This window comes from Vigna umbellata, chromosome 1 (genome assembly GCF_029865625.1).
Source record: "Vigna umbellata cultivar VRB3 chromosome 1, Vumbellata_1.0, whole genome shotgun sequence".
NCBI classification, from domain to species: domain Eukaryota; kingdom Viridiplantae; phylum Streptophyta; class Magnoliopsida; order Fabales; family Fabaceae; genus Vigna; species Vigna umbellata.
This window is the reverse complement of record NC_142165.1, coordinates 65,550,440-65,616,620: the sequence shown is the minus strand read 5'-3', so window position 1 is coordinate 65,616,620 and position 66,181 is coordinate 65,550,440. Positions and strand designations below refer to the sequence as shown.

Here is a 66,181-nt window from a genome sequence, read left to right as displayed (position 1 = left end):
ACCAAATCCCTGCATATGCAAGATTGTTGAAGAATTTCCTCAAGAAGAAAAAAATATGTAGATGAGGATACAATTAAAGTACAGGGAAATTGTAGTGTAATTTTGCAGAAGACACTTCCTCCCAAAGTCAAAGATCCGGGAAGCTTTACTATTCCTTGCACGATTGGAAATTGTGATGTAGGGAAAGCTCTAATTGATTTAGGGGCTAGTATCAATTTGATGCCCTTATCCATGCTAAAGAAGATTGGTGGTCTTAAGGTCAAACCGAAAAAGATGGTGTTGCAAATCGTAGACAGATCTACCAAGAATCCTCACGGTATAGTGGAGGATGTTGTGGTGCAAGTTGACAAACTTAAATTCCCAGTGGATTTTGTGGTGGTGCAGATGGGGGAAGATTTGAAGATCCCTATCATTCTTGGATGCCCATTCATGAAGACAACTAAGGTTGTCATCAATGTAGGTGATGGAGTTTTAATACTTAAAGACCAAGATGAAGAGGTGATTTTCAATGTTTTTGATGATGAGCAGTCGATTCAAGTGAAGAAGACTAGTCCAAAAGATATAGATAAAAATTTGTCAAAGGCTAGTGTATCTGAGCAAGCTGCTGACTCAGTCAAGGGAGGTAAGAAGTGTTTCTTGTCACAAGTGGAGGAAGAAGAGAAAATGATTACAGATAAGATAGTCCACCAAGACTTGAAGTGTGAAGAGGAAAATTCAAACTTGGAAAAACCAGTCAAGTACAAGAATAGGTTATGGGTTGTGAAGGAGATTAAAGTGAATGGAGTGATGGAGATTGAAGCTCCATATTCTAGAAGAGTCAAGAAGGTGGACAGGAAATTGTTGAAGACAAGTTGGTATGATGAAAGAGGAAGGAACACTAACATTAAAGCTTCAAACTGAACATTATCGCGTCAGGCTCGTGACGTTAAACAAGCGCTTATTGGGAGGGAACCCAATGTTTTTGAAAAATTTTAATTTTTTTTGTTTGATATGCTTTAGTTTTAGGGAGGTTTTTGTGGATTTATGGTTTGATGTGCATCATGAGTTTAATTATTTTAAGTGTGAGATGTTATGCTTGAGTTGGAAAGTATTGAAGAAGCAAAAATCTGAAAAAAAATTAAAGGCTGAAACTGAGAGATCATGTCTATAAACACTTAGGGAAAGCAAGAAAAGAGGGGAGGAAAAGTCACACGTCGCGCTGAGGCCCCTCAGAAGGGCGCTGAGCGCCAGCGACGCTGTTTGGGTTTTTGAGCTTTTAAAGCTCAGCATCATTAGGCCCATTTCACTCTTTTAACCTTAAGGTGCGCGATTTCTCTCTCACTTTTCACTCCCACACTTTCCAACCACCAAAGAGCTTTGACTAGGGTTCCCTAAGATTTCCCCTTTCATCCTTTCTTCAAAAATCACCATCTCTAATACTCTATGCTTCATTCCATTCACTAAGTTTGGGGTTTTCTTGGTGTGCTGTAGCTCTTGTGCATAGAAGCTCTAAGTTTCCACTAGTCCTTTGTACAAATTTGAAAAGATTTGAACCCACTCAAGTAAGCATCTTGCATTTTCAATTTTTAACTCTTGATAGTTTCTTATTCTTGAGGTTTGTGCATGATATGTGTTAGATCTATTGAATAAACTGTTGCTGGAAGGATTGTTGATGATTATTGCACTGTGGGAAGTTTGTGTGTGGTGCATTTGGCAAGCTAGGGCCGTAATGGATTTTCTGGTCTAGCGCTTAGGGCCACTGAGGGGCGCTCAGCGTCGGCGTGGCTGTTTCATGGTGGTTGTGTGGTGTTTTCTGGTGATTTTGGGTGTGTGCAGGTTTCGCCGAGGGCTCCCTGATTGGCCCTTAGCGTTGGAAAAAAAGAGTGTGATGTTGATTGGTGCTGTAAAATTGAGTTACTTATGTTTGAGGGGTTAAGTTGAGAATGTGAATTGAGAATATAGATGACTCATTATTGGAATGTATTATATTTGTTGTGGTGCAAATATGGCTTCATCATCTGGAAAGCGCATTAAGCACACTCCTGATAGAGGACAGAAGACAAAGGAACAAATGTATTTCAACAAGTTCCTCTCCTACATGCATGAGAGCCACTTTTAGACGGTGCAAAATAGAAGACTTTTGATGGAAAGAAAGGTGAGACTGATACCCACCATGACACCTAAATTTGGGAGAGAGCTGGAAATGAGGCAATGGGAGAATCTAGCCTCCTACCCTTCACCTGCCAACATTGTAGTGGTGAAGGAGTTTTACACTAATGCTAGGTCATTTGGTGGTGCTACTCATGAGATGTATACCAGCTATGTGAGTGGGAAGAGAATTCCTTTTGATGTTGACACTATAAATTCGTTTTTAGGTGCTGAGTGGGCAGAAGAGCAGTGTCAGTTTGCTCTAGCCATGGATGAGGACGTTGATTATGCTGATGTAAAGAGGACCTTGTGCATGGCAGGTGGCCAGTTTCAGAGGAACAAGAATGACTCACCAATCCATATCAGGAGGGCTTGCTTGACTCCTTTAGCAAAATATTGGATGACATTCACTCATGCCAACATTCAACCATGTTCTCATGTGTCAGACATCACAACACACAGAGCTATCTTCCTCTATTGTGTGCTCTGAGGTCTTAATATTAATGTGGGGCTGGTGATAGCAAATGAAATCAAGCAATGTGCTCAAGCTGTCAATAATAAGTCACCTCTGGGGCATCCTTCTCTCATTACTCAGTTATGTGAGCTAGCTGGGGTAAATACCTCCACTTGAGCGACCTTGGAAGGAGATAGATTCCTCCTATTATACCCAATACTGCATGTTGGATGAGGCAGGAATTCCTATGCCTGCACCACATCCTCCAAGGTTCATAGGAGAGTGCCACAATAGCCACAACAGGATCAGCAGGAGCAAGCCTAGGATGCTGCACCCTTCCAGATGAGAGACATGTATATTTCTATAATGGAGTCTAGGATGGAGGCTCTGTATACAAGGGAACAGGCTTTGCTGATGAACCTTACTTCAGCCTTTCCTGAGAGACAGTTTATGTCTCAGGTAGAATTCCAGGCTTACGTTGCATGGCCTACAGATCCAACTCAGGCTAGTGGAGGAGCTGGTATATCTGGAGGCACAACTATGGAGGAGGATGATGATGAAGAAGAAGTGGAGGAAGAGGAAGATGAAGAAGAAGAAGATGATGAAGATGATAATGATGATGATGAGTCTGATGACAACAAGGGTTGATCTGCTGGAGAGCATCTACTGATGGATGCTGGAGAACATCTACTGATGGATGCTGGAGTTGATGAGGAGCATCTACTGATGGATGCAGGACTTGATGAGGAGCATCTACTGATGGATGCTGGATATAAAGAGTAGCATCTACTGATGGATGCTATTCTAACAGGATTTTTCTTTAGCTTTACAATTATGCATTTGTGAACATTGAATTTGGTTAATATGTACTTAGCATAATGAGATATGTTTGGATGGTTTAACTAATATGTGTGTGATGAGTAATTGCTATTTTGTGCTGCGTTATTGTGTGATTGATGTTGAGATTATGCATGGTCAAGTCTTATATACAAGTGGTTGCTCATGATTGTTAGAAACTGATGCATGATTTCAATTGTGATTAATGTGCTGGGCAGGATGTTATTAAATTATGGAACTTGATTTAGCCTATGAGAGATTGGGCCCGAGAGTTTTTGCCTAAGTTTCTATGATTGAACGACTTGCTTGCTTGTTACACATGATCAAGGCCATGTTTTCTCCTCCCTTAGAGCCAATGTCAATAGGTGAACCTAACAAAGAACAATGTTTCTTTTTACCCTTTGAACCTTGAGCCAAAATTTGAAAGTTTAAAAAACCCTTTTTGAAATCCGTACCTTGAGTTAAGTAGAGCATTTTTTGTGGTAATGGAGAATGGTTCAAGTTTGGGGTGGTGAGAAACCGAAAAGAACTTTGTGAAATTCATTAAAATGCATTGGGCAAAAGAAAGAGCAAAAGCAAAAAGCAAACGGAAAGAAAAGGAAAGAAAAGAAAAGGTTAAGCTCAATGCAAGTAAAGTTGCGAATAAGTTCAAAAATTGGTTTCTCACATAAAAGAAGAAAGAGAGTTGAGTTTTTACGAGAATAAATGAAATGTGCACTCTCTTAACTCAAGGATTTTGTTGTCTAGAAAAACCAATTTTCTTCTTAGCACGACCTCAATACAAGCCTTGAGAAAGTCCTTGTGATGATAACTTGCTTGTGAGTGTGTTTGATATGTGATTAAATGAAAGGCAAAGTTGATTCATGCGACATTGTGATGGTACAGTGTAAGAGTGTCACCTCATTATACACTTTTGAGTGCTTTAGTGAAACACTGTCTTTGGAGAGGAATAGTTCCATGCATCATAGGATAACATTCTTGCTTGGCTGTTAATCATTCATAAGGTTGCATGTGTGTTGTCATTAACGGAGCATCATAGTTGAAATTGATTGACCAATGCATCAATATATCTTGACTGAGATTTATATGATAAGTAGATATGAGTGATTACTTGTCTTGGAAGAAAGTGTTTTGTGATATGCTGAACCATTGAAGTATTATTTAGGCTGAGTCATATGTTGTTTTGCTTGAGGACAAGCAAAGTTTCAAGTTTGGGGTTGTGATAACGGTTGATTTCACCGTTATTTAAGAGTAAATTTTGATATCAAAAGAACCCTTTTTGACTTAGAAACTTGTTTGTTCTCTTGATTTTGGTTTATTTTGGGAAATAAGAGAGTTGAGGTTACACTTGAAGATTTTATCACTAAATTCCCTTGATTTTGTAGGAAACTGGAATGAATTGAAAGAAGAGTTAAATGTCAACAAGTTGGAACTCAGAAAGGACATAAAGAACACCAGAAGAGAAGGTTGCTAACGGTCATAAGACGCTTGGGCGCCCTCTTATGGGGCACTCAGCGCAGTAGCCTCGTAGTCACGCCTGGGCGCCCTCTTATGTGATGAGTGCATATTTATGCCCACATTTATGCTTTAAGATTTAAATTTTTGATGGGATAATTATGTTTAAATGGTTGATTTTAAATGAAATTGTGATGATTGGAATTGTTGGGTTTGGGAAATAAAGAGACATAAAAAGTGAGTTTTAGCGCATAAATTATTCTTGGATGTTCTAATGTTTATTTGTGCAGCTGAGAATATAAGTTTTATTGGTCCAAATGGCAATTCAAGGCCCAAAATCAGATTTTATTTGGAAAATAATATACAAATGGGCCAAACAGACATACTTTACTCTTGCACCTCCTAAAATCCCTACATACACTCCTATTTCTCAAACAGGCCAACAACCAAGCCCAAACACTAAGCCTTTTCTACTACACCTCCCTAAGTTTCCTATACACACCCCTCCTAAACTAGACTCACCCAGATCATGCCACATGGCAATCTAATACCCACACATCTGACCATCAAGAAGTTGCCATGTTATTAATCCTCTGCACACCAAATTAACCAATCAGTTGTTGCCACGTCACCACCCTTGACACATCATCTTCACCAAACAGAAACCCTAATTTCATCATCCTAACCTAACGCTAGCCGCCACTGCCGTGCCACCGCCGCAAGCCCCAACGTCGCTCCGCCACCAACCTTCAACGCACAACAACCACCGTAACGCGCAGCCTCCACGCCTCGCTTCAGGGCACCATCATCATCCAAATCGGAGCGCAAGTCGTCACCTTCATCGCGCCATTAACAGCGACGCAACCATCAACACGCGTCAACCTTCACCGTGAACCTCTATGGCCGCCTCAACCTGCACAACTCAACACACCACGATTCACGCTTCTCACCATCTCCACAGCACCGCCTCGGTCTCGCCATCACCACCACGGTTTCGCATCTCGACCATCTTCATCTTCTCAATTCTCGGAACCAAATCGCGCCACCGCAAGAAACCCCACCATCAACGCGAGTCCTCCTTCGTCAATCGCGAGACTCAGCCGCGCTATTTCCTCCATGCCACCACCACCAAATCGTCCTCCTTTCTCGCCGGACAGCCACCATCAACCATTACCACCGTTCATCTTCTCTACTCGCAAAACACAATCGCACCATCTCGCTCTTCCAGTAATGTGAGCCCTTTTCCTGACCGCGACTCCCTCTTCTTCATCGCCCCAACCATCGAGAGAAGCCTCTACGCATCAGACCGTCAACACGCATCTCCCATGGCAGCTATCATTGTGCATCCTCGCCGTCATCTCCAACCCCAAACCTGCAAACAGAAAACCAATCAGGAACCAGAAATGCAAAAACGCGAGCAGCGGCGCAGAGGAGCAAAGCGGCGCAGGAATTTCCCTTCCCTAATGTTCTGAAACCCTAATTGGGAGGGTAGAGTTCTGACACGTGGCAGCACCTCATTAGTGCGTCCTCCTCTTGTCAAAGCTAGTCAACTGAGGGGCTTTCTTGCAATTTCAGAAATTCAGAAGGGGCTAAAGTGCAGATAGAGACAATTTCAGGGTATTTGTGCAATTTTGAAAAGTCAGAAAAAGCTAAAAGATAAAATTCAGTTGTTGAATTAATAACATTCATAACTGTTTTTAAGTTTCTTATTTATTTTTTAAACACTCTTCAACCATTATTTTTATTCATAAGCATTGCATAACATTCATAAGAGTCAGATATTCGAAAGCAATTCCGTGTTCGTTGGGAGAGGACTCAGGGTTACGTTAACCCTATCTACTTTCTTAAATACTACTTGGCAATACTGAAGTTGCCTTGAAAAGTAGTATTAATTTGATAGCCTCAACGACAGCGTATCACTAAAGGTCACAAGACGCTTAGGCGCCCTATTATGGGGCTTCAGCGTAGTAGCCTCGTAGTCACACCTGAGCGCCCGCTTTGGGGCGTTGAGCGCCAACTGATATGTAACGTCTCACGCCTGGGCGCCCTAAGTGGGGCGCTGAGTGGTGTCAACATTGACCCATGATCAAATTCAGCCCTATTTAAGGATTTACTCGACCTAAAGAGAGTATCTTTTGACATAATTAACACAAATTCAGATTTTCTTCAACTCTCTAGAAGCAGAAGTGGATGCGGAAGCTCTCCTCTTCAGTTTTTAGGGTTTTTCTATCTTTTCCATTCCATTGTTCATCTAGTTTCTCCATGACGATGGGGAACTAAACTTTATTTGTTATTGGAGGATGATGTAACCTTGTGAACTCTCATCTATTTGAATTGATTTTAATTACATATGCTTCTTTCATTAATTGTTAGGGTAATTCTTCTTCGCTTAGTGCTTGTTATGTTTAACTCATTCATGGCATGATGTATGATTTACATGAGTACCAGGAGGTATCTTACAATTCATGTTCTAGAGAATTGCTCTTAAAACTAGTATTGCTCAGGGATAGGGATATGAGTTTTGGTTGTCTTAAGCTCGTAATCGTAATGCAGAATTAATTATTAAGGATGCAAGGGATTGTGGTCTAGTAATTAAGGATAGGCTTTCTTTGCTGAGGGATCGGGTTTTAAGTAATTTAGAGAGTGATGTTAACAATTGAATGAAGAAGACAAATTTATATATGCATGATATAGTAAACTAGGTGAAATCTAAACCTGAACATCATATTCATCTCATATTTTCAATATCATCCATTCAATTTTGTGTTTTCTTTAATTGATCAAAAGTGCATTCATATTTACTTTCTTGTTTTGCATTCAAAATCCTCAATTTTTTTACAAAAAGTCTTAATTAGTTGAGTAGTCACATGACTATTTAGGGCCATGAGTCTTTTGGGAAACGATACTTGGTCTTAGCATTTATTATTACTTGATAGGATTAGGTACAAAAGTACTATTTTTAGAGCTATTTTGTTTCGAGTTGTTGGTGTTTAAATGCAAATGAAACAAAAGTAAATATGAATGCAAATTGATCAATTGAGGCTTGAGGCAAGAATGAATGGATGAGATTGATAATATGAGATTGATAATATTAGATCATCATAACCTACCACCATAAGGGTGACCAACTAAAGTTTCAGCCAAATAATGGTTGTGATATCCACACATGACCTTCAAGACTCATCCGTCCCCATTACAAGATGGTTTACCCTTTAATCTAAACAAACACTCACATTTTCGAGTCCCGTATAAACTAGGGTTCAAATCGGGTTTGTATTTCTTATATTTCTCATACCTTTCACATCCAAGCAAGACAAACGTCTTACTTTCCTGTTTACCACTAGTTTTCTCAGATCTTATAGTAACCACCACAAATCCTCGATCATGAGCGATTCTTCTCACCCATTCAATTAAGTGATCACGGGAGGGAAATATTTCATCCGTGGTAAAGTTATTTGGCATATCTCCTTCTCCAACTTCTTTTATGAAAGAGGAAAAATATGATATAAAGCTAGAATATACTTGAGAATCCATACCATAAAGATATTGTTCCATTTTAAACAATATTCACCTATAACATAATATTCACTTTTAATAACATAATCGATAACCAATTAAAAATATAAAAATTTAATAAAAATAATCTAAATAACTATTAAACAGTAAAAATACACATAACTAATCATCTATAAAATTTATAATAAATTAAAATTAATAAATAAATTATTCTAATATAATAAACAAATAAAATAGTAAAAAATAAATAAATTAGTTCGAGGCATTCAACGAATTTCGAAATCCATTGAAGGTCTCTTTTTGAGTATTTCGCACCTGAAAAAAGCTCCTCAACATTATGACCACCGGGACCAACTTCAATCACAAACTCATTCCAAAACCACACAAAGAGAGAAGGATGAGAGGAAAAATGAGAAAATGACCGATGTGAGGGTGCATATAATCGTAGTGGTGTGATTAATGAAGCAGTTGAAAAGTGTAAAGTAGATGAAACACATTAAATTAGCTTTAACCACCATCATTTAATCTTTATCGGAGGGGTATTTTTGGAACGGGGGAGGTGCAAGGAGAATATGTGGTGGTGCTGGAAGAAGCTTCCTCATTTTATCTATGGCTTCTCAATGGATTTTTACTTATCATAAGAAAAACGTTTCTTTAACAACTCATTTTTTTCCTACGTTTTGACAACGCCAAGTGTCGGCATTTGATTGGTCCATTTCAAATAATATTTTCATAAAATGAAATCTTATGCAAAAGGTGTTTTGTGGAATGAGAAAAGGTGTTCATCTTCTTCCTCTCAGCAACTTGAAATCTCTCTTTATCTCAAGTCTTTCTCTCACTTTTGTCTTTTGGTTGCCCGTCGTTCTCACCGACCACCATGACCTCTCCCAACGTTGCTCCACCAGTATTGTAGCATTATATCTCTCTACCTCTCTCGCGCTCTTGATGAGAGGGTCGCACCTCCCACAAAAGTTGTGCATAAAAGAATGCAGTATAGACTAGGAAGTGACTCCTAGGTCGTCTCTCAAGGACCAAATTGGGTTCAGTCTCAGATCAACACGTAGTGGGGGGGGGGGGGGGTTTGTGAAAGATTTGTGACTGTAGTAGAACTTAAATTAAAATGAGAATTAAACACAATCGAATATAAGTGAAAGCATTAAAATGCATGAAAACATTAAACCGAACACTGTAACAGATAAATATCCAAACACAATTCAATCTGTAAACATGCAACGGTTACACTAAAACATTAAATACACAATGTTGTCATTTATCCTACGCATTCACAACCAGAGAGAAGAAAATTAACTCAACATGATATAAAATATTTTAACCAAACAAAGTAATAGAAAATAAATTTTTCTCTACCATAGACCGTGACCCAATTCCATTTTTCCAGTAAACAATTAAGACCGAGATGCACTGGAATCCATCTCCCGTGAATATGCTTCCGTATGCCTTCAAAATGAAACTCCTCATGGACCCCTGGCACGTCCCATCATCTCTTCGTTCCAACCGTGACTTCCTTCTCGGGCTTCTATTTTCTTCATAATCAATCACCTAACTTGCCTCCTTAGCTCCACGTCCGTGCCGTGACACACCTTTCTCCATCTAATTACCATGCTTCACTTCCAAGAAAGAAAGACTCATTTCACGTTGCTCAAGAAAAATAAAAGAAACGTACACACCCCCAGGCCGTGTGCAGCTTGCAGGACTTGACAGCTCCTACTCCATCCTAATCCACTTCTTCATTCTTAAATAACTAAAGTAAATGAGTGGTGCACATTCTGCTGCCAACTCTCTTGGCACGTCCCATCATCCGAAACTCTCACTTAATCATCCACCTCTCATGTGCATAAAGGTGTGGCAGCAATTGAAATAAAGAAATGAAGATGTGACCGTGTGTGCCACCTTTTTCAAAGCTAAATTGAAAGTATAAATCCCTGGATGTGACCGTGTGCTGCCTTTCTTCAACGTTAAACGACAACCAAACCAATTAGATGTGCAGCTGTGTGCTATCTCTCCAAATTAAATGAGCGTACGTGCAGCATTCCAACATGCGTCTCTCCTTCCAGCCGTAACACCCTTCCATTCTCCACGTCCGCTTCTTCGTTCAATCACCGTACGCTTCTTTCTTCACCTAGTCACTTCTTCATATACACACCACTGCCCCAGTAATCACCGTGCTCACCACACACCTTCTCCAGCTCCTTGCCAATCTTCCGTGGAGCACCTCATTCCAGCACCTTGAATCACCATTCCCGTACGTTCCCTGCTTCCAGCTCCACGCACACATTGTTGTTCCCGAGGCACCGTGTGCTTCTTGCTGCAAAACGAAAACACGCCACCTCACAATGAAAGCAGCGTTCTAATTCTTAACGCTGGACGTTGCAGTAGCGGCATGTGCTTCCCTTTCCAATTGAAATGTTTGAACCAAAGAAAATAAAAGTGCCATGTGTAATCAGCAAAGTAGAAAAGTGAAACCTTTTCTTTCATTCATCATCATAATCCCCAGAAAACAGCGTAAACATCATTCCCCTATTCTAAGAACACAAGCCGAGAGTGTGTACAGTGAAAATGGCAAGTGACGGCTTAACCTAAAGGCCGTGTGTCTCCCCTTTAATGAGGGTGGGGTCCACACAAAAACCCTAGAGTCTAAGTCACTAATCTCTACTTTTGGGCCTAATCTACTTTACCAAAAATTGACCCAAAATGTATGAGTTGATACAGAAATTCTAAACTACTGAATTACAATTTAATTAATTCTAAAATGTCTGTGTGGAGAGTCTTGAATTTATTCGGCATTCTTCCTGATGTCCCAAAATGTATTTCCAAAATTTTCCTGCACTTCAAAAATGCACTTAATCAGCTCAGAAAACCCAAATTAGCACAATTACAAATTTTCGACCAAATTGAGCAGAATTCGGAAAACGGGGAAATAACAAACAATTAAACACAATTCCCTGGTTTATTTAAGTGCAATAAACTAAATATAATTCCAGAACTAACGACTCATCAAAATAGACCACACTTAGTCTTTTGCACTCCTGGGCAAAACCAAAACGAAAACCAGGGAACTCTCAAACATCAGGGAGCTAACACAGACTCGACAGACAGACAACAAAGACTCCAAAACAGAAACACAGTTGCACAATTCTCACAAAATCTGGACGGTAAAAGGTATAGGCAGAATCCCACACAGAGTCAATGAAAGCAAACACTCAAAAAATCATCCAAACAGTTCAGTACAAGGAAAACATTCAATCAGTTCAAGAGATGAATCAAAAGCAACAAAGCCTCACAGATGCACACAATCAGTGTTTCTCTCAAGTGTTTAAGGTAAATCAATGTCACTCAATGCACTCAAGAAAGCAATCACAAATAGACTTGGCAAGCCTCTAATATCAACACTCAAGCACATACGCATGTTCAAATCAAAAGGTCTTTTCATGGTTGTAATGGGGCCAAGGACAAGGGAGGATATATCTGGATAAGAAGCTACAAACCATAAGGAACAGAGGAGCAATGGGGAACAAGTGTAAACACATTCAAACACACCCACAACCTCTAATTCCATCCTCTTCTTGACTCCATTATTCACATTTTTTTTTCACTATTTTTCTGCTTTCTTTTTTTTTTTTCATCCTGTCTCTTTTCTTTTCTCTCTTTTTAAAACAAAACTGTAAAAGACAAGATACACATATATTTACCAAAACAAAACAAGAAGAGGAACCAACTAGCCAACTCATCAGAAACCCCAAGGAGACCACACTTGTTCCCAAAACACTTCCAAAGCTCCAAAATTCCCTAGGGTTAAGGTAATCATTGTTTTTCACTGAGGGCTCGTGTATGAGCTTCAAAACAAGGAAATGAGGGAAAGTATAGGCTCAAAATGGGTTATCAAAGAATTAAAACAAGGTAAGCTTATTTGGCTAGAGAGGCTCAAGAACAAACTTGCCTTTATCACTTCCAAACATGCATATCAATCAAGAACTATCAACAAGAGTCAAGCCAAGGCATATGCGCAAGCAATCAAGAGACATATCACACACAAGAAAGAACATAAAGTGGCTCAAATCTCACACAGTGTAATTCTGTCACAATCAATTCAACTCTCAAACATCATGATCATCTTCCAAGCAAAGAAAAGCAAGGAATCCAACATCTCAGAGTATCAATGAAGTGAAGGAAAACTGACAACCTAACCACAATCCAGAATTTACGAAAAGCGTGCAAAACTGTACACAAGACACAACAAACTACATAAAAACCGAAACATGAACAAAGAAACAACCTCCCCTAATAGACCACACTTAAACGACACAATGTCCTCAGTGTGTCACAATCAGTAGATCAAACAATCAGAACAATCATCAGATATCGACAAAGTGCAATAAAAGTGAGGAGGGAAGGAGAAAAGAAACTCCCCGAGTCAGATGGGAGGATAGGTGGGGTGAACCAAAGACGTCTCCTCCACCACTACATCCACTAAAGAAGGGTTGCTGAGGAAAGGCTTCAGTCTATGCCCGTTCACCTTGAAGCTTTTAGCTGTAGATGGACCTTGGATCTCTACTGCACCATAAGGATAAACATTAGTCACAACAAAAGGTCCAGTCCATTTTGATCTCAACTTACCACCCATGAGGCCGAGTCTAGAGTTATACAACAAAACCTGTTGGCCAACCTCGAAGTCCTTTCTAACAATAGAACTATCATGGAACTTCTTTGTCCTTTCCTTGTAGAACTTCGAGTTCTCATATGCCTCCAATCGGATCTCATCCAATTCATTCAGTTGCAACTTTCTTTCCTCTCCAGCTTGGTCCATGGAGAAGTTGCAAATCTTCACAGCCCAATATGCCCGATGCTCAATCTCGACCGGTAGGTGACATGCTTTTCCGAAGACAACCCGGTAGGGAGACATCCCTATCGGTGCTTTGTAAGCTGTCCTGTGAGCCCAAAGAGCATCGTCTAACCTATTGCTCCAATCTTTCCTGTTGGGCTGGACAATCTTCTCCAAAATCCTCTTAATCTCCCTGTTGGAGATCTCAGCCTGCCCATTTGTTTGGGGGTGGTAAGGTGTAGAAACTCTGTGCGTCACCCCATATTTCTTGAGCAAAGCTTGCATGGATCTGTTGCAAAAATGGGTTCCTTGATCACTAACAATTGCTCTAGGCACTCCAAACCTGCAAAAGAGGTGAGATCTAACAAAATCTACAACAACCCGAGCATCATTAGTCCTGGTGGCTCTAGCTTCCACCCATTTTGAAACATAATCCACAGCAAGGAGAATATAACAGAAACCAAAAGAAACAGGAAAAGGACCCATGAAATCTATACCCCATACATCAAACACCTCACAGAACAACATAGGTTGTTGAGGCATCTCTTGTCTTTGTGAAATTGATCCTCCTGTTCTCTGACAAGGCTCACAAGTGCTGCAAATCTTCTCCGCATCTTTGAAGATGGAAGGCCAATAGAAACCACAGTCCAGCACCCTGCGAGCTGTTCTCTGTATCCCCAAATGACCACCAGGTGAGGAGGCATGACAAAACTGCAGGACCGAGTCAATCTCATGGTCCGGAATGCATCTCCTAGTAACCTGGTCACTGCACAACTTCCACAGATATGGGTCATCCCAAACATAATACTTAGCATCACTCTTAATTTTAGCAATCTGAGCACGTGATGCTAAGGGAGGAAAAACAGAAGCAACCAAGTAATTTACAATGTGTGCAAACCAAGGAGTGGGGTGAGAGTAAGAAATCATCAACAAACTCTCGTCAGGAAAGGCATCCTGTATGGGCAACACATCAGCTTCATTCCCAGCTTTTTCAATCCGGCTTAGGTGGTCTGCAACCAAATTTCGTGCTCCACTCCGGTCTTCAATTTGCAAGTCAAACTCTTGGAGCAGTAGCATCCACCTGATCAATCTAGGCTTTGACTCAACATTTTTCAACAAAAACTTTAGAGCTGCATGGTCAGTATACACAATAACAGGTGATCCAAGCAAATATGACCTAAACTTGTCAAGGGCAAAAACAATTGCCAACAACTCTTTTTCAGTGGTGGTATAATTTGCCTGGGCGACATCCAAAGTGCGTGAAGCATAGTAGATCACTCTCGGCAGCTTGTCAATTTTCTGTGTCAAGACAGCCCCTAATGCATAATTATACGCATCACACATGAGCTCAAATGGGGCTGTCCAATCCGGTGCCTGAATGATAGGGGCGGTGGTCAAAGCTTCCTTCAGGCAGTCAAACGCCTGCTTGCATCTGTCATCAAAAGAAAAGTCAATATCTTTCTGCAGCAGTCTGGACAAGGGAAGCGCCTTCTTGCTGAAATCTTTGATGAAGCGCCTGTAGAAACCTGCATGTCCAAGAAAAGATCGCACCTCTCGCACGCAAGAGGGGTAAGGCAACTGCGAAATCACAGATATCTTAGCAGGGTCTACCTCTATTCCCTTTTTAGAAATGATATGCCCTAGAACCAAACCTTGTCCAACCATGAAGTGACATTTCTCAAAATTGAGAACAAGGTTTGTTTCTATGCATCTTTTCAAAACTTTTTCCAGACTGTCTAAACATGCATCAAAGGAGGATCCATACACAGTAAAATCATCCATAAACACCTCTATGCAATTCTCAAGAAAGTCGCTAAAAATGCTAAGCATGCACCGCTGGAAGGTACCAGGGGCGTTGCATAGACCAAAGGGCATCCTCCTATAGGCAAAAGTGCCAAAGGGGCAGGTGAATGTGGTTTTTTCTTGATCCTCAGGCGCAATATTTATTTGAAAGTAACCAGAAAAACCATCAAGAAAACAATAATGAGATTTACCTGCCAGGCGCTCCAACATCTGATCAATGAATGGCAGGGGGAAATGATCTTTCCTGGTTGCTTGGTTGAGCCTCCTATAGTCAATGCAGACTCTCCAACTGTTCTGCACTCTAGCTGGGATAAGCTCATCCCTCTCATTCTTCACCACAGTGAGGCCAGTTTTCTTGGGCACAACATGGATGGGGCTAACCCACTGACTGTCTGAAATAGGGTAGATGATCCCAGCTTGCAAAAGCTTGGTCACCTCCTTCTTGATGACGTCCATGATCACGGGGTTTTGCCTTCTTTGTGGCTGTCTCACTGGCCTTGCCCCATCTTCCAAAAGAATTCTATGCATGCATGTGGATGGGCTAATACCAGGTATGTCAGCCAAACTCCAACCAATGGCCTTCTTGTGCTTCCTCAGCACACCAAGCAACTTCTCCTCTTGAACAGAATCAAGGGAGGTGGAAATGATCACCGGTTTCTTCTCATCATCCTCCAAGTACACGTACTTGAGGTTATCTGGGAGCTGTTTCAACTCAAGAGTAGGTGCCTGCAAGTCAGATTCATTTGTACTTCCTACAAAGTGGTTAGTGCATTCTGACTCCAAAGAATTCACAGGTAAAGACGGAACACCTATCTCATCAAGCTCCAAATCCATATCCATGACAATTACATTATCAACATCATCCATATCAAAAACATTATCAACATCATGGATATCAAAATTCTCTTCAAAATCAACATCATTCTCAAATTCAGATTCAATGCATGTATGTAGAGAAGATAGAAAAGAATGCTCTTTCTTATGCAAAGAATCAAAATCATCAACAACATATTTATCAATAATGTCATCCAATGCATCGATCCTAAACAGAGAATGGTCCTCAGCTGGAAATTTCATTGCATCGAGGATATTAAAATGAACAACAATATCAACAAATTCCATAGACAAAGTTCCAGCATACACATCAATTTTAGTTCGGGCAGTTTTCAAGAATGGCCTGCCTAAGATAATGGGAGCGGATCCATGAGAGAATCCCTCCTCCATTTCCAAAACATAAAAGTCAGCAGGAAAAATCAATTCACCAACCCTAACCAAGACATCCTCTATGAAACCTGTTGGGTGGGTAACACTCCTATTAGCCAACTGAATGACCACACCCGTGGTTTGCAAAGGACCAAGAGACAAAGATGCATATATAGACAAAGGCATGACATTAACAGAAGCACCCAAATCAAGCATGGCATTTTCAAATTTATTGTTTCCAATCACACAAGGAATGCAAAATATACCTGGGTCCTTGCACTTTTCAGGGATGTGCGGGACCGACTTACCAATAAGCGCAGATACATTCCTTCCCATGCTAATCCTCTCATTTCCCTTCATCCTCCTCTTGTGTGTGCACAGCTCCTTCAAGAATTTGGCATACTTCGGTATCTGCTTGATGGCATCGAGTAGAGGTATGTTCACCTCTACCTTCCTGAAGGTCTCCAGAATTTCCCTATCCACCTCTTCCATCTTTTTGCTAGGAAGTGCCCGTGAAGGGAATGGTAGAGGGATAGGTCGGTCAACCAATGGAGAAGGTGCGGCAGCGGTGGTGGTGGAAGAGGGAGAAGATCCACTTGAAGAAGAACCACCAGCTGGAGAAGAAGATTCACCCACCTCAAATGCCTTGCTCGGACCGTCATGGTCGTTCTTTCTAGGACAAGTAGCAGGCACGGGTGTAGGTGTAGAAGCGGGCTCTGAAGGCACAACAATCTGCTTCCCTGATCTGAGGGTTATGGCACTCACATTCCTTGGATTCTGCACAGTCTGGGATGGCAACTTATCAGAATTCTGAGACTGCGCCTGATTTATCTGAGTAGCCATCTGACCCATCTGGTTAGTGAGACTCTGTATGGAAGCTCTAGTCTCCTGCTGAAATTGCATGTTATCTTTCTGAAACTGCAGGTTTTGCATAGTCATCTGTCTCACTAACTCTTCTAATGAAGGTTCAGACGAAGTGGAAGGGTGGGTAGCTGGTTGGGCAGGTGCCTCTTGCTGCTGCTGTTGTTGTTGCCTCTGGTGTTGTTGCATAGGTGGAGGCACATATCTGTTAGGTGCTCCAGCATTCTGGAAAGATGGTGCCTGCTGTTGATGCTGTGGCGCATTGTTCCATCTCAGATTGGGGTGATTCCTCCACCCTGGGTTGTACCTGTTGCTGGATAAGTCATGATTTTGCTGTTGTTGCTGCCTGTTGTTGTAGATGTTCGTAGCATAAGCCTGAGGCGCATCAGAGGCAGCAGAGTGCTGCAAAGAAGGACAAGCATCTGTATAATGGTCACTAGAAGGACAAATAGCACAGAGTCGTGCAACAGATGCAGATGGAGCTGCAGATCTCTGGTTGGTAGTCAACTGTGTCACCATCTTCGTAAGAGAGTCAATCTTTCCTTCCAACTTGCTTTCAACAGCTGATAAAGACTGGGCAACAACATCATGTACGCCCCTCACCACAATGGCATCATTCCTGGTGCTAAACTGCTGGGAGTTGGAGGCCATCTTCTCAATCAATTGCCTGGCCTCAGCAGGTGTGGTGTCTCCAAGAGCTCCACCACTGGCAGCATCAATCATACCACGGTCCATGTTGTTCAAACCCTCATAGAAATACTGGACAAGGAGATGCTCAGGTATCTGATGGTGGGGACAACTAGCACAAAGTGTCTTGAATCTCTCCCAATACTCATATAAGTTCTCTCCACCAAGCTGCCTAATCCCAGTTATGTCTTTTCTGATAGCTGTGGTCCGGGTTGCTGGAAAAAATTTATCTAAGAACAGCCTCTTCAGATCATCCCAGCTAGTGACAGATCTAGGCGCCAAACCATACAACCAATCCTTAGCAACATTTTCCAATGAATGAGGGAATGCCTTCAAGAAGATGTGCTCTTCAGGAACATCATGTGGTTTCATACTAGAACAGACAATGTGGAATTCCTTCAAATGCTTATGAGGACTCTCACCTGCAAGACCATGAAACTTGGGCAACAAATGGATCAGTCCAGTCTTGAGAACAAATGGAACGTCCTCATCAGGATATTGGATGCACAAGCTTTCGATATCGAAATCAGGTGCAACCATCTCCCTAAAAGTCCTCCCACGAGGTGGAGGTTGTGCCATATTGTTCTCAGTGTGAAAAACAACAGAATCAGAATCAGAATCACGTGCAGATGCAACAGATGCAGTAGATGCAGTATGCACAAAGTACTCAGCAGTGGGATGCACAGTATCCAATGGAACAGACTCAAAAACAGACTCTAAAGATAAATTTCTAGAATGCCTAGCTAACCTATGAAAAGTTCTATCAATCTCAGGATCAAAGGGTGGTATAGGCCCAGGATTTCCCCTAGTCATGCACTAAGTCACAACACCCTAAAATCATGAAACGATATCACAAAAATTTTGAACATAAAAACAACCTAAACAAACAAATCACACACACTCAAACATACAAGACAAAACACAACACACAAACAACACATTATCAACACAAAAGACCTAAAACTGAACCGTTGGTCCCCGGCAACGGCGCCATTTTGATGAGAGGGTCGCACCTCCCACAAAAGTTGTGCATAAAAGAATGCAGTATAGACTAGGAAGTGACTCCTAGGTCGTCTCTCAAGGACCAAATTGGGTTCAGTCTCAGATCAACACGTAGTGGGGGGGGGGGGGGTTTGTGAAAGATTTGTGACTGTAGTAGAACTTAAATTAAAATGAGAATTAAACACAACCGAATATAAGTGAAAGCATTAAAATGCATGAAAACATTAAACCGAACACTGTAACAGATAAATATCCAAACACAATTCAATCTGTAAACATGCAACGGTTACACTAAAACATTAAATACACAATGTTGTCATTTATCCTACGCATTCACAACCAGAGAGAAGAAAATTAACTCAACATGATATAAAATATTTTAACCAAACAAAGTAATAGAAAATAAATTTTTCTCTACCATAGACCGTGACCCAATTCCATTTTTCCAGTAAACAATTAAGACCGAGATGCACTGGAATCCATCTCCCGTGAATATGCTTCCGTATGCCTTCAAAATGAATCTCCTCATGGACCCCTAGCACGTCCCATCATCTCTTCGTTCCAACCGTGACTTCCTTCTCGGGCTTCTATTTTCTTCATAATCAATCACCTAACTTGCCTCCTTAGCTCCACGTCCGTGCCGTGACACACCTTTCTCCATCTAATTACCATGCTTCACTTCCAATAAAGAAAGACTCATTTCACGTTGCTCAAGAAAAATAAAAGAAACGTACACACCCCCAGGCCGTGTGCAGCTTGCAGGACTTGACAGCTCCTACTCCATCCTAATCCACTTCTTCATTCTTAAATAACTAAAGTAAATGAGTGGTGCACATTCTGCTGCCAACTCTCTTGGCACGTCCCATCATCCGAAACTCTCACTTAATCATCCACCTCTCATGTGCATAAAGGTGTGGCAGCAATTGAAATAAAGAAATGAAGATGTGACCGTGTGTGCCACCTTTTTCAAAGCTAAATTGAAAGTATAAATCCCTGGATGTGACCGTGTGCTTCCTTTCTTCAACGTTAAACGACAACCAAACCAATTAGATGTGCAGCTGTGTGCTATCTCTCCAAATTAAATGAGCGTACGTGCAACATTCCAACGTGCGTCTCTCCTTCCAGCCGTAACACCCTTCCATTCTCCACGTCCGCTTCTTCGTTCAATCACCGTACGCTTCTTTCTTCACCTAGTCACTTCTTCATATACACACCACTGCCCCAGTAATCACCGTGCTCACCACACACCTTCTCCAGCTCCTTGCCAATCTTCCGTGGAGCACCTCATTCCAGCACCTTGAATCACCATTCTCGTACGTTCCCTGCTTCCAGCTCCACGCACACATTGTTGTTCCCGAGGCACCGTGTGCTTCTTGCTGCAAAACGAAAACACGCCACCTCACAATGAAAGCAGCGTTCTAATTCTTAACGCTGGACGTTGCAGTAGCGGCATGTGCTTCCCTTTCCAATTGAAATGTTTGAACCAAAGAAAATAAAAGTGCCATGTGTAATCAGCAAAGTAGAAAAGTGAAACCTTTTCTTTCATTCATCATCATAATCCCCAGAAAACAGCGTAAACATCATTCCCCTATTCTAAGAACACAAGCCGAGAGTGTGTACAGTGAAAATGGCAAGTGGCGGCTTAACCTAAAGGCCGTGTGTCTCCCCTTTAATGAGGGTGGGGTCCACACAAAAACCCTAGAGTCTAAGTCACTAATCTCTACTTTTGGGCCTAATCTACTTTACCAAAAATTGACCCAAAATGTATGAGTTGATACAGAAATTCTAAACTACTGAATTACAATTTAATTAATTCTAAAATGTCTGTGTGGAGAGTCTTGAATTTATTCGGCATTCTTCCTGATGTCCCAAAATGTATTTCTAAAATTTTCCTCCACTTCAAAAATGCACTTAATCAGCTCAGAAAACCCAAATTAGCACAATTACAAATTTTTGACCAAATTGAGCAGAATTCGGAAAACGGGGAAATAACAAACAATTAAACACAATTCCCTGGTTTATTTAAGTGCAATAAACTAAATATAATTCCAGAAATAACGAGTCATCAGCTCTCCATCAATGAGAAAAGATATCTTCTTTCTCCAAGGTTTGGGCTTTGTTCAGGGAGAAAAGGAGTTTTTCACAAGATAGATAAATAAAATCAATCATCCATCCAAAAGAATGGAATAAATCTCGTAAAAACACACCCAAATTAATCCAAAGAGACATAAAAAGGGACCTTGGGGAGTCAAGTGCTTACAACAAACAAGTCACGTAATACTTTTTGTACAAACCAGTAATTAGCCCCTAATAATTGATTACAGGGACCCTGTAATCGATTACCAAGGCATAACTTGGGAAAAAATGGTCATAGACTTCACCTACCTTGGTTCAAAAACATATATGGGCTTTGACCTTTGCTTACTATTTTAATCATAACTTTTTCCACAGACCTCCAAATGATTTGATTCTTTTTTTATTATAAAATAGACTCAAAAAGATTTCAAATGACTACTAATTTTTAATTTTTGGACATATGAGTAGGTATAGTTTATTCCTTAAATTTAAGGCTTTATATATTCCTACCATTTATGACCTTTTTCTGGTTGTTTTGCTTTTAATTTTCTCCACCGAACTCCAAATGAGTTTATTCCTTTTTTATTAGAAAATACACTCAACAATATTTCCAACGACTACTAATTTGTAAGTTTTCCATCTAAAATAAGAAACATGAAAAAATAACTTGAAAGTAAACTCATTTAGGAAGCTTAGACAAACGTTGTTTTTGGGAAATTAACTGCATCTAGTACAATGGTCTAAACATTATGTGTTGGTAATCATTTGAAAGCTCTTTAGAGTCTAGATTCCAACAAAAAAAGAATTAACTCATTCAGAGTTCGGTGGAGAAAATTAGGAGCAAAACAACCAGCAAAAGTTAGAGTTGGCAGAAATATATAAAGCCTTAAATTTAAGGAATAAACTGTACCTACTCATATGTCCAAAAATTACAAATTAGTAGTCATTGGAAAGATTTTGGAGTCTAGTTTCTAATAAAAAAAGAATCGCATCATTTGTAAGTTGGTGGAAAAAGTTATCACTAAAATAGCCAGCAAAGGTGAAAGTGACAACATGTTATCTCACTCAAATTGAATTTGGCTGCTTATGTGCCCACGGTTGGCTCTTGCAGCACAAGTTTTTGTACTTTGTTCATGTAATCATTTACAAGGCACTTGTAATCGATTACAAGGCACAAAATGGCCTGCACTTATTTGAGGACTTGAACAACCTTGGGCTTGACACCAATATTTGGTCTTTCCTTCAACATGGACTGCCCAAACCTTAGTTTCATCCCTCTACTCACATTAAACACTAAAAAGAACTCTCATCCTCTGAATAAATATGAAAAAATAACATAAAATGTCTTTTGCTACTTGTGTGCCCACTGTTGGCTCCTACAGCACAGGTTTTTGTACAAAACAAGAATTTTGTTCGTGTAATCGTTTACAGGGTCCTTGTAATCGATTACAATGGCCAAAATGGCCTACACTTGATTACCGAGGCATAACTTGGGCAAAAATGGTCAAAGACTTCACCTAACTTGGTTCAAAAACCTTTGCTGACTATTTTAATCATAAATTTTTCCACATACCTCCAATTGATGTGATTCTTTTTTTATTAGAAAGTAGACTCAAAGAGCTTTTGAATGACTACTAATTTGTAATTTTTGGACATCTGAGTAGGTACAGTTTATTCCTTAAATTTAAGGCTTTGTAAATTCCTACCACTTATGACCTTTGCTGGTTGTTTTACTTTTAACTTTCTCCACCGAACTTCAAATGAGTTGATTTTTTTTATTAGAAAATAGACTCAAAAATATTTCCAACGACTACTAATTTGTAATTTTTCCATCTAAAATAAGAAACATGAAACAATAACTTGAAAGTAAACTCATTTAGGAAGCTTAGAAAAATGCTGTTTTTGGGAAATTAACTGCATCTAGTACAATGATCTAAACATTATATATTTGTAATCAGTTGAAAGCTCTTTGAGTCTAGATTCCAACAACAAAAGCATCAACTCATTTGGAGTTCGGTGGAGAAAATTATGAGCAAAAGAACCAGCAAAGGTTAGAGTTGGCAGGAATATATAAAGCCTTAAATTTATGGAATAGATTGTACCTACTTAGATGTCCAAAAATTAAAAATTAGTAGTTATTAGAAAGATTTTGGAGTCTAATTTCTAATAAAAAAAGAATCGCATCATATGAAAGTCGGTGGAGAAAGATATCATTAAAATAGCCAACAAAGGTGAAAGTTGAGAACATGTATCTCACTCAAATTGCATTTGGCTACTTGTGTGCCCACAATTGGCTCCTGAACCGTGTTGATGAATCGACAAGTGTACCGAATCGCACAAGTAATATAAAATGGTAAGACCAAGTATCATATCCCAAATGACTCTTGGTACTAGACAGTCGTGTGAGAACTCCATTAATTAAGACTTAAAGAAAACGAGATCTTTGGTTTCAGATGCAAAGAAGGAAAATTAAATATGAATGCAGTTTGATCAATAGCAGAATAACACAGTGATGAACGAATGTTGTTTAATATGAGATGAGTATGTTGTTGGGGTTAGATTTGACCAAGCTCCCTTTCATGTATGTAAGAATTCTTCTTTATGCATTAATGTTAACGTCACTCACTAAATCACTTAAACCCGATCCCTCGGCGGAATAAGCATGTCCTCAATCACTAGTTCATGCAATTCCTAGCATTCATAGTAATTAAATGTGAAGATCAAGAGCTTTAAGATGACCAAGACTCATACCCTCATCCATGAGAAATATTACTCTTGGGAGTAATTCAACAAGAACTTGAATTGTAAGGAACCTCTCGACACTCATGCAATTCTTACATCATGCTATGAATGAGTTAAACAAAGCATGTAATAATCATAGATGAATTACTCTAACAATTAATGAAAAAGCCTATATTATTACGAATCAATTCAAATACATGAGAGTTCACAAGGTTACACCATCCCCCAACAACAAATAGAGTTTAGGTTACCATAGACATGGTGAAACTAGATGAACAATGGAGAAGAATGAGATAGAAAAACCCTAAAAGTAGAAGATGGAAGCTCTCGCATCCAAATCCGCCTCTAGAGGCTGAAAGAATGTGCTGCTGTGCTCGTCCAGCCAAAGATACAAAACCTAGGACGTCTGGGTCCTTTAAATAGTGCGAAAACAGAATAGAAACAAAGCCTAGGCCCGTGTCACTAGCGCTCAAGCGCCCCACGTAGGGCGCCTAGGCGGTGAGCGGTGGTTCCCTACGCTTAAGCCTCCAAAAGGGGCACCTAAGCTTCGTGCTTCTGACGCTCAAGAGCCCAAAAAGGGGCGCCTGAGCGGTGAGCGGCTCTCTTCTGCGCTTAAGCCTCCAAAAGGGGCGCCCAAGCTTCGAGCCTTCCTCCCTTCTGGTGCCTTTTCAGGCCTTTCTGAGCTCCATCTCCTTTGCACTTCTTCTTTGCTTTCCGTATTATCTCATTTCCTGCCAAAACAAGGGGATTTAGTCATAAATTCATTAAATTCAACCTCAACTCTCTTATTCACACAACTTAACAGAAAAACATGATTCCAAGCAAGTTTCTAAGCAGAAAAGGGTGCTTTTAGAATCAAAATTACATCACATATAACGGCATTTTCAGCCATTATCGCAACCCTAAACTTAGAACTTTGCTTCTCCTCAAGAAAAACAGAATGTAAATTAGCTTTTTAAAACAATCACTACAATGACTCAACAGTTTTCAAAAACTTTTTCTTTCAGGACAAGAGATCACTTTTATCAACTCAGCATACAGATGTCAAGATGTGCAGATGGCTTAGTTCAGTCAAAATCAATGTGATGCTCATATAATTCAACAGATGTTATCCTTAAGAATGATCAATCAACCAAGCAAAGATGTAATCCGAAATTCAAAGAACTACTCCTCACCAAGGAAATTGTTTCACTCAAGCACTCAAAAGTGTATCACTCAAGGACTCAAAAATGTATCACTAAACTCAAAGATGTATAGTGAGGTGTTGGTGTCTTTTCACTCTACTATCATAATGTCACAAAAATTAACTTTGCCTTTCATTTAACCACAATCAAACATACTCACAAGCAAGTTGTCATCACAAGCGCTTTTCATGGCTTGTAACTTGGCTAGGCTAGGAAGGAAATTGGTTTTTCTGGTTAGCAAAATCCTTGAGTTAAGAGAGACATTTACGATTTAATCATTCAAGCACAAACTCTCTTTCTTTTTCCCAACTTTCCCTTGCATTGAGCTTTTCTTTTCTTTTTCTTTTCATCTTTCTTTTTCTTTTGCTTTTACTTTTCATGTACTCACTGCTTAACTCAATGTTATTTACTTAGATAGGGCTTTGATTGGTTTTTTTTTTCTTAGTGATTGGAAGGGAGGGCGCCTGGGTATGTTACAAAAGGGGAAGGTAGGGGTAGTACTTCGAATGGCGAAACGAAGGGTTAAATAACGCCAGTGATTCTCTGAGCCGGTCTGGATTTTCAACGCCTCGGGAAAATGGTCGAGATAGATTAGATGACAACACCCTTTTCCTCTCTTCCTTACCGGGAGGGTAATCTTATGGCCTTCACCTCCCGCCCGGCCCGAAAATAGAACCCAGCCCCCCATTCTGATCCAGTCATTTCTGCAAGCAGGGGGGATCTTCGATGCTGTCATTTCGAAATGTCCGCTTCAACCGCAGTTTCACCTCCCAAAAAACAAAGTTGGCTTGACGAGCGCAGATGCGAGGAAGCGGGAGCAAAGATAAGCGCTTTTGCTACTGAGAAAGCGAACGCGCGATGGTTCAAGACTTAGCCGAGCGTTAGCGAAGCTAGATTTAGCGAGAGGCTTCGAGTTAGTGAAGCGCTGTAGTAGCGCCGGCCGAAGCCCTAAGCGCTGGGGACGTCAGGCGGGCACGTGGGACGTCTACATGGACGTCCAAGGGTGTACACCGGACGTCTGGATAGGCGTCGGGCCTGACACATCGGACGTCTATATACACGTCCGATGTGGACCCCTGACGTCTGAGTAACGTCACCCACAAAGACGTCGGGGGAAGGTCGGACGTCAAAAGGCCAAAAGAACGGACGTCTAAAGCCCTTTCTGCACTAGTGAAGTGAGGGGTATGTTTAGGAGGCACTTAGGTTAAGCTAGGAAGAAGAAGAGTACTTCCCGAAAGTGTCGTTGAGCGGCAAACTGTCGCCGAGCGGTAGTGTCGCAGACTGGGCTTAGGTTGCCCCTTAGCGGAACCCGAGCCTATTAGGGTATTTTTATACCCTAAGCTGCGCCTTGCCCTCTCTTTTCAGATTCTTCTCTGCACACACACTCCTACATATTTTTTTCAAAGGTTCTCTACAACTTTTCCCTCATCCCTCTTGAGAAAATCTCCCTTCCACTCACTTTCTCACTAGTTTTCCATCTAAGTTTGGGGTTGGAAGAGAGCATCATTATTCTTCATAGCTTGAAAGCATTCTCTATTCATCTAGCATCTCCACCCAAGTAAGTCAAGCATTTTTCATTCTAGGGTTCTTGAGTATGAATTTGATTGTTGAAGCATGAATTTTTAGGGGTTTTGATTTCTATGCCTGATTTAATGATTTAATTGATGTTTGAACCGATTGAACTGAATGGTTTTGATCTGGAAGACTGAAAATTGCATGTGGGTGGAGTTAGGACAGGTTAAAAGTGTATTTTTCAAAAATCTGCAGAGTCACCGCTCAAGGGTAAATTGCTGCTGAGCGGCACTCTGACAGACATGTTATTTTTGCTGAGTTGTGTACTTGACTGCTGCACTGGTGGCGCTGAGGGGTGATTTTAACCCTCAGTGGTGGTTTAGCTTTGAAATAAGGTGTTGTTTGTGGTTTACTAATGATTAACAACATGTTCTGTGGTTTTGTAATCTGTGTTTGATGTAGGAATGACATCCTCTTCAGGAAAAAGAGTAAAGACCATGGCATCCAAAAGAAAAGAAAAGGAACCAGAACAACCCCATTCAAGTAGGTTCCTATCTCGCAAACATGAGAAGCACTTTAAGGTGGTCCAAGATAGGAGACTCCTTATGGAGAGGAAGGTTGGAATGATACTAACTTTGCTCCTCAATTTGGAGAGCAATTGTTGGGAAATGATTGGGGGAAGCTAGCCATATACCCTACACCTGCCAATATAGCTGTGGTGAAAGAATTCTACACCAATGCAAGGAAGATTGGTGATTATCCAGCTGAGAATTACCTAGGCTATGTCAGAGGCCATGCTATTAGGTATCATCCTGATTCCATCAACAACTTCTTGGGTACTGTGTGGGCTGGTGAGCAGTGCCAGTTTGCTCTATGTATGGAAGAAGGCACTGATTTTGATGATGTGGAGAGAGTTTTATGTGTACCTGGAGGACATTTTCAAAGGAATAGATTTGGCTCTGTAGTAAACATTAGGAGGACTGACTTGACTCCTCTTGCAAAATATTGGATGGCATTTTCTCATGCCAACATTCAGCCATGTTCTCATGTGTCAGACATCACTCTTAGCAGGGCACTCCTCCTTTACTGTGCAATCAGGAATTTGAATGTCAATATTGGATAGGTAATAGCTTATGAGATAAGGGTGTGTGCTAACACAACAAACAGCAAAGCACCCTTAGGACATCCTTCTTTGATTATACACCTCTGTAAGATAGCTGGGGTGGATACTTTTGCTCCACCATTTGAAAGGCCAAGGAAAGCAATTGATGAGGCCTATTACAGACAATACTATGGAGGTGAGGAGGCAGCTCAGCCAGTTCCACCACGCCGTACTCGCAAAGAAAGAGGGCAAGGACAGAGTCAGGCATCTGTTGAGACACATGAAGCAGAACCTTTCCAAATGAGGGACATGTATATGTCTCTTATAGGTGCACAGTTACAGTCTATCCACAGAGGATAGGTGGCCACTGCTGAGATGATTGTTGGAATGTATGATACACCTCCAGCACACAGGTGGACTATGGAGGAGTTCCATAACGTGGTAGCTTGGCCAGAAGAGCAGGTACAAGGAGGCAGAGCTGGAGCAGCTGAAGCTTCAGCTATGGAGATGGATGAAGATGATGCTGATGATGATGAGGATGATGCATTTGAGGATGCCGAAGATGAGGAAGAAGAGGAGGATACAGATGACAACTCAGACTGATGAGGATCTGAGATAGCATTTACTGATGAATGCTATCATAACTAGAGCAGGACTTATGTTTGGTTTATGTTTTGAACTTATTTAATTGTGTTTTTAGAATAGGGTTTGATGTACTCAATTGGAAACTTTGTCTGTTATGATGGTTTGCTTATGATTGTGATTGTTTGATAAGTAATGCTTGATGATGCTTTGATATGGATTGATGTTGAGATGTGCACATTACATTCTTATACAGGTGGTTCACAAGCTTTGTGAACAAGTGCATGATGTTGTGATTGTGATTGTGATATTAAGCAGGATGTGTATGTCAAATGTGAATGAGCTTATATGTGAAGTTTTGAGCTCCAGACTTTATGTGAATGAATGCTATTACTTTGAAAGCATGAATGACTTTGCCCAGGTTTTCTATGATTGAATCAATTGCTTGTTTGCATCATATGATCAAGGCCATTTGTTGGTAACCCTTTTATTAGCCAAATTCATGAATTTAGCCCACTAAAAGAGAACACTATATGTTTTATCCTTTGAACCCTTAACCTTGAACATGATTTGAAAACCCTTGTTGAAAAGCTTTACCTTGAGTTAAGATGAGAATATTCTGTGGTATTGATAAATGTTCAAGTTTGGGGTTGGTGGAAAATAGAAAGGGAAATTGAAAGCATTGAGCTAAGAGCTAAGAATTAAGTATGTGAAAAGAGAAAAGAAAAAGAGAAAGAAAAGAAAAGAAAAAGCAAAGCTCAATGCAAAAGAAAGTTGGGGAAAAGTAAGAATGATTGTGTTTATATGATTCTCTTAACTCAAGGGTTTTGTGATCTAGAAAAACTAATTTTCTTGTTAGCCCAGCCACATTATAAGCCATTGAAAAGTCCTTGTGATGATGCATGCTTGTGAATTTATTTGATTGTGGTTAAATGAAAGGCAAAGTCAATTCATGTGACATTGTGATAGTAGAGTGAATGAGTGATTACCTCTTATACACTTGTGTTTGAGTGAAACACTTTACTTAGTGAGGAAATATTCCATGAGCACATGAACATCCATGCTTAGTTGATTGATCATTCATGAAAAATAACATTTGTTGGATATTAAGTGACTTTGTGAACACTAAAGCATGTGTATGACTTGATTGAAGTCTTTGTCATGAGCTTAACTGAAGTTTTTACTTATCTTGAAAAGAAGTTTTCGAATGGAGTAAACCATTGTATTGATGGGTAGAAGATTGCGTTACATCTTGTTTGCTTGAGGACAAACAAAGTTCTAAGTTTGGGGTTGTGATAACAGTTGAAAAACTGTTATTTTCATGCTTAAAATTGATACTAAAAGCAACCTTTAACACTTAGAAACTAGCTTGGAATCATGCTTTTGTTCATATTTTTGGAAATAAGAGAGCTGGACAGGTTTATGCTTGATTTCAGTGTTTTATGCAGGTTTTAAGGTGAATTTGGTGAAAGAAGTGAAGAAGGATAGAGATGGAATCAGAAAAGAACTCAAAAAGTGCAAAAGGAGAAGCTGCAAGTACCGCTCAGCGGCAGTTTACCGCTGAGCGGCACTCAGGAACACCCGTTGGCTCCGCTGAGGGGTGAAAATGCAACTGAGGGGAAAATTGACTATGCGCTGGTACCGCTGAGCGGCAGTTTACCGCTGAGCGGTGGTCTTTTGGGCTTAGGCCCACTTTTCTGTAATATTACGAATAATATATAAGCTTTAGGTCTTCCTAGGGTTTGTATCTTTGGCTGAGACGAAGCAAACACTCCCTTTTCCACCCCTTGGAGGAAGATCTGGGATGCTGAGGCTACCTCCTCATCTTTCTAGGGTTCTATCTTTCATTCTTTCATTATTGTTCATCTAGTTTCACCATGAATATGGTGAACTAAACCTTGTATTGTTGTTGGGGAATCAATGTAATCTTGTGAAACTCTCATATATGGAATTTGTGTTTAAACATCTTATTTGAGATATATGCTTTCTTTCATCATTAGTTAGGGTTTTTCCTCTTTGTTCAAAGCATGCATTGGTTAACTCATTCGATGCCATGATTATTGATTTTGTCGATATGGGAACGTACGGGGAAATCTAGATCCGGGGAAAATCTCCCAATAGCATATTGCCTAGACATAGGAATATGAGGGTTGGTTGCCGTTAAGCTTCTGCACTTCAGAATTAATTATTAGGGATGCTAGGAATTGTATGAACTCGTAATTAAGGATAGGCCTTCTTGCAAGGTGATTTAGAGAGTGACATTAACATTGATGAAAAGAATGATGAATTCCTAAAAGTATATGAGAGTGGATAAGATCAAATTGATAACCCCAACAACATACTCATCCATCTAATTCATTAGAGTGTTTGTATTCCTCTTTTCCATTGATCAAATTCATGCATACATATTTAATTATTGTCTTTTGCATCTAAAAATCTACAATCAATTGTTCACAAGTCTTAAATAATCAACAAATCATATAACTAACTAGGCCGTGAGTCCTTTGGGAGAACGATACTTCGTCTTACCGAGTTTTATTACTTGATACGATTCGGTCACACTTGCCGAGGGTTAAACAAGTTTTTGGCGCCGTTTTTCGGTGTTCATAAATTTGTCATCACTTGGCAGCTTTATTACTAATCTCTGGTGCATCTTCACATGCAGCTTTGAGACTAGTCTTCTTCACCTGGATTTGCTGCTTAGCATTGAAGACATTGAAAATCACCTCCTCTTCTTGGTCTTTAAGTGCTATAGTTCCATCATCAACATTGATGATCACCTTGGCCGTTTTCATGAATGGCCTTCCAAGAATAATAGGGATCTTCAAATCTTCCTCCATCTCCATCACTACAAAGTCTACCAGAAATTTGAGGTTGTCGGTTTGAACCATCACATCTTCCACCACACCATAGGGCTTTTTTATGGATCCATCCGCCATAAACAGAGTCATCCTTGAAGGCTTGACTTCAAGACCACCAATCTCTTCAAGAACAGATAAGGGCATCAAATTGATATTGGACCCTAAATCAATTAGGGCTTTCCCTATTTTGTGGCTCCTGATAGTGCAAGGAATGGTGAAACTTCCTGGATCTTTAAGCTTAGGAGGAAGTGCCTTTCGCAAGATCACAATGCACTCTCCTTGTACCTCAATCTTTTCCTCCTCTAAATATTTCTTTTTTTTAGGAGTTTCTTCAAAAACTTAGCATATTCAGGAATCTGCTGCAATGCTTCAGACACAGGAATTCTAATCCCCAATTTTCTGAAGATTTCTTCAAAGCACCCTAATTGCATCTCTTTTTCTTTTCTGGAAGACTCCTCAGGGTGATGAAGATTTTTCTCAATTTTTTCTTTTTTCCTCTCAATCTCTTCTTTTTCTTTTCTCTCTTCTTTTACAATCTTTTTCTTTTTCTTTTCTCTCAACTTCAATTTTTCTCTCTTCTTTTTCTTCTCTCTCTTTTAACTCAACTTTTTCTTTTCTCTCTACTTCTTTCTCTTTCTCTTTCTCCCTCTCATCTTTTATACTCACAATAGCCTTGCATTCTTCCTTGGGGTTAACTTCAGTATTAGCCCTGAAACTTTTGATAGGTATCTCTTCCAACTTCTTGGCTATTTGACCAACCTGCATCTCTAGATTTCTAATAGCAGCTTCAGTGCTTTTCTGATTAGAGAGAGTTGCCTGCATGAACTGTTGGAGAGTCTCCTCAAGCTTTGTAGTTTTGTCAGCTAGAGAGGGTTGTTGTTGCCACTATTGTTGTTGTTGTTGTGGTAGTCTATTGAATTGTCCACAAGCTTCCCAAATTGACCTTGTCCCATGCTTGGATGAGATTGCCACCCTTGATTGTAATTGTTGGGACGAAACTGGTTGCCTATGTAGTTAAATTCTTCATTGAGATTATCAGGCACTGTACATTAACCATTAATATGATCACCACCACATAGTTCACAAAGTTGTTGTTGAACCTGTAAGACATTCTGACACTCCTTTGATGGTTGAGAGAGCTTTTTTGTCAAAACCTCCAATTGTTGAGTAATAATTTTGTTTTGAGCAAGCAGGGCATCATAAGACTGTAACTGTAGTACTCCCTTAGCTTGTGATAGAGTTCCTCTTTCACTATGCATCTCATTATCATTGGTAGCCATGTCGTCAATTAATTCATAGGCTTCCTCTGGAGTCTTGCATTTGATATTGCCTCCAGTTGAGGCATCCAACATCAATTTAGTTTGTGAGCCAAGACCTCCAAGGAAAAGAATGACTATCGTTGCTTCATCAAAACCATGAATAGGTGTCTTTATCAGCAAGCTCTTGTATCTATCCCATGCTTGCCCTAATGTCTCCTCTATGCCTTGCCTGAAAGAAGATATTTTCTGCTTCCCTTTGTTGATCTTTGACTGTGGGAAGTATTTGTTCAAGAATTTTGCAACCACATCTTCCCACTCAGTGAAGCTATTTTCAGGAAAAGAGTTCAACCACAGTTTAGCATTTCCTCCTAGTGAGAAAGGAAACAAGCTCAGTCTAATAGCATCATCTAGCACTCCATTCAGCTTCACACTATTGCAAATCTCATTAAAAGTGGTCAGATGCTCATATGGATTTTGATGTGACAATCCATTGAATTGGTTGTTCTTCGCTAGATGGATCAAAGCAGGCTTAATCTCCATACTTGTGGCATTGACCCTCGACTTTGCAATGCTGTTAAAATGGTGAGGGCTAACAACTGTTGCATAATCTGCTAAAGTACGCCTACCACCATTGTTGTCCATGCTTTCTTGATCAGATTGTCAGGCCTATGAAATTTCCTCTAGAGAAGGTTCTATAGATAATCTACTTCTTCTTGACCTTCTACTAGTCTTAAGTCCTTCAAGAAGAGGTTCAGAACTTTTTTTGCTCTTAGTCCTGATTGTATCCTACATAAACTAGACACAAAACCCTAGAGCACAAAAACCAAAACATACGACACAAAACACAAATTAAAAATAAGATAAAAAAATATAAATAAAATTAAAAATAAAGTCAAAGTTAATCAAGAATCACACAAATAGAATAGTTTAAATCGTGAGTCCCTGGCAATGGCGCCAAAAACTTGATGAATCGACAAGTGTACCGAATCGCACAAGTAATATAAAAAGGTAAGACCAAGTATCGTATTCCAAAGGACTCTCGGCACTAGACAGTCGTCTGATAACTCGATTAATTAAAACTTAAAGAAAACGATATCATTGGTTTCAAATGCAAAGACAAAAAATTAAATATGAATGCAGTTTGATCAATAGCAGAATAACACAATGATGAACGAATGTTGTTTAATATGAGATGAATATGTTGTTGGGGTTAGATTTCACCAAGTTCCCTCTCATGTATGTAAGAATTCTTGTTTATGCATTAATGTTAACGTCACTCACTAAATCACTTAAACCCGATTCCTCTGTGGAATAAGTTTGTCCTCAATCACTAGTTCATGCAATTCCTAGCATTCATAGTAATTAAATGTGAAGGTAAGAGCTTTAAGACGACCGAGACTCATACCCTCATCCCTGAGAAATATTACTCTTGAGAGTAATTCAACAAGAACCTGAATTGTAAGGAACATCCCGACACTCATGCAATTCGTACATCACGCTATGAATGAGTTAAACAAAGCATGTAATAATCACAGATGAATTACTCTAACAATTAATGAAAAAGCCTATATTATTAAGAATCAATTGAAATACATGAGAGTTCACAAGGTTACATCATCCCCCAACAACAAATAGAGTTTAGTTCACCATAGATATGGTGAAACTAGATGAGCAATGGAGAAGAATGAGATAGAAAAACCCTAAAAATAGAAGATGGAACCTCCCGCATCCAAATCCGTCTCCAGAGGGTGAAAGAATGTGTTGTTGTGCTCCTCCAGCCAAAGATACAAAACCTAGGACGTCTGGGTCCTTTAAATAGTGCGAAAACAGAATAGAAACAAAGCCCAGGCCCGTGTCACTAGCGCTCAAGCGCCCCACTTAGGGCGCCTGGGCGGTGAGCGATGGTTCCCTATGCTTAAGCCTCCAAAAGGGGCGCCCAAGCTTCGTGCTTCTGACGCTCAAGCGCCCAAAAAAGGGGCGCCCAAGCTTCGAGCCTTCCTCACTTCTGGTGCTTTTCCGGGCCTTTCTGAGCTCCATCTCCTTGACACTTCATCTCTGCTTTCCGTATTATCTCATTTCCTGCCAAAACAAGGGGATTTAATTATAAATTCATTAAATTCAACCTCAACTCTCTTATTCACACAACTTAACAGAAAAACACGATTCCAAGGAGGTTTCTAAGGAGAAAAGGGTGCTTTTAGTACCAAAATTACATCATATATAACAGTATTTTCAACTGTTATCACACTACAAGTTTTTGTACAAAACTAGATTTTTATTCATGTAATCGATTACAAGGCACTTCTAATCAATTACAAGGCACAAAATGGCCGCACTTATTTCAAGACTTGAACCACCTTGGTCTTGACACCAACATTTGGTATTTCCTTCAACATGGACTGCCCAAACCTCAGTTTCCTCCCTCTACTCACACTTAAACACTAGAAATAACTCTCATCCACTGAAGAAATATGAAAAAATAACATAAAATGTCTTTGGCTACCTGTGTGCCCACAGCTGGCTCCTACAACAAGGTTATTGTACAAAACCAGAATTTTGTTCGTGTAATCGTTTACATGGTCCTTGTAATCAATTACAATGGCCAAAATGCCCTACACTAGCTTACCGAGCCATAACTTGAGCAAAAATGGTAAAACACTTCACCTACCTTGGTTCAAAAACCTTTGTTGACTATTTTAATCATAACTTTTTCCACAGACCTCCAAATGATGTGATTCGTTTTTTATTAGAAAGTAGACTAAAAAATCTTTCCAATGACTACTAATTTATAATTTTTGGACACCTGAGTAGGTACAGTTTATTCCTTAAGTTTAAGGCTTTATATATTCCTACCACCTGTGACCTTTGCTGGTTGTTTTGCTTTTAACTTTTTCCACCGAACTCCAAATGCGTTGATTCCTTTTTTATTAGAAAATAGACTCAAAAATATTTCCAAAGACTAATTTGTAATTTTTTCATCTAAAATAAGAAACATGAAACAATAACTTGAAAGTAAACTCACTTAGGAAGCTTAGAAAAACATTGTTTTTGGGAAATTAACTTCATCTATTACAATGGTCTAAACATTATGTGTTGGTAATCATTTGAAAGGTCTTTGAGTCTAGATTCCAACAAAAAAAGAATCAACTCATTTGGAGTTCGGTGGAGAAAATTAGGAGCAAAACAACCAGCAAAGGTTAGAGTTGGCAAAAATATATAAAGCCTTAAATTTAAGGAATAAACTTTACCTACTCAGATGTCCAAAAATTACAAATCAGTAGTCATTGGAAAGATTTTGGAGTCTAGTTTCTAATAAAAAAGGAATCGCATCATTTGGAAGTCGGTGGAAAAAGTTATCATTAAAATAGCCAGCAAAGGTGAAAGTTGACAACATGTTATCTCACTCAAATTGCATTTGGCTACTTATGTGCCCATAGTTGGCTCCTGCAGCACAAGTTTTTGTACTAAACTAGATTTTTGTTCGTGTAATCGTTTACAAGGCACTTGTAATCGATTACAAGGCACAAAATGGGATGCACTTTTTTGAGGACTTGAACCAACTTGGTCTTAACACCAACATTGGGTCTTTCCTTCAACATGGACTACCCAAACCTTAGTTTCCTCCCTCTACTCACACTTAAACACTAAAAAAAAACTCTCATCCACTAAAGAAATATGAAAAAATAACGTAAAATGTATTTTGCTACCTACGTGCCCAAAGTTGGCTCCTACAGCACAAGTTTTTGTACAAAACAAGAATTTTGTTCGTGTAATCGTTTACAGGCTCATTGTAATCGATTATAAGAGACAAAATAGGCTACACATGCCATAGATGCAATGAAAATTTGTGATATCATTATTCATGAATGGTACTCAATGGCATTTGCCACTTTGTTTATTCACATTCCAAACAACACATTTGACAATGATAATAACATAGACTTTAAAACTTCAATTAACATTAACAATAACCAACTGAAGTAAAGTTTCATCTTTTATTTCATTAAAAAAAATTGGGTACAATAAACTTATTTGTTCATCTATGTACAATTTTGTATTCCTTTCTATAACAATTCAATACAAAAATCACTCGTGTTTCGCTCTATTTCCTGTGTATGGGGTTCTAAGCTCCTTGCTCTTGTAACGCTTTCACGATTCGACCCTCACAAACTTCTACACACTAGGTTGGTTGTTGTACATGCCTCCCAGGCTTACAAAGGCAGTAAGTATGTCGAATTCTGCACGAGGCGTACTTTGTACATTTCTCCTTTTATTCTTCTGTTCAAAGCACAAACATACTTTGTTGAAAAAGAATGATGAACGCACAACTGCATCAAAGAGACCAAAATAAGAAAAGGCCAAATCCCAAAAACGAAAACAAAAAAAAAATTTAACTCAATAGCGAAAACCCAATGCCAAACCCAAAACGCAATGAAGAAAATGGGTAAACCCATTTACCTTGCTCGAGCCACCATGATCATAAGAGAATGCCATTGCGCACAATGAGAAATATGAGAGCGAACGAAATTGAGAACCAAAATGAGGAGAGCGAACTTTGAGTTCGTCCCACGCAAATGAGGACCTTCACCAGAGGTTGAAGCTTTGGGTTCGTCCCTCGCAAATCACGAGTTTCACCAAAGGTTCGGGAGAGGACAAAAATGGAGGGAGAACGAAAATGAGGAGAGAGAACAAAAATTGGGAAATATGAAAGAATGGAGAGATCAAATATAGTGATGGGTGATTTTGAAATGAGCAATCTCTTAATCCTATAACCTTTTCCACGTCACATTTTCGTATTTTAATTTTATTTCAAACGGACCAATGAAACACTGACAAGTGGCGTTATCAAAAAGTTGTTAAAATAGAGTTGTCAAAATATCTGCATCGTTGCCCTAAAGAGTTCACAAATCAAAATTCAAATTCATTCATTCCACATTTTGTCCAACGATGCTTTTACCTTCATCTAAGAGCAATAACAATTTTATTTATCATGTATCATCGATCTTGATAAATAATCATATCAATATCAATGATATAGTATAAAATAAAGTTACAAATATAAGAAAATATGTAGCTTAAAAGAAAAAGAATAAATATTATAATAAGAATAAGAATAAGAATATCTTTTCAAAGAGGTGCAGTGGAAACAATCTGATAATTCAAGCTCAATGAATAATATAAAACTCCCATGACATGGAGTACAGCGTAAAACTAAGACCAAGTACGTGATTTTGTAGTCCTTGTTTTGAATCTGAGCATTGAAGAATTGATAATTGTTTATGCATTTCGTTTTCATGTGTGTTGGAACAAGTTTCCCTTCATAGTGACCCGTGTACAACGTTGACGTCACATGTTGCTCGGGCTCCAGGTAATGAAATAACCATTTCCTGGCCAATAAGTATTTACTAAACCGGTGGAAAAATTTATTGCGAAATTGACAGAACCAGTGAGCCCCACATACGATATCTGAAATGTGTAAGTCTCCAGTCTTGTCCACCCAACAATCAAGTGCCCTTATAATTATTATCCAATTATTGCTACATATCTGTCATGCCATCAGATTTCAAAAAACCAAATTCTCAACAATTTCATACTTCAACAATCGTCAATGCTGCATAGCACAGCAACAAGGAACCACCCATCAAAATTCAAATCCTTAAGAAGTGGTTAAATAAAAAGTTGAATCAATTTAGAGGTAAAATTAGTAATATATTATGCAACTTTTACAATTTGTGTTATGTTGTCAGAGTCTCTGCTGGAAAGAGGAAAAGCTTCTGACTTGCTCATCGATGTATGCGTGTTAATTATTGTTGAATCAAGTATCTGGAACGTGCATCATTTGGAGGAAAAGTCGATGTAAATATCAGTTCTATTGCAGTGAAACGTACTCAAGTAACTTTCTGCAGATGCGAATGACTTGAATTATTTTCTAACCATTAGCTTATCGAATTTCGAACACAAAAGATTTTGCATTGGCATCAGAATGTTGCATTCACTGTGAAGGTGTTAACTTTCGATTTACGTTGACGTTACAGTTCTTTTTCAACTTTTTAGTCATTCAGATTCACAATTTGTATTCCTTTTTGGAATTTTGTTTTATTTTTCTGTGACCTGTGGCTATTTTTCACTAAGAATGAAAATTTTCGGGTGACAAGTTAAAACTATTCACTCACAAGTCACAGTTCATGACCTATTGATCTTACTCAACTCAAGGAAACCTTTTCATAGAATCTTTTCCTTTTTGGCTAGTTATTTATTTACCTTTTAGTCATATCCAAAACTTGTTATATTAAAAATAAGTTTATATTATTGGTATTTTTTATTTTATTTTTTTGTGTAGTTATCTGGATTGACCAATAAACAGACGGAGTAGCTGGAATTGGGAGACATCGATTATAGGCTTATAGCACCAAAAAGTAGTAACTAAACATTGTTAATGACCAAAAAAAAAGAACACTGTTTTTGCCCAATTGTGCTTCTCCCTGCGAATGACTGAAAGAGGATAAGTGTTCGGAAACTAGTATCTAGATTCTCGTTCAAGAAGGACACGGCTTGTCTCTTAACTTTGATAAAGAATAATACAATGTGTTAAATCTGAAGAACGAATAAAGTGTAACCTGTTAACCAAGTGAGTGATATACCTAACGTCCATGGGGCTTTAAAATTTACCCTTGAGATAGAAAATAAAGTTTTTTTTTTTTACGAAACTAGGCAAATTTGAAAAAGAAATTACAGATGTAGACAAAAAAAAAATTCTGTTACGAGAATAGACAAGTCGTGACGGGTCCAATGACTTCAAATGAAGAAGTCGTGTCTCCCTTACACGACTTCATCTTGTAGCACTGACCAGGGTTAAAGTCGTGTACTCTTAAAATGACTTTTGATCGTTGTAATTGATTACCAAACATTGTAATCAATTACAACGTGCTGAAGTCGTGCATATTCATTAGTGATAATCGATTACAATCATGCTGTAATCGATTACTAGAGACATTTTGGTGTCAAATGAAATATTTTTTTTGGTTTTTGACATTTTTGTTTTGTTGATTATGTTACACAAAAAAGGAATTGTCATTATAATTTATAATTTATTGAATCGAAAAACAAAATAAAAACCTAAAACTAAATTTATAAGAAATACTAATAGTAATTTATTAATTAGTGAAGGGAATACAAAATGGTAAGATTAATAAATAATTATTGACGAAATGAACATGTCCCCCTATGATGACATTCGTTGTGTCAGTAAGAGCATTTTTTTGGCTAATCTAAAGTGGATTGATCCATCTCATTACGAATTCTATTTGTAGTTAGTCTTCCAGATGCCTTGCATCACATTTGAGAATCTGATATGAAGGCATCTGGAAGCTACAAATAGAATTCGTAATGAGATGGATCAATCCATTTCAAATCAGCCGAAAAAATGCTCTTACTAACGCAACGAAGGTCATCATAAGGGAACATGTCCATTTCGTTAATAGTTATTTATTAATCTTACTATTTTGTATTCCATTCACTAATTAATAAATTACTAGTATTTCTTATAAATTTTGTTTTAGGTTTTTATTTTGTTTTTCGATTTAATAAATTATAATGATAATTTCTTTTTTATATAACAATCAACAAAACAAAAATGTCAAGAACTAAAAAAAATATTTCATTTAATACCAAAATGCTTATGGTAATCGATTACCAGAGACATTTTTTCTTATATAGGATGAAGTCGTAACTCCCTGCACGACTTCAGCACGTTGTAATCGATTACAATGCTTAGTAATCAATTACAATGACAAAAAGTCGTTTTGGGATACACGACTTCAACCCTTATCAGTGTTACATGGTGAAGTCGTGCACGAGAGCACAACTTCTTCATTTGAAATCGTCTCATCCCACAACTTGCCTATTCTCATAATTAAATTTTTTTTTGCCTACATCCGTGATTTCTTCCTCAAATTTGACTAGTTTCGTACAAAAACCAAAATAAAGAGAAAGACATTCCATAAAATGTTAAGGCAAAGCAAAGCGGTGAGCCAAAGAAATCCAAAATTGGAACTTGTACAAATCGGCCAAAAAATGGTGGATCATTCAAACGCTACAGTATAAGGAACATAAGGTTAAGAACATAAGGAAGCAAGATGCTGTGATACATCAATCACCATCTTTATTGTAAGTCATGTACAAAGATTTGATGGTGCACTTCCTCCCCTTGATGCCAAGAAGCTAATTTTCTTCCTTTCACCTGAATCAAGCCCTTGTGATACATGCATCAATACACATAAAATGTAACGTTCCTAGGCTAGATTACTATAAGTTGTATTATTACATACACAGGGATGAGACTCTAGAACCGTATTACAATACACCCTAGTCTTCTAATCAGCCTCCATCGTTTCGACTGACTTTACATGGAAGAATAATGGGTTTTGGTACTACCCTTAACAACCAATTACAACTCAATTGCAACCAATCAAACTTGGCTCCTATGTACACTCCCTGTCACAAAAACAATGTTTTAAACCGGGGAACTTAAAACATGGCAGAAATAACAACAAAATAGGTCAAAAAGGTAGAATGAACCATTTCTGAACTTCTACAATATTTTCCCCGCTTTGTTTCATTTTCCTTTTCTTTCAGACGAGATAATATAACATTCTTCGGTATCTAATGAGCAACCACCAAACTTTGAGGTCAAGTATTAAAACATGCACAGGCTGTTAAATAGAGAATGTACTCTCAAGAGACTTCTGAACCTATTTATCCACTTCAGAGTGTCCTGGAGTACAGACAGCTATGCTTCCATTATCAATAATCCTCTAGTTTAGATCAGCACTGTATTTTTCTGTTCAAGATGACTGGAAAAACCGTGAGACTTCTCTATAGAGCTGTTCAGCTTCAAATGGTTTTGAAACGTACCCATCCATGCCACCCCCTAGGCATTTTTCATGTGTAGCCTGTATCACATCTGCAGTCATGGCTAAAATCGGTACATGCCAGTTTCTAACATTCTCATCCATTGATGCTTCTCTGTTCACACTTTGCTCCATCTCCCTAATTTTCTTTGTTGCTACAAAACTGTTGGAAAAGAATTGTCATTAACATATTGTAACACGATGATAAGGATTTAGAAATAAAAAATAGATTAAATTAATACTTCAAATAATTTTTATTTAAACTGTCAAATGAATTAACTCCATTATGAGTTCATGGCTCCCAAAGCCCGGACTAAGGAGAGTTGTGTTTGGCCCTTGACAACCCACATGAAATATGTTGAAAGTTAAAACACAGATCACTAACTATGGGTTATCGATGCTAGGTCATCACTTGAAAATATCACTTTCTATGACTTGACTACAATGTCAAATGAGCTACGTCTGCTAAATCAAACTCTCAAATGTAATGTTCAATAAGCTAGAGTTCTCACATTTTTCTTCACAAATGTGGGTAAAAGCAACTACTCTTGCCGTGCCTGATTAGACTACATGCTTGGAATATTGGAACATTAGAGGATAAGTCTTCAAAGATGGTGGACATTATGATTTGCAGAAGAATTCAAATCACGTACGGGTTGAAGAATAAATAAAGGAATTAGACACTACTAAATTTATATTTCGGTATATAGTTTTTGGGGGGAAATGATTGTGGCCATTATTGTGGTCAAGGATTGGAAAGCGAATGCAGTGGTTTATTCTCTGGTACCAAATGCCCTCTGAGTAACGACTGCAATGTGCTAACCAAGTTTGAAAAGAAGTTTCAGCCAACTATTATATGATCAATATACTATACGGTAGAAAAGGTTATTTTTAAAAGGACATCAAGAGAAAAAAAGTGGGAATAACAAAAATGAGCACGCTAGTATTGGGACTACGTAAGAAAGAACAAGATGCTGAATTCTTGTATACTGGGAGATATTGGTAGACTGAAGAAAATGACAAATCGATTAAGATGGTTTGGATGCATGTACAGGTCATAGAGGCACAATGTGGAGAGTAAATTACATGGTTTATGGTCCTTTTAAAAAAGGATTGAGGGAGGTCTAGAAGCACATTAAAGGAAATTATTGCAAGAGGTTTAACGGTAAATAATATTCCTAAGAATTTTTGTTTCCAACCAAGCTCAATGGCATCATTTGATCTGTGTACCTGACCTCACTAAATAGGACAGGCCTTTTTACAGAAAATGTCAAATGAATTATAATATTGCAGTGGCAGATTAGACTCCAAAAACCTTGGGTGCTAATATACATTAGTTTGTTTTACAATTTTGTAACGAAAAATGTTTTCCTTTGATGTAAACTGTTCAGTAAATATTGCAATTATCTTTGACATATATAAAAAAGAATTAAAAACTCTGTTCTATGTTTTTAGTCCAACTGACAAACTATCAGAATCATAAAGCAAGTATTTCAGTTGCATACATACCCGTCCATTTCTGGCATTTGAATATCCATGAAACAGGCATCAAACTGATGGGGTGGCTTCAGGGAAGAGATGGCATCTTTCCCACTGCTAACACAAACCACGTCTGCTCCATACTTTTTCAATGCACCAGCTGCTACAGCACGGTTCACAGCATTGTCATCTACTATTAGAATTTTCCTGCCACAAAGAAGATGGCGAAGAGACAAACTTTGGAGCTCTCTGTTTCGGGGAGCTCCCTTGTTTTGGACACCCATGGATCGTTGTAGTGAGGCAGCAAGCATACTTGCTCTAAGAGGTTTAGTAATGACAGTAGGATTATCAGCACCCAAGTTTACAATAGCTTTAAAAGAACTACTAGAATTAACAAGAATGAACAGCTTTGGGGGAACCCCATGATCAATTTTCCTTGTATTATTGACAAAGTGAGATGACAAGCCTAAATCTCTATCCCAAACCTCCTGCTCAATCAAGACCATATTAATAACTATATTTCCATTGCTTATGGTTAGCAAACCTTGGTTTAAATCAGAAACCATCTCAACATGAATGCCAAGCCGTTGGATGTGATATCTTGACACTTTTGCTCTAACAGGTCTTGGGTCAATAATTAATGCAGTCATCCCCTCAAATTCTGATGATGCAGACCGAGGTTGGTTGTTTGTTTGCTGAATTTTACACTCGTTTGAACTGCGGATACCATTGGTGAATATGGCAGTAAAAGTGAATGTGGATCCAACCTTGGGTATGCTCACAAATCCAATTTCTCCATTCATGAGACCAACTAAACACTTGCTAATGCTTAGACCAATACCTGTTCCTCCATGCTTTCTGGAAATGGATGGACCTACCTGCATGAATGGGGTGAAGATGCGGGGCTGAGATTCAAGAGGAATGCCTTCACCTGTATCCTCAACAGATACAATCAAATTGACAAGATCATTCGAGAGGGACGAAAAGGAACCAAGAGGTCCCTCTTGACTGAAAGCCCTGAATCCTTCCCAGCTCTTGCGACTATCAGCTACAACGGAGCCACTCAATGTATTTTCTGAGTTCGATTCTTTGTCAACCTCTATTGAATGGACAACCTCCTCAACAAGATGGATAGTGACAAAAATATGTCCTTTGTCAGTGAACTACAAAAAAATTTCAGAATCAGTTTTGATGATACTTTCAAGAAATACACAACAATTTTTCCTCCACTAATAGTCATGGTTTGCTAGAAAACTAATAGAAGATTTTTTCATGAGACTGCAACAACTGTAGCCTGCCTATAAGGCAAGGATATAGCACAAGGTAAGATCACTAAATGACTTTCATGATACACTAGGGCACCAGACTAAGTAACTTCAGTTATGCATAATGTTTTTCTCTCTACCTAGAAACTTACCTTAATTGAGTTACCCATGAGATTGGTAATTATTTGTCGAAATCTTCCTGGATCACCTATTAGAAATTCTGGAACCTGATCTGACACATAAACTGCCAACTGTGCTTCCCAAAAAAAATTACGAAAAGCTATTAACTATAATTAGACTACACACATTTTGGAAATCCAATCATATGATAAAAAGGCAACAGTAGGCAAGAAATTTATTACCTCTACTCCTTTTCCTTGAGACTTCTCAGAAAATAGTGACAAAACATCATCCAAAATTGACCGTATGTCAAAGAGCACAGCCTCAAGCTCTAGCTTACCAAATTCAATCTTAGCTTGATCCAAAACCTCGTTTATTAGTGACACCAGAGCCTTTCCACTTTCTTGTGCTGTCCTGACATATTCCTGTTGGGTTACATCTAGATCTGTGTCCATAAGCATATGCAACATCCCTGAAATTCAAATTTAGAGCACGGTTATGGCTGAACAAGCTCTTCGTTTTTGTGAAATGTTTATAGCTAAACATTGGATATTGCAGACTAAAACATAGATAGAATACAACTCACCTAAAACACCGTTCATTGGTGTTCTGATCTCATGGGAAACAGTAGCAAGAAACTGCAGTAATAGTTGATTAAGCCCACATGATCAAAATGAATTAAGCCAAAATAAGGAAAGAGTGTGTTTCAAAAACAGTTACGTACCTGGGATTTTGCAATATCAGCTGCCACAGCTCGTTCCCGAAGTTCCATCATCTCACGGCAATCATCTTCTACTTTGGCAATATGATTCACAGTGGCATGGAAAATATATCCGACAAGGAATGCAATAACAAGAATACCAAATGACGTAGTTATTGCCAACCACGGCCATGGTGGTTTCTGCTTGAACCTGTGATAGCATCAAACTTAGATTTCATGAATTGTTCAAGTCTTTTGACATCTTGCACATTTTAATCGCTGTAACGTATTTATATAAGTCATTTGAATTTTTACACCCAAAAAAGTGACAACTTCAGATAAAATAACTCTAAACTAAGTACATCTAGCAGCAGAAACCACAGCACAACACTAAATTATTAATTCATATGACATTAATATACCTTGTGTTTAATATATTTTCTACCTGTTTCAAGGTGGCACCGTTGTTCATACAAACTACATTGAGCAATAAAGATGACGGAGATGTTAGACTCTTTCTACAGCATTACTCTTACCTACAGTGCATCTCGTGCTTCCTGAAAGGGTCTCCGAAGTTAAGAGTGCTGACATGATAGAACTCATCCCCTGATTCACTTGAACCATACATGGCAATTGGATGAGTATGATTTGTCGTATCATACACATTAACAATTACGGTTTGCTTGCTAGCAAGTTGCTGAAGCAGTTTCTCCACCAATGACTCAACATCAAAGACTCCCCCAAGATACCTGCCAGCAAGCAGCAGTGAAGACATAAAAATGATATCATTTTAATTGTGTTCATAATCTTTTTTCTGTTTTTCATATCAGCTTTATTGAATTTAAAAGTAGATTTGTTACTTTAAAAACTTCTAATTATCACAAGAGCCAATAATTGTTCACCCTTCTTACATTAATAGAGTTCATGAATATTCTCCCTGAAAATTTAAATACAGTGATTAGTTACTCAGTAGACTAGTTACTACAGAGATTTCATTGACCAAAAGGGAATACTTAAAATTCTATGATTGATTACAAAAATGACCTGAGAAAAATGAATGAAATTCATGCAAAAATATTAAAAGTTTTGGCACACCCATCAGTTGCTTGAATTCTTTCATTTGGGGTTGCATTTGATGGAAGATCTCTCTTGTAGACGGCAAATGTCAGGATAACCCCCAGACGATTTGTTTTGAGCAGCCTGAAGGGTGCAGTTAAAACCCCTTTGCCTGATTCTCTTGCACGCAGCACATTTTCACGGTCTTCCTGTTGACAAACAGGTAAAAAACTGAGACAACCATAACTAAAAAAGTTGCAATTGATTTCAGGTATGGAACAGGAACAACGTGTGTCAACTCAGCTTTGTGATATTCATCAAATTAGAGACTATCCACGTATTATATTCTCCATTAGGAGCAGTCCCATCAGGACAGCCAAGAGAAATGAAGAATAAGGATACAAAAACCACAATCAGGGAGCATACATAGTTTTTCTTCAAAAGTTTTCTCACATAACATAGTGAATGATTACTAGTAGAGCAGTCAAAAACCGTACAACCAGGAATAAAGACCTTAGAAATGGATGGATTAAAATTATCATCAGAACAACCAAGTCAATTGCATAGCATTTTCAAAATTCACTATATATGGCTCAGATGAGCTCCACCTAAAATTTGACAAATATAAGAAACCTACCTTTCCAGATAGCACATTAACAGAAATCACATGTGCAATTGTATCTTGTGCAAAGATGACAGGAGCATATTCTTCCTGGACGGGGGATGGCTCCAATGCCTCTGGGGCGTAATCATCCTTATGAACCGGGTTCTGCTCTAGAGTATCCATCCTCTTGATAGTCCAACCTTGTTGCTTTTCAAACTGCTCCCTTTCAGAATGGAGCACCCTTACAGCATATGCAACACCGCTTGTAAGAGGCCTCTCAAAAGCTGTTCTTTCTGTGTACCTTGCAAAAGTTTTCTGCAAGTTTTGGAAGTTGGATTGATTAGCAGAGGTGAGACAATAGGTCAAAATAAATCGGTATCCATTCCATCTTTTCCAGCAGTACAAGTTCCTTGCCAGCAAAATATAAAATTAAAACCCCAATATTTTCCAGAAAAGAGAGAAGGGGGGGGGAATGCTGTTACACACCAAAATTAATGACAATGGGACAACGCCTCATAACCCCGTGTGTATAAAAATCATGCTAACATATCTTCTCGAAACATAATAAACGAGAACAAAAAGTAATAGGTGAGGAATTAGGTCCTGATTTGCAAGAGCAAAATAAAGAGTAGTACCTGATCGATGGCTGAGGGGTTCTTGGCATGGTGAAAGGTGGAGATCAGAATTGACATGGCTTGGATATGGTTCATACTGACGTTGAACTGATCCTGAAGCATCCTAGCCCTTTCATCACACAAGCTTGCCAGAGTTTCTTTCCTCTTCTCAATACCTTGCAAGCTCAAGTAGCACAAGATCCACAGAGATACTATAATCCAACCCACCACCCATGTCAGCAAAAGCTTCCTCCACAACGCTCTCTTCACTTTCTTAGAGCCAATATACTGGTAGTACTGTTGGTGGATTTTGCAACCCTGCCCAGAGATCTTCTCCCACCATTTGTGCCACATCTTTCCACCCCCACCACCACCTGGAAACCCCATCTTGGTGTCCATAATTCCACTGCTAATAAACCAGTTAAGGTAAAGGACAGACACAAGCCAGCAACATAGCACCAAAAGTAGATGCCCCACTTTTAGACCAAACCCAACTACATGGAGCAAACTCATCCACAACAGTAACCAACACAAGTAAAAAAGAAACAGTTCCAAGAGGTTGTGGGCGTCAACTCTAGCTGATTCCAGGTAGGCTTGTGTGAGAGGAGAGAACCGCTGTCAAATCCACAGAATCCCCTCAAGGCTAACACACATGCACCCCTATTCACTAAAAGCTGTTTAGGCTTGTGACTGAAGGAAATTCAAGATTTTGAAGAACTACAGCACAAACCCAATTCCTAAAAACAAGAAGGTTGAAGGGGAAGAAAAAATAAAAAGGACATAATAATAATAATAATAAGGGATGTGACCTTGATAAGATGCTGTCTTATCCACCCCAATAGCTTAAAATTCAGAAATGCAAATGAACACTGAAATTTTGAGGCAGATAAGAAAATTCAAATACCCTTTAAAGAATAAAAGAATCACAAGATTCTGGGTTTCTAATTCTAAACAGAAATTGATACTCCTTATTATCTTGTCAGCTAGCAGCAGCTACCAACCAAGACGCAGAACAAAAAGGAAGGGCCAAAACTAAACCTACAAAAGATTCGATTTTCACTATCACTCAGCAAAGAAGCTCTAGCTTGCACTTCATGGCCCTAGAACCAAACAAGAACAACACAAGCACGTGAATGTGTTGGAGAGATTTCCTATTACTTAGAACCGCACACTGTAAAAAAATAGCAAGGCAACAACTAAACTCAAAGAAAGAAGCTAAAAAGGCTTAAAAGGACGAGGTCATCGAGCTGAGATGGGATAATTTGGCAAGGCGAGATGATAAGAATACGGTAGCACAGCACAAATGTTTTCTATATTACTACAGGGCATTATCTCTTTCCAAACTATCCACTCATAAAATAATGAAAAAATTGTAATAATAATAATAATAATAAATAAATAAATAAAAATAGTGTCAAAAGAATATATACATTACTTTAAGACGCTTATTATAGACATAAGAAAAGTAAGTTATTGCATATTTTGAACAGTTTTTTATAATACCAATATCAATAAATGGGTGCAGAAAAGGCATAGTTCCACTGAGCAGAAATGAGAGGCTTTGTTAACTTTCGTTTGCTTTGTGTTCACATCCCTATCCATCCATGGCAGTAGACAACTTCTTCACGCTAAGTCGTTAGCTGTGTGCGTGCGTGCGTCTGTTTGTTTAGCTGTACTTTCGTTTCCAAAAGTACCCCTGCATGGAACCAAAATTTCAACAATCAGCATAAGCTTTTTTCTCAGAATGGCATTAGATACCCCGTACTTTATCAAAATTGCCATTGCAAGACCCATAGTCAAAAGAGTAGTAGGTACTATTTGAACAACTCTACACAGATAATCTTTTCTTACACTTATAAACCTCTCACATTAGGTTAATAACACTTTGCATATACAATTTTTTTCAGATATTTGAACCATAAATTGTGACACAAGCTTTAAATTCTGAAATTGAAATTGGAATGAATACCTTTTCTTCTCTAATTTTGCAAACTAAACTCTAGGCATGTGAGTGTTTCCCACTTCCCTCTCCCAATATTTAATTCTTCCAATGAATCAATGGGAGCACTGTGAGAGAATTTAGGTCATTTGTCACTTTACCTATTAGAGCTTGTTCTCTTTGTTCCCCTTTCCTAATATTGTGGTCTCTCCTAGTTTTTTAACTTTATGTGCAATGCGTATGTTTGAAAGGTGCTTATTAGGCCTGGCTTCAACGTGTATGCATTCAAAATTAGATGCTTTGTTTTATTAGCAACAACAAAGTTTGTGAAATCTAAAAAAGCAAAGGGATAAAAATAAATTAACTTACGTTATTTTAAGGGAACTTTATATTTTAAAAAAGTTAAATAAACTAAATTTGAATTGATTTATTTTAAATTATTTAACTCTTGAAATATTTTTTTAGAAAAGATAATTTTATTTTACAAGCTATCAATAAATACAAATTACTATATAAAAAATTTATCGTCAAATACCATTAGTAACATCGAAAAAAAAAATATTTGTAAACCATTAATAAAAAAATAACCACCAATGACTTTAATAAAATAATATGGCTTTATCTTTCGAAAAATAATGTTATTGTACATAAAATAAAAGGTTAAATTGTGTATTTAACTTTTTGAAATTTTCTCAATATTACATCTAATAAGTAATGATATTTCAAAAATTGTTTCTAAAGTTTTAGTTTTTAAAAACTCTCACAAAGAGTTTCATAGAATGCAATTTAAACGTACTTATAAACAGAAAGAATTTTATGTAAGAAATGTTTATATCAGTTTGTTTGGAAAAGTATATTATGTCCAAGAAAGTATATCGAAGATTTTCCATTAGACATATTAACACTGCGAAGTTACAAGAAAATATTATTCTTAAACTCAGTTACTCTTGGTTAGATAATATGGATATTCTTAATCATTCGTGGTTAATATAAAGGACCATAGGGTTTGACCCACTAGATAGAGACTTAATGATTTTTGATAGATACAAGATTTATACACTCTTCTAATTTACTAAATGAAACATAGATTGTGTTCTTGTGAAGTTTAGGACACAAAAACTTTTTAGCAAACATATAAACAACGTTATGACAACTGTTAATCTGATATGTTTGATTTTCAACTTGGAAGACTACTTCATACAGAGAGTTGAGAAAAGACTTGTGGTATATCCTTTTTTTTTATCTATTAAGAAACTTCACTTCAAGTCTTCATCTTCAAGATTATGTTTGTCTACACATAGACGTAGATGCATTCTATGCAACATTAAATGTTTATATTTTCTTTAAGCAACATATTAATAGGTGAAATTACTTACAAGATTAAGTCAAAGAATTGTTTTCCCAATTTGGAGTAAAGGACTATACCACACAACATATAATATTTCAAGGGTTGACAAAGAGTGTTATTGATGCATACGAGTCCTTCAAATAATATTTGATCTTGACTTATGAAATCTTATTAATAGAATGACTCAATTTCTCACACCAAGAGGAGATGAATTGGTGAAGTATAAAATTTAAAACTTTCAAAATCTTTTTCACCAAAAGAGATGCCTTTATACTTTTCTTGAAACGCAAATTAAAAGATTTTCAATGCAGCGAAAATTTAATCGAATGCGTATATAAAGTATAATCGATTGTATATAAAAGAGTAGGGATAAGAAAGATCAAACACTGAGTTTTTATACTGATTCGGCCAAGCCTACATCTAGTGTCCTTCTAACCACAGGAAGTCAATGCACTATAATGATCAAGGTTTTTACAACAAGGATTTTATAAAGACCTCACGTCAAAAATATAAAACACCTCTCTAACTCTCTAATCAAAATATAGCCAGTACATAAACAAACTAGCAGCAAGAATCCCCTCTCCTGTCCAACCCCTTTGAGGCACCCTCAAAGTCAAGAACGCAACACGTCCTTCTTCTTGTAATCACAACAGGGAACTCAACCCAATCTTTAGCAGATTGTAGAACCTGATCTTGCAGTAGACATCCAAATATGCAGATAGATCAAACTTTGAAAACTCAACAATCTTTCTCTTCAAGAAGTCACAATTAGTTGATCACCACAGTCAAACTAGTTTCTTGAAGCTTTTTCTCTTCTTGTAAACTTTACATTTTTCTGCAAAAGAATATGAAAATGTTAGAATCACAAAAGTCTATACAAAAATCAAATTCGCGTTAATATATAGATAAACTCATATCTGACGCAACATAATCGACTTTGCTACTAATGCAGTTGAATACGCCAATTCAGTTATAACAGATAGTAGCAGTCAAAGCAATTAATTGAATTCAAAATTAATGTAGTCGAATAACATTTAATGCTTGGTCAACACATTTAAAAATAAGTCGTTGTGACAGTTATATAAAGCATTAACAGATTTCAAAACAGTAACAAACTTAATCAAATACATATCGCATGTAATTGATTATGCAACAATGTTAAGCCAAGTTTTGAAAATTTTTCTCTTTGAAAAACTCTCACAGCACTCTTGAAAACAGTTTGTGCAAAGACACGAGTTTTAATCAATTCACCCCATAATGTAATCGACTTAAAACTGTTGTTTTGCCACACAATTAAAATTCAACATTAGTACTTGTGGTTTTTCTTATCCAAAAACATGTTTTATGCATTCATGTATAAAATCACATATATAACATAGTGAAATGCAATGAACAACACATATAACACAATCATGCTCTCATATACGCATATAACATGTAAGCATAGAGCATGTAACACAATACTCATGTGTTATTAATTATGTGTTGTCATAATCAAAAACTCAGATATTACTGAGATTGTGGGTTTAACTAAACCAGTGTTCTCCTATCAACAATCTCAACAGACGTGAAGATGAAAACATTATCTACAATACAAAATAAACATAAAATAATTCATGAAGAATAATGTCAGTATATGATTGTTTGTACACATCCTCTAATCAAAACTCTGTTTATTAGATAAAACAAAAGATCATAAGATATTATATTGTTTATCATATGAAATAGTTGCATCTTACATGATGTATTTAAAAACTATCATCTTATCGATGAAGTATATTCATGTTTTGTACTTTTTTGTTCGGTAACACTTAATCAAATTCATTAAAAATCTCTTAAACTTTATCCAAGTTAAGAAAACTCCAAAAAAAAAAGTAAAAAAAAAATAATTCAAGCTTACATATATGAATAAATAATCACAACAATGTTAAAAATAAGTCCTCTCAATAACTTTACATTGGTTAAAAAATATTTTCTTTAACATTGATAAAACGAACTCTTGAATGACATCAATTGGAAATGATCCTACCAATATTTTTCGAGAAAAACTTGATTAACTTTAGTAAATATTATGTTTAACATCATTTATAAATCACTAATAATGATGTTGAAAAAGAAAGCAATTAACTAAAGTTAATCAAAACACACCACTGATATTTATTATAAAAAAATTAATAGTGGTGATAGGAAAATGTTTTTATCGACTTTAACATAAAGAGAAAAAAAATCTCTCACTACAAATATAATATATTTTAGGGGTTGTTTCCGGCGGTTTATAAACCCTGAAAACTTTTAGGCGGTTTAACGAAACCGCCCCTAAATATTTCTAGGTAATCCCTAAATTTTTATCTGCCCCGCGCCTTCATTGCTTCTGCCTTCATATACTTTACTGGAATCATTTTCCCCTAAACCCCTTTCCTGCACCATCTTCGTGTGGTTATTCCTTTGCTTGAGTTGAGCATTGTGTTCGTCGTTGAGGCGTCGTGGTGCTCTGTTGCATTCGCATTGGGAAATTAAACTGTAGATTCGTTCACGCAGTTCAGAAACCTGTCGAGAAATCTTTTCGATTCGTTTGTCTCCTATATCTTACTCTCGAAATTTTCATTCTGCTCTCGACCTTCTTCCATCTGCTGTTGTTTATTGTTTTCATATTTGTTTGGTCTCTTTAAAAGTCTGTGTAATTTACTTGTATAATTTTACTCAAACTCTGAATGTGCTGTTTACGCTAGCTTTACTTTTACCTAACTATTTCTTCTCTTTTTTTCATTTAAAGCTGCGAGAGTACATTGACGATAATGAAGATTATATTAATATTCAAGTAAGTAGCTATCAATTTATTGAAGATATCTGAGTAAAAGATTTTTTACTTGTTGAAGAGACAAATTCAATGAAATCCAATGAAACTAGTGGTAGTTTTAGTGAATGTTGTGTTATGTTAACTTGAAAAGTAAAATAACGCAAAGGTATTTATTGACAGGTCTAGATATTCCTCACATGAGTTGTGGCACTGTATGCATATGCAAGATTAAGAAGAGAAACACAGAAAAGATTAAGAGCATTAAAAAATATGGTTGTTTTGTACTGTGTTTATGGTATGGCGTAGTGATCCATAAAAGAGAAGAATAATAATTTAGTAGTTATTTTTCTTTTCTTTTTTAATTAGCAGACATCATGTGAAGTTCACATAAAAAAAACTAGTTAAAGAAAGCACGTTTGCATATAGTGCAAAGAGGGAATCATTTAATGACACGAAAATTCAAGTGACAATTTTCCATTTGGCAGCTTGACAACCATCATAATCAGCTCATTCAGGTGCTTTATGTATTTTTGCACTTGCATGAAATATCTGCTAGTATTCTGTTATGTTTTTTTTAGTGAAATTGCTAAATGGTCTTCAACTCTTATGCAGTTAGAAGTCTTTCTTAGCTCTAGAACTGTTTGTCTATCTTTCTACTCTTTGGTGGCTGCTATATTTGGCATGAATATCCCATATACTTGGAACGACAACCATGATTACATGTTCAAATGGGTATGCAAATGATTACTAGTTACACATGTGCCTATATATAATATGGAATTTGCTAAATTGCAGCTATTTGTTTTCTTAGAATATATTAGCAAGTTGTAATCAAGGTATCTTAGAATACATGTTAAAAAAGCAAGGAAGTATATGTTAGTGAATACTTGTGGAGTTTGCTATCAGATACCTATTTCTTTTTAAAAGTATGTAACATTTGGACTTGATGTGATTAAGGAATAAAAATGATTATGGTTTGTTGCAGGTAGTTATTGTCTCAAGAGTACTTTCTGCTTTGATGTTTGTCATAATTAACCAGAAGTGTGTGATTATTAATTATACTCACAGAGCGCACAGTGTTTAGAGAAATAATTAATGAAAGAACTTATTGTTGTTGTTGTGTGTTCATGACACATAGAAACACACTAGTGCAAAATTGGTTTTTAACATTCCTCATAGACGTCCGTCCACAAAAGCTCCAACGTAAATAATTGACCGGTGGCATATTCGTAAATAAGTGAAACTCTAGACGTCCGTCCTGGGTGGGGCCAGACGTCTATAATATTATAGACGTCCGTGGGAGGGGGACGGACGTTTATGAGGCTGAACAACTGAACGCTTCAACTCCCCATGTCAGCCTTTAAACGTCCGTCGTGGGAGGGCCCGGACGTCTATAATATTATAGACGTCCACCCCCTCTCCAACGGACGTTTAGGGTGCTGACAGGGTGGTTGGAGAATTAATTGTCTTCAGCCCCTTAAACGTCCGTCCTAGGAGGGGCCGGACGTCTATAATATTATAGACGTCCGGCCCCTCCCCAACAGACGTTTAGGGTGCTGACAGGGTGGTTGGAGAATTAAACATTGACATTGTGTTTGGTGAAGAGGTGTACAATGAAGTCAAAAACATTGACATTGTGTTTGAAAAACATCATAAAAGTACCTCTGCAAAGAACATTTAGAAGAAACGATCGATATTTTTTAAGCTTCCATATTGGTGTGAACTTGATGTTAGACATTGTATTAATGTGATGCACGTTGAAAAAAATGTTTGTGACAGTGTCATCGGAACTTTATTAAACGTCAAAGGGAAGAGCAAAGACGGAATAAAAGCAAGACAAGATTTGGCTGACATGGGAATCCGATCTAAGTTACATCCACAGATAATAGGAAGACGCACCTATCTGCCCCCAGCCTGTCACACACTTTCCAAAAAAGAAAAACAAAGTTTTTGTAACTGTTTAAGAAGTGTGAAGGTTCCGCAAGGTTATTCTTCAAATATCAGTAACCTTGTGTCTATGCAAGACTTAAAGCTAGTTGGTTTAAAGTCTCACGATTGTCATGTATTGATGCAACAATTGTTACCTGTTGTTATTCGAGGCATATTACCTCATTCTGTTAGGGGTATTCTGACACATCTGAGTTTTTTCTTTAATGCCATTTGCAAGAAAGTTGTTGACCCTCAAGGTTTAGATGAATTGGAAAATGAGGGAATAAGACTACTATGTCAACTGGAGATGTATTTTCCACCTTCCTTTTTTGACATCATGGTACATTTGATTGTTCATCTAGTCAGAGAAATTCGAATATGTGGCCCGGTCTTCTGAAGGTGGATGTACCCAGTTGAAAGATACATGAAGTTCTTAAAGGGATATGTCAAGAATCAGTATAGACCAGAAGCTTCAATCATAGAGCGATACATTATAAAAGAAGCCATTGAATTTTGTTCAAGTTATATGCCATCTTGTGAACCCGTCGGTCTTCCCAAGAGCAGACATGAAGGAAAATGTGAAGGTAAGGGTGTTCGAGGTGTGAGAATTCAAAGTGTTAGCAGAAAAGAAATTGACCAAGCTCATTTGTACGTCTTAAACAACACTGTTGATGTGATTCCTTACATTTTTTACCAGGTTAATGAAATAAAGGCAGCAAACCCAAAAATGAGTGAAAAATGGCATCTTAATGAACATGTGAAAACCTTCTTGCAATGGTTTAAGAAAAAGATTTATGCGACTCCACATGTTTCTGAAACTTTATTGAGGTTATCTCGTGGGCCGAACACAGATGTCATTACATATGGTGGGTACTATATAAACAATATTTCTTTTCAGACAAAGGTAGAAGATGACAAAAGCAGAGTTCAAAATAGTGGCGTCACACTACAAGTTGAGGTTGTGCACTTTGCTAGTTCTAAAGACAAAAATCTGATGGTATCGGAGGGGGTATTTTTGAAGAGTATAGCGCAGCGGAATTAAAACTCAAAGAGCGGAAAGCGTGTTCGATCACAATTAAAATTAATTTGGTCCTTTTAGTAAAAATAATTTTCTTTCAGAAAATTAATCAAACAGTTGATATACGTAAAATAATATGAGTGTAGGGAATAGAAAAATCACACAGATACTTTTATCCTGGTTCGATTCAACAGAATCTACGTCCAGTTGTTAATCACTATAAATAGTGATTAACAGTTCCACTAAAAATGGTTTAACAGATTACAAGATAATGAACAGGAATAAAATGAAAAGAACCACTCTACCAACTTGAAGAGAACCGCTCCAGCAATCGACCAACGATTCACAAGCTTCTCCTTTCACAAGACCAGGCAGAGCACCTTGCTAACTTGAAGAGAGTCTACTCCGACTATCGACACACGATACGCGAGCCTCTCCTTTCACAAGACCAAGCAAGGGAACAATGAACAAAAAGCTCTCTAAGAACGTTCCTCTGACACACAGTGTTCTAAGCTTTCTCAGTTCAAAAAATGTTACCTTCTGATTTCTCCAAATCAAATTATATAGCCAAGTACACTGAGTGCCAAAGGTCAGCTCTCAACTGCCATGAATAATCGATTATTGTAAGTGATAATCGATTATTCAAGTCCGTTATAGGTTTTCAAAAATGTGATAATCGATTATATGAAGTGATAATCGATTATTCAAGTATGACTTGTGATAATCGATTATTGCTTAACCATAATCGATTATACTAGTAAAAATTACAATGTTTAACATTTTCCTACTACATTCAAAATCTACAAGTTGCTTTTTTAAATATTTTCCTACTACATCCAAAATCTATAAGTTGCAGCATCATCAAAACACATCTTCAGGTTTTACCAATACTCCTTATTGGTAACAATCTCCCCCTTTTTGATGATGATCAAAAACTCTCTTTCTAAAAGCAACTCAGGTTTACCTGCAACTTATATAAACTAATGGACAACCACAGTTAGCAGTACCTGTACAATTAAAAACTATTTTTTTTAATCCTCCCCTTATATTTCTTCTCCCCTTTTTGATCATAAGCAAAAAGAATAATGTAATAACCTCCCCCTTAATATGAGCTCCCCCTAAAAAATGGAATATATGCAAAAAAATAAAAGCTCATTATATTAAGAACAGAAAGGAATTACATGAAATCCAGAAAGATTAAGAAACTAAATACCATAAAGGAAATAACATAACAATCAAACTTAGAGGCCTAAAACCTAGAATTCAGGACTAGGAGAACGTTCAGGAGGTAGCCGTTTATGGTCGTTTATAGCCGTTATGAGATGCTCCAACGACTCTATTTTTTGAAACTGTCAGCGCGATAATCGATTATGGATCGTGATAATCGATTATCAGTTCAATAATTACTGCCCAGAATTGCATGATAATCGATTATGCATAATGATAATCGATTATCTGCTCAAGATTTTCCAGAATTGAATTTGATGCATGAATAATCGATTATAACTTAGTGATAATCGATTATGAAGCGTTAAGTTTACAAAAAATGCAAAAATTTGCATAGATTTTGATTCTAAGATATGTCTAACACGCCTAACTCTCTTCTAAGCTCAAAAAATCTATCTTTAGGTAGAGCCTTGGTAAAGATATTAGCTAATTGATGTAAAGTATCAACATATTCAATTTGACAATCCCCCTTTTGAATATGATCTCTTAAGAAATGGTGCCTAATTTCTATATGCTTAGTTCTTGAATGCATGATGGGGTTCTTGGTCAAATTTATCGCACTAGTATTGTCACATTTTAGAGGAATTTTGTCAAGGAAGATATCAAAGTCTTCCAATTGTTGTTTCATCCACAAAATTTGAGCACAACAGTTTCAAGCTGCAATATATTCAGCTTCGGTGGTAGACAAAGCTACACATGCTTGTTTCTTTGAGTGCCATGACACTAAAGAACATCCCAAGAAATGACAAGTTCCACTAGTACTTTTTCTATCAATTTTACAGCCACCATAATCTGCATCAGAGTATCCTATTAAACTAGGTGAGGCATCAGAGGGATACCAAAGTCCAAATGAAGTAGTTCCCTTAAGATATTTTAGAATTCTCTTAACTGCAGTCAAATGAGATTCCTTAGGATTGGCTTGGTATCTAGCACATACACAAACACTCTGCATAATATCTGGTCTACTAGCAGTTAAGTATAGCAAGGATCCTATCATGCCTCTAAACATGGTTTCATTCACTCCTTTTCCAATTTCATCCTTATCTAAATAACATGAAGTACCCATGGGTGTACTAGCTTCCTTGCATCTATCCATACCAAATTTCCTAAGAATTTCTCTACAGTATTTAGTTTGGGAGATGAATGTTCCACCATTCATTTGTTTTATCTGTAGTCCTAAGAAAAAGTTTAACTCACCCATCATAGACATCTCAAATTCACCTTGCATTATTTTTGCAAACTCTTCACACAAAGAATCATCAGTTGACCCAAAAATGATATCATCTACATAAACTTGCACGATTAAAATGTGTTTTCCTACTTTCTTAATGAATAAGGTTGAATCAACCTTTCCTCTAGAAAATTCATTTTCAATTAAAAAGGTACTAAGTCTTTCATACCAAGACCTAGGTGCTTGTTTAAGACCATAAAGGGCCTTTTTCAACTTGTAAACATGATTAGGAAATTTAAAATCTTCAAAGCCAGGAGGTTGACTAACGTACACTTCTTCTTTTATAAAACCATTTAAGAAAGCACTTTTTACATCCATTTGATATAGTTTAAATTTCATCAAAGATGCATATGCAAGTAATAATCTAATTGCTTCTAACCTGGCTACCGGTGCATACGTTTCATCATAATCTATACCTTCCTTTTGACAGTATCCCTTAGCAACTAGCCTTGATTTATTCTTTGTGATGTTTCCAACCTCATCAAGCTTGTTCCGGAATACCCATTTTGTTCCTATGACTTGGAATTCTTCTTGTTTTGGAATAAGTTCCCAAACTTCATTCCTTTCAAATTGATTTAGCTCTTCTTGCATAGCAATGCACCACTTGTCATCTTGAAGAGCTTCCTTTATATTTTTAGGTTCTACCTGAGACACAAAAGCAACAGTTAGACAAAAATTATTTAAATTATGTCTAGTAGTTACCCTTTTTGATATATCTCCTATGATGTTGTCCAAAGATAGTCCTCTTGGTTGTTGATAGCTTTTGGAATCAACGACTTGGGGTGTTTCTTGAAGCTCTGGAGGATAGTTCTCATTTAAATACATCTCTTCAAGAGCTTCCTTCAAATAATCCTCATCACCTGCAATAGGTTTTATTGACTCAAGAGGGTTTTCCTCAAGGTCCACAATCTCATCAAAGACAACATGCATTGATTCTTCAATTTTCAAAGTTCTTCTATTAAATACTCTATATGCTTTACTCTATATACTTCTATTAAATCATTTTACAACTTTAACCCATGCATATTTACCATTTGGAACACCAAAATGTTTAATGTTGCATTTGTTTGATGTGTGTCCATGCTTCATACAGTAAAAACAACAAGCATTACTTACTTTGTTTTTAACAAATGTCCCTTTTTCAACCCAAACTCTACGAGTTCTTCTTTCTTTGGACTTCTTTATTTGATGCATATTTTTATTTTCAACATTGCTTCTCTTAAGGTTTGTCTTAGCATGTGAATTAGTCTTGGTTTCCTTTGCAAGTAAGTTTTCAAGATTGTCAATATCAAACATATGATTCTTACAAGACAAGCATTCAACAGGTTCAACAGTTGAAGACTCTTTCATTTCCAAGTTGCAAATTTTATTTCTCAAACTTACTTCCTCATCTAATGCCTTATCATATTTAATTTGCAATTGTTTAAATTCCTTTTTCAAATTTTTATGAGCAACATTCAATTTTTCAGATTCATCAAGCAATTCAAGAAAAGCTTTTTGCAAATCAAATTCACTAGATTCAGAATTAGAACAACTTACTTGGCTTGCAGTGTCATCAACATTAGCTGTCAAACATAAGTTTACTTCTTCAACAGAATCACTTGAACTACTTGAGTCATTATCAATCCAAGCAATGTAGGCCTTCTTTTTCTTGTGAATTTTCTTTTCTTTTCTTTCTTTACTTCTTTTGTTGCTTGAACAGTCAGCTTTCAGATGACCTCTTTCACCACATCCATAACATTTGAAACTTGAAGAGGAACCTTGATAGTCCTTCTTTTCCTTCAAGATTTGGCTGTCAGATGATTTAACATTGGCCATCAAGCATAAATTTTCTTGCTTACTAGAATCGCTTGAGCTTGAGGAGTTTGATGTAGAGCATGAATTCGAACAAGTCAACTTAGCCACATTCGATACTTCATCATGAGTGACTCTTAAAAATTTCCACATTTCCTGAGCACTTTTATAAACAGATACTTTGAAAAAATCATCAATGGTTAGTGTAGATAAAATTATATTCCGAGCCTTAATATCAAATTGGGCTCTTCTATTTTCCTCAACAGTCCAGTCAAAATATGATTTTTCTACTTCTACACCATCAACTATATTTTTAGGAATATAAGGACCATTTTGTACAGCTTCCCAGATGCCTCTATCAACAGACCCTATAAAAATCTCCATTCTCACTTTCCAAAAAGCATAGTTATCACCAGTAAACAATGGAGGTCTGTTAATGGAAGCACCCTCAGCATATACATGGTTTTGATTGTGACCGGCCATTTTCGCAAATTTTGAAAAACTATCAAAGCAAGCTCTGATACCAATTGATGGTATCGGAGGGGGTATTTTTGAAGAGTATAGCGCAGCGGAATGAAAACTCAAAGAGCGGAAAGCGTGTTCGATCACAATTAAAATTAATTTGGTCCTTTTAGTAAAAATAATTTTCTTTTAGAAAATTAATCAAACAGTTGATATACGTAAAATAATATGAGTGTAGGGAATAGAAAAATCACACAGATATTTTTATCCTGGTTCGATTCAACAGAATCTACGTCCAGTCGTTAATCACTATAAATAGTGATTAACAGTTCCACTAAAAATGGTTTAACAGATTACAAGATAATGAACAGGAATAAAATGAAAAGAACCACTCTACCAACTTGAAGAGAACCGCTCCAGCAATCGACCAACGATTCACAAGCTTCTCCTTTCACAAGACCAGGAAGAGCACCTTGCTAACTTGAAGAGAGTATACTCCGACTATCGACACACGATACGCGAGCCTCTCCTTTCACAAGACCAAGCAAGGGAACAATGAACAAAAAGCTCTCTAAGAACGTTCCTCTGACACACAGTGTTCTAAGCTTTCTCAGTTCAAAAAATGTTACCTTCTGATTTCTCCAAATCAAATTATATAGCCAAGTACACTGAGTGACAAAGGTCAGCTCTCAACTGCCATGAATAATCGATTATTGTAAGTGATAATCGATTATTCAAGTCCGTTATAGGTTTTCAAAAATGTGATAATCGATTATATGAAGTGATAATCGATTATTCAAGTATGACTTGTGATAATCGATTATTGCTTAACCATAATCGATTATACTAGTAAAAATTACAATGTTTAACATTTTCCTACTACATTCAAAATCTACAAGTTGCTTTTTTAAATATTTTCCTACTACATCCAAAATCTATAAGTTGCAGCATCATCAAAACACATCTTCAGGTTTTACCAATACTCCTTATTGGTAACAACATCCAATCACAGCATCCATTAGTTATTTTGGAATAATACAAGAAATATGGGAAGTTGATTACGTCACTTTTAGAGTCCCAGTTTTCAAGTGTAAATGGGTTGATATAAATTCTGGTGTCATGATGGATGACCTTGATTTCACATTGGTAGACTTGAACAAGATGAATTACACTGATGAACCATTTATCATGGCTAGTCAAGCAAGAGAAATATTCTACGTAAATGATCCAGCGAATAACAAATGGTCAGTGGTTTTAGAAGGAAAAAACATGCATGGACATGATGGTGACGATTCTCTTGATATACTTGAGACAACATGTGTTGCATGTAGACCCACTGAAGACGCAGTTGATGACGTTGCCGATGTCATGCAGGCAATTCGTAGTGATCACAACGAAGGCATTTGGGAAAAAACAATTAATTAATAGGTTGATATTTTCACTTTTATTGACTTTATATGTATGTTCATCATAATTGAATAATTACTAACGTTGTTTAATTTTTCAGGTATGTCGGCCTCAGACTCAGGATTGGGAAAGAGCAAACGTGGACGAGGCATCACCCAAGTGGCAGATGTGACATCCGGACGCGTGGATGGTCAAAGGAGGCATGTTGACATCGACCCCAGATCAGGTCATCCATCAGGGCCAAATGCTGATAGGTTTAGGAGTTATCTGGGTAAGTTAGCAAAAAGTCATGTCTCTATCCTTCATGCATGTTGGGATGACGTCCCAGAGGTCGACAAGAACCTCTTATGGCAAGATATTCAGGTATGTTTATACTTCATACAATTTGTGATATACTTATCTTTTATGTTTTCTTTTGGAATAACAATTTTTTGTTTTAAACAGCAACATTTTGATATTCCAAACACAATGCAAATTAGAAAGAAAGTGTTATCGCATATAGCGATAAGATGGAGGGATTTCAAGACAAGGCTGACACGACTATATGTCTTTGGAGACAGGCAACATGAAAATCCCTGTCAGCAATATACATTCACAGAGGAGGATTGGGTGCAGTTTCGTGCATCTAGAGAGTCTGAGGAATGGAAGGTATGTTTCTTAACATCATCTTTCATTGAGTTTTTATGATTTTATACTTATTTATATACATGGTTTCACAGGGTAAAAGGTTAGCCGCCCAAGAAAGACAAAGGCTAAACGACGCACCCCACTTGTTATCACGAGGTGGATATGCAAAACTGGAGAAGAAACTGAGAAAGTCTAGAGCGGATGCCTTGGGACTTGAGTCGCCGGACCTAGCACCTGTACCTGCTAGGTACGAGCTGTGGAAGGCTGCTCGGACTAAATCTGATGGGAACATGACATCTTCCTCAGCTGCCTTGATCTCACAGAGAATTGTAAGTTCAAATTATAAGCAGTTCTTTGATTGTGTATCTATCACAGCATGTCTTCTTAGTAACTTCGTTTTTTTATGTGCAGGATGAGTTGGTTGAGCAGCAGACTCAGGGCACATTTGCTGGCCAAGGTAGGGACGACATTCTAACAACGACCATTGGAAGGCCCGAGCACCCAGGACGTGTACGTGGAGTTCCTGGGGCGATTGGTCTTCGTGACTACTTTGGCCCTACACAGAAAACCCCCCAATCAATGAGTCAGGAGACACTGAGGTAGATGGATCTTCAGTGGGAGGAAAGACTCAACCAAAGCATGAGATCAATGGAGCAATGATTCATGGAGCAGCTACAAGAACAAAAAAAAATACAAAGAGCGCTTGAAGAAAAGCTGCATTCCATGACACAAGGCAACATGGGGGCCGATGAAACTCACACACCACCTCGTGTCAGCACTAGAGGATCATGCTCTGCTGTAAACCCCACTCAGTATAGCGGTCAATATGAGCTGTTGGTTGATGGGGATCCCCCACGCATTGTGGCTGTTGGACGAGTGCTTGAGGGAGGGCAGACCATTCATGGTGTTGCCATATTATCCCAGCACGTGCGTGTGACCATTGACGAGGTTCGGGATCCCCAGGCTCAGGTGCCTGTACCCACTCCAGAAATTAACTTTGTGGGGGAGGCCATAGGATCATTTATTGCCTGGCCTAGAGCATTGATCATGTCCCACATCGCTACTCCACAGGTATAATGTCTTTTCCTTAGTATTTCTATGTTTATTCTTCAAATAATTGTTGATAACGCTTTGACGTAAATTCTTATCTTCAGTTCACACGTCCTCAAAAGCAGCCAATTCATGATACAGTCATACATGAAGATGATGAGATGGTTGAAGCGGAGGATGATCCTCTATCAAAGTTAATGACAAAATTACCCAGATTGAAGAAAGCATCATTAGAACTATACTGGGATTTGAGAGTATTTGGTCTTCCCCCACATGTGCCAGTTTATATCACATTCTCTGATGCATTGGAGGTGATTGAGGAAGACAGGATGTTGAATATTTCCATCATTCAACTGTGGTGCATGTAAGATAGTCAATTTGGTCTTTCATATTACTTTTATTTACATTGTTATAGTTTCTAACAACTTAACTTTGTTGTTTTAGGTACATGGACACAATCGTTGTAGACCAAGGTCGGTCTTCCATGTACGGATTTGTTGAACCTCAGACCATTCAACCGTCTGGTAACGCACTTCAAAATAGACAACTTTATTTGCAAACATGGATGGATGAGTCAAAAAGAGACGTATACCTTGTGCCATACATTGAGGGGTAGGTGTTGTTATATGTGGTCAGTTCATTATTATAGTTTCCTTAATTAGTTGAATAACTATTTGTCCTTCGTGATAGGTCGCACTGGCAGCTGATTGTCATCATTCCCAAACAATGTAAAATTATATGGTTTTGTTCGTTGCACAGGAGGATGAAAAATGACTTGAGAACCATGCTTCAAGTGTAAGTGTTTCTCCAAAAATGACTTTGAATTTGATGTTCACCTTCAACTTTTATGATAAATATAGTCATATTAATTATACTTTGTGTTTTCAATCTGTACAGAGTTATTGGTAAATCTCATGGTCAACTGGTTCAAATTTTGTATCCAAAGGTTGTAAGTCATTTATAGTTTCTAATTCATTTTCTATGTTATTGAATGATCTAAATTCTTAACTATTTAGTTTGTGATTTTAGTGTAGCCAGCAGCTAGATTCATGGGAATGTGGCTTCTATGTGATGTGTTGGATTAAGACCATCATTCGAGCTGTCATTACAGATGACTGGAATGAGGTAATGATGTATACCTTCAATACATTACAAATCAAATTCATCTTCAACATATATGAAACCATAATGAATCTTTCTTGAATTTTGCAGCGCTTCAAGAGTACATCGCCTATTCCAGAGGACACAATTAAACAGATAAGGCAGGAGTGGACCGCTTATCTTCTGCAAAGATGGAGTTAGGAATAGTTTTATTTCTTGTTGAACATTGTTTAGTTTTAGTTTAAGTTTTATGTTGATAGTTTTGGTAGTGGATTCAACTCCACATTAAGTAGAACTTTGTTTATATGAAACACATATTTATATTATTGCAAAATTGTTCTGGGACATTTTTCTGCTTTTCAGGTGTGGTTTTATTGAAAACAAATTAATTTTTAAAAAAAAAACGCCTAGTACACGTCGGTTAGTGCACAGTCGGATGTCTATAGACGTCTCGCAGTGCACAAACGGACGTCCAACCCCCCAGCCCCTACCACAAACAATTCAGCCACGTAGACGTCGAGGGAGGGAGGAGACGGACGTCTATATGGACGTTCGAGAGTTCACATCGGACGTCTATATAGACGTCCAGCCTGACACAGCGGACGTCTATATAGACGTCCGGCCTGACACAGCGGACGTCTATATAGACGTCCCGCCTGACACAGCGGACGTCTATATAGACGTCCGGCCTGACACAACGGACGTCTATATAGACGTCCGATGTGAACCCCTCGACGTCTGAGTAACGTCACCCACAAAGACTTCGGGGGAACGTCGGACGTCAAAAGGCCAAAAGAACGAACGTCTAAAGCCCTTTCTGCACTAGTGACACTAGCTGTGTATTAAATTATACCTACACGTATACATATGCGTAGAAAATGACAGATAACAAAAGTAACCTAAATCACAAAATTTAACTAACTGAAATAGAAAATTCATAATCATGAGGTTACATACAACTCATAATAAGTTAGACAACTAATCCTTAATAACAAGTAATGCATAATAGAGCATGGGTAGAAAAATAGAAGCTTAAAAGATGTGAGGCACAAAGCTTGAACCTTTAAGGAAAAAGCTTTGAAGGTAGAAACAGAGATGATGGTCGATTGAGGCAAAACAAGGAAACAAAAGAGACCAGTTCCGAATAAAGAATGAGATTAAGGTTGCTCGAGTGAGAGTATAAATGGGAACAGGGAGGCAAGCCTTTGATCTAATTCGCAATTACGAATATCTACGAAAGGAAAAACCAAGAGGTCCTAAATGTTCATATGTCCAAGTCAAAACTCTTGAAAATGAGCTCCATTTGCCCATTGTTAGGGTATTTTTGAATCAACAAAGTTAGAAAGGCATGAAGGAAATTGCACAAGAGAGAAAATAGGAATTCAAAATGTACAAGAAACT

At 37.8% G+C, this 66,181-nt stretch overlaps 3 protein-coding genes and 1 pseudogene across 3 annotated transcripts; 1 reads left to right on the top strand and 3 right to left on the bottom strand.

Moving 5' to 3' along the window:
- Positions 1 to 6,174: 6,174 nt before the first annotated feature.
- Positions 6,175 to 18,605, bottom strand: LOC148206099 (uncharacterized). Its single transcript, XM_088106527.1, has 2 exons — positions 15,224 to 18,605; positions 6,175 to 6,245 (listed from the first exon to the last, which is right to left on the bottom strand). The coding sequence occupies exons 1-2, from the start codon at positions 18,594 to 18,596 to the stop codon at positions 6,175 to 6,177; spliced, it is 3,444 nt and encodes a 1,147-aa protein (XP_087962653.1). The 5' UTR covers positions 18,597 to 18,605.
- Positions 18,606 to 40,084: 21,479 nt separating this feature from the next.
- Positions 40,085 to 48,214, bottom strand: HK3 (histidine kinase 3). Its single transcript, XM_088104079.1, has 10 exons — positions 46,872 to 48,214; positions 46,270 to 46,551; positions 45,672 to 45,841; positions 45,113 to 45,325; positions 44,601 to 44,787; positions 44,463 to 44,514; positions 44,119 to 44,348; positions 43,909 to 44,007; positions 42,522 to 43,654; positions 40,085 to 41,175 (listed from the first exon to the last, which is right to left on the bottom strand). The coding sequence occupies exons 1-10, from the start codon at positions 47,361 to 47,363 to the stop codon at positions 40,947 to 40,949; spliced, it is 3,087 nt and encodes a 1,028-aa protein (XP_087960205.1). The 5' UTR covers positions 47,364 to 48,214; the 3' UTR covers positions 40,085 to 40,946.
- Positions 48,215 to 50,781: 2,567 nt separating this feature from the next.
- Positions 50,782 to 60,616, bottom strand: LOC148206098 (uncharacterized). The gene is made up of 2 exons (XM_088106519.1): positions 59,723 to 60,616; positions 50,782 to 50,889 (listed from the first exon to the last, which is right to left on the bottom strand). Exons 1-2 carry the CDS (start codon positions 60,614 to 60,616, stop codon positions 50,782 to 50,784), a joined length of 1,002 nt encoding a protein of 333 aa, XP_087962645.1.
- Positions 60,617 to 65,963: 5,347 nt separating this feature from the next.
- LOC148206097 (uncharacterized) overlaps positions 65,964 to 66,181 on the top strand; it is a 4,118-nt pseudogene continuing 3,900 nt past the window's right edge.

Bases quoted from the DNA above. Each gene is read 5' to 3' on its own strand.
- HK3 (XM_088104079.1), bottom strand. From the start codon at position 47,363: ATGAGTTTGCTCCATGTAGTTGGGTTTGGTCTAAAAGTGGGGCATCTA. The intron at 44,788-45,112 runs GTAAGAGTAATG...ATGCTATCACAG, and splicing joins AAGCACGAGATGCACTGTAG to GTTCAAGCAGAAACCACCAT. The intron at 43,655-43,908 runs GTAAGTTTCTAG...ATTTTTTTGTAG, and splicing joins TCATGGGTAACTCAATTAAG to TTCACTGACAAAGGACATAT.
- LOC148206098 (XM_088106519.1), bottom strand. From the start codon at position 60,616: ATGGCCGGTCACAATCAAAACCATGTATATGCTGAGGGTGCTTCCATT. The intron at 50,890-59,722 runs GTAAGTTTGAGA...GACTTCTTGAAG, and splicing joins ATAAGGCATTAGATGAGGAA to AGAAAGATTGTTGAGTTTTC.
- LOC148206099 (XM_088106527.1), bottom strand. From the start codon at position 18,596: ATGACTAGGGGAAATCCTGGGCCTATACCACCCTTTGATCCTGAGATT. The intron at 6,246-15,223 runs GTAAATCTCATT...TTCTGTTTGCAG, and splicing joins GATGTTGGAGCGCCTGGCAG to GTTTGGGGTTGGAGATGACG.